Source organism: Salmo salar, chromosome ssa03 (assembly GCF_905237065.1).
Source record: "Salmo salar chromosome ssa03, Ssal_v3.1, whole genome shotgun sequence".
In the NCBI taxonomy this organism is placed as follows: Eukaryota; Metazoa; Chordata; class Actinopteri; order Salmoniformes; family Salmonidae; genus Salmo; species Salmo salar.
This window is the reverse complement of record NC_059444.1, coordinates 59,780,998-59,853,086: the sequence shown is the minus strand read 5'-3', so window position 1 is coordinate 59,853,086 and position 72,089 is coordinate 59,780,998. Positions and strand designations below refer to the sequence as shown.

The window sequence follows — 72,089 nt, the reverse complement described above, 5'->3', positions numbered from 1 at the left end:
TGGAGAACTCCTTGCAGACTAATGGCAGCACACAAGGTGATATTTCCCCCAAGCTGCCCAGGGACATTCACAACGGCTCCTTGTCCTATAACATTTCGGCCCATCGCCTGGTTTTAGCTAGACTGAATGCAGGTTCAATGAAAATTAACTCATGAGGCTGTGCAGCTGCATCAAAGTCCAGGACTCTAACAGAAAATGCATACACTGTACTGTGAATATGGTATAACTCAACACAGGACTACAATGTCGACATTTTCACACAAGGATGGGGTTGGGGGGGTGGGTTGGGTCAGACACATTCAGTCAAAACTACAAGCTACAGGCAAGGCAGGTGCCGCCACAGACAACCCCACCACCCCCTGGTCTCCTTTTTTGTTCTTGTCCTCGTCCTACGCCTCTCTCTCTTCCTCTTCCTCTTCCTCTCGCTCTCACTGCCTCCATGTTTGCAAAGTTCTCACAAAAGAGGTGAGCTTACCTGAGGTCTATTTGTAGTGCTAAGGCTCAGACTAATTGGTGTTCAATTATTGTATAAGTGTTTTCATGTGTGTGTGTGGGAGTTGCCAATTTCAGGTATGTTTGCATTTTGAATATCAAATCAAATCAAATGTTTTTATATAGCCCTTCTTACATCAGCTGATATCTCAAAGTGCTGTACAGAAACCCAGCCTAAAACCCCAAACAGCAAGCAATGCAGGTGTAGAAGCACGGTGGCTAGGAAAAACTCCCTAGAAAGGCCAAAACCTAGGAAGAAACCTAGAGAGGAACCAGGCTATGAGGGGTGGTCAGTCCTCTTCTGGCTGTGCCGGGTGGAGATTATAACAGCACATGGCCAAGATGTTCAAATGTTCATAAATGACCAGCATGGTCAAATAATAATATTCACAGTTGTCGTGGGTGTAACAAGTCAGCACCTCAAGAGTAAATGTCAGTTGGCTTTTCATAGCCGATCATTCAGAGTATCTCTACCGCTCCTGCTGTCTCTAGAGAGTTGAAAACAGCAGGTCTGGGACAGGTAGCACGTCCGGTGAACAGGTCAGGGTTCCATAGCCGCAGGCAGAACAGTTGAAACTGGAGCAGCAGCACGGCCAGGTGGACTGGAAGTGGAAGTGTGAATTGAAGTTTTTTCCCAATGATTGCAAGAGATTTCGTTCTTGAACGAAGTGTCTAATGTAAGAAACTGTGTGTAGTGTTTTTCAAGTGTGTTGCAGAATTGCAAAGAAAGATCAAAGCAGAAATTGTGTTTGTACTTTTGGTACCTTTGTTTAAGGCATGGTTACAAAAGTTAAGGTTTTGATGCTTTTGTCTAAGCGTTCACTTTCAGAATGTAAGCAATCGGCAACAACTGTCTTTTTTTAATGAATGATGCCAATACTGCTTGTCTTATCAGAGATGCACAGAGTGATGGAATGAATAGTAATTTAGAGGAGGAGAAGAGAGAGGAGCGAGTCGGCGTCAATTTAAGACAGTGTCTGTGTGTGTCTGAGCGAGTGGGAGCATATGTATGTGGGAATGTGTCTGTATGTGTCTACATGTGTGTTCATGAGTCTGTATGTGTGTTCATGAGTCTGTATATGTGTTCATGAGTCTGAACACACATACGGTCTCAACCTTTAAGTCTTTATTGAAGACTCATCTCTTCAGTAGGTCATATGATTGAGTGTAGTCTGGCCCAGGAGTGTGAAGGTGAACGGAAAGGCACTGGAGCAACGAACCGACCTTGCTGTCTCTGCCTGGCCGGTTCCCCTCTCTCCACTGGGATTCTCTGCCTCTAACCCTATTACAGGGGCTGAGTCACTGGCTTACTGGTGCTCTTCCATCCCGTCCCTAGGAGGGGTGCGTCACTTGAGTGGGTTGAGTCACTGACGTGATCTTCCTGTCTGGGTTGGCGCCCCCCCCTTGGGTTGTGCCGTGTCGGAGATCTTTGTGGGCTATACTCGTCTCAGGATGGTAAGTTGGTGGTTGAAGATATCCCTCTAGTGGTGCGGGGGCTGTGCTTTGGCAAAGTGTGTGGGGTTATATCCTCTCTGTTTGGCCCTGTCCGGGGGTATCGTCGGATGGGGCCACAGTGTCTCCCGACCACTCCTGTCTCATCCTCCAGTATTTATGTTGCAGTAGTTCATGTGTCGGGGGGCTAGGGTCAGTCTGTTATATCTGGAGTATTTCTCCTCTCTTATCCGGTGTCCTGTGTGAATTTAAGTATGCTCTCTCTAATTCTCTCTCTTTCTTTCTTTCTTTCTTTCTTTCTTTCTTTCTTTCTTTCTTTCTTTCTTTCTTTCTTTCTTTCTTTCTTTCTCTCTCTCGGAGGACCTGAGCCCTAGGACCATGCCTCAGGACTACCTGGCCTGATGACTCCTTGCTGTCCCCAGTCCACCTGGCCCGTGCTGCTGCTCCAGTTTCAACTGTTCTGCCTGCGGCTATGGAACCCTGATCTGTTCACCAGACGTGCTACCTGTCCCAGACCTGCTCTTTTCAACTCTCTAGAGACAGCAGGAGCGGTAGAGATACTCTGAATGATCGGCTATGAAAAGCCAACTGACATTTACTCATGAGGTGCTGACCTGTTGCACCCTCGACAACCACTGTGATGATTATTATTTGACCCTGCTGGTCATCTATGAACATTTGAACATCTTGGCCATGTTCTGTTATAATCTCCACCTGGCACAGCCAGAAGGGGACTGGCCACCCCTCATAGCCTGGTTCCTTTCTAGGTTTCCTCCTAGGTTCTGGCCTTTCTAGGGAGTTTTTCCTAGCCACCATGCTTTTACACCTGCATTGCTTTCTGTTTGGGGTTTTAGGCTGGGTTTCTGTACAGCACTTTGAGATATCAGCTGATGTAAGAAGGGCTTTATAAATACATTTGATTTGATTTGTATGTGTTTGCATGTGTGTTCAAGAGTCTGTATGTGTTTGCATGTGTGCTCGTGAATCTGTATGTGTTTGCATGTGTGCTCGTGAATCTGTATGTGTTTGCATGTGTGTCATTTTGAACAAGCCCCTTTTTTACTGCTGGACACAGACAGTGCCATTGTCCCTTGTCACACTCTGGAGTAACAAGGGACTGTATATAACAGCTAATTATATATTAAGGGAATGGACATACCTCATCATTGTAGGTGAAGCTGAACATACCTTGTAAGGCCTGCAGCCTGAATAACAATGTCCCCTTGCTGTTTGTTGATCAGGCCTCTGGACCACAAAGGGAAGTGCTGCCAAAGCTGCAAAATGCCATCCAACACTGGCAAGAATGGCTCAGCTAGACGTGGCTCTCTGCCAACACATCCCCCTTCTCTCTATCTATCTACACACATACTGGCAGACATACACACTGTTGTGTTGTATGACATACAAACATACACACACACACACACACACACACACACACACACACACACACACACACACACACACACACACACACACACACACACACACACACACACACACACACACACACACACATACATACATTTTCAGACACTCATATCTCCATAGAGAGAACATGGCAGACTTGGGGATTTAGCCAGGGTGTCTGTCTGGGATGAAGTTGAAGTGGAGATGCTTCTTTCTCCTCTGAGTTTGAAGACTTTCCTGGAGTTGCTGTGAATGCCAACAGGAGATAAGGACAACAGGAGAGACATTTCACGATGCCGGGGCCAGACGAGACGAGGTGGGCGGGAGGCAGACACACTCCTGTTTCAGCAGCATCCAGCCTGAGTGTGTGCTCACGGCTTCATTGGCCTGATTAGGGACAGCTCAGTGGCTTCTTCCTTCCGTACCACTGAACTACCCCTCTCCCTGTTTCTCCCTGTTTCCTCCACATCTCTCTCTCTAGTTATCTCTCCCTGTCTCTCTCTCTCGCTCTCTCTCCCTCTGCTGCTGCATTTTCTCTTCAACTATAATAGCATTTTTCTAACTGTGGGTGTGCGTGTGCATATGTGTGTGCGTGTGTGTGTCTATGTGTCATACCTTTGCCTCTGTATGGTAATTGACAGCAGGTCTCACCATGCCAAGTTCATCTGGGTTTATTAATATTCTGGAACATCAGCTCGTTGGTTACCGTGACGTCAGCATCTCTGTGGAAACACATTGGGTTCAGGGTCTGACAGACGCTCAATCTGGACTTCACATCACCATGGTGGGAGAATATTTGGAATCAAAGCATTACCTAGCTCCTCTTTCCTATGTCTTGTCAGTGTATTCCTAATCCCTGTATAGAGTGCTGTTTGTTTAGTCTGGGTTTGTGTCTTTTAGAGTAAGGGTTTATCATTGTTGTTGCTTCATGATGATTTTGATGTCTGAAAAGTTCACAGGGCTTGGTGGTTAACCCCGTGGATTTAACCACTAGATATCCTCAGAAATTACACCCAGGACCAGCCCATACTCCTAAACCAGCGCATACCAGAACACCAGCCAACAGTGACAGTAGCTGACAGCAGCTTCATACTATACAGCAGGGATCAACTAGATTCATCCACAGGCCGATTTTTTTTCTTTAGCAGATGGTCAGAGGGACGGAACATAATTACATATAAAACATCTGGTTTTACTGCTAGCTTGAGTTACCTGGGGTGGCAGAGAGTTCCATTTAGTCATGACTCTATTTAATACTGTGTGTTTCCCAGCCTCTGTTCTGGACCTGGGTACTGTGAAGAGACCTCTGGTTGCTTGTCTTGTGTTGTACCGATGACTGACCGAACTGTGTGCCAACTGCTTGAACAGACTGTTCGGTACCTTCAACACATCAATGCCTAGCACAAAATCTAATACTGAAGAAGTTGATTTCTCCTCAACTTTGAACCAGAAGAGATTGACATGCATGTCATTAACATTCGCCCTCCGTGTACATCTAAGTGGAATACGTGCTGCTCTGTTCTGGACCAACTGCAATTTGCCTATGTCCTTCTTTGCCGCACCTGACCACACAACTAGACAGTAGGTCCAGGTGAGATAAAACTAGGGCCTGTAGGACCTGTCTGGTTGACTGAGATATGAAGAAAGCAGAGAAACGCCTTATCATGGACCTCTTCCCATTTTAGTAATCATTGAGTCTATATGTTTTGACCATGATAGCTTGGTATCTAGGGTGACACCCAGCAGTTTAGTCTCTTCAACTTGCTCAATAGCCACTTTAATTCAATAATAGATCTAGTTGAGGTTTAGGGTTGAGCGAGAGATTTGTCACAAAAATGATGCTTTTAGTTTTTGAGATATTTAGCACTAGCCTGCTGCTAGTTACCCATTCTAAAACTTACTGGGGCTCTATGTTAAGGGTGTCAGTTATTTATTTTACTGTTGCAGTCGACGTGTATACTATTGAGTCATCAGCGTACATGGACACACAGGCTTTATTCAAGGTCAGTGGAAGGTCATTAGTAAACACAGAAAACAATAATGGTCCAAGCCGGCTGCCCTGCAGAACACCACACTCAACCGAATTTGTATTAGAGAGGCTACCATTAAAGAAAACCCTCTGTGTTATATTGGGTGGGTAACCATCTATCCAAGATAAGGCAGAGGATGTTAATCTGTAACACCTACATTTTTTTCAGCAATATTGTCACGTCCTGACCAATATTTAGGTATTATTTCTATTATATTTGGTCAGGACGTGGCAGAGGTATATTTGTTTTGTATTATGGGGTTTTGTGTGGGGTGTATTAGTTTGGTATAGGTTCTAGGTTTATTTTTCTATGTGTAGTTTTGGGTGCTGGACTCTCAATTGGAGGCAGGTGTTTCTAGTTGCCTCTGATTGGGAGTCCCATAAGTAGGTGTGTGTTTGTTTGGTTTTCGTGGGTAGTTGTTTTTGCACTGCGTGTTGTGTGCCTGCAAAACTGTTCCTGTCGTGTATATTGTTTTCCAGTGGATGCGTTACTCCTTTTTGAATTAAAACATGAGCATCCATATTCCCGCTGCAGTTTGGTCTATTCAACACGGCTCTTTTTGTGACAGAACTACCCACCACCAAAGGACCAAGCAGCGGAGAAGAGGACAGAGGCAAGTGAGGGAGGAATGTTGGAGGCAGCCCCAATAATTTTTTAGGGGGGCACAAGGGCTATTTGGCGGGGCGAGATTACAGCCCCAGGCCAGCTCCCCGTACCCTTGTAGGGGCAGACTGGACAGGTCCCGTGCTTTGGGGTTGGGGCTGTGGTGAGGCCTGGGATTTTCAGGCCGGTAGGCAGGTACCAGCGCCCGCATGTGCCAGGGCGAAGTAGGCATCGAGCCGGAAGGGGTGATGCCAACCCTGCGCTCAAGACCGCCAGTGCGCCCTTTCGGTCCGGTGTTTCCCGCTAGATGCACTAGCATGGAGGTGCGTGTCTCCAGGCCGGCACGTCCAGTACCAGCCCCACGCATCAGGAGTCTAGTGCGTCAGCCCAGCACCGCCAGTCAACAGTCGTCCGAGCTGCCCGCCAGTCAACAGTCGTCGGAGCTGCCCGCCAGTCAACAGTCGTCGGAGCTGCCCGCCAGTCAACAGTCGTCGGAGCTGCCCGCCAGTCAACAGTCGTCGGAGCTGCCCGCCAGTCAACAGTCGTCGGAGCTGCCCGCCAGTCAACAGTCGCCGGAGTGGCCAGACTGCGCTGAACTGCCGGAGTGGCCAGACTGCGCTGAACTGCCGGAGTGGCCAGACTGCGCTGAACTGCCGGAGTGGCCAGACTGCGCTGAACTGCCGGAGTGGCCAGACTGTTCCCCGGCCCAGCCCGAGGGGCCCTCCTGTCCCCCGGCCCAGCCCGAGGGGCCCTCCTGTCCCCCGGCCCAGCCCGAGGGGCCCTCCTGTCCTCCGGCCCAGCCCGAGGGGTCCGTCTGCCTGGCGCAGCTATCGGCTCCACCGAAGTGGGCGACGCCGAGGGTGGAGCAGGGTCCACGTCCTGCACCGGAGCCACCTCCAGGATAGGTGGGTTGGGGAGGGAGGGTGTAGCACAGTGCCGTCGTTGATGGCAGCCACCCTCCCTTCCCTCCCTTATTGTTTAGGGGGTATTGCTTTTTGGTTTTGTTGGGGTAATGGGGATTTTTGGTGTTTTCTTTTAAGGTGCATTCCGGGGTCTGCACCTTTAGGGGGGGGTAATGTCACGTCCTGACCAATATTTAGGTATTATTTCTATTATATTTGGTCAGGACGTGGCAGAGGTTTATTTGTTTTGTATTATGGGGTTTTGTGTGGGGTGTATTAGTTTGGTATAGGTTCTAGGTTTGTTTTTCTATGTGTAGTTTTTGGTGCTGGACTCTCAATTGGAGGCAGGTGTTTCTAGTTGCCTCTGATTGGGAGTCCCATAAGTAGGTGTGTGTTTGTTTGGTTTTCGTGGGTAGTTGTTTTTGCACTGCGTGTTGTGTGCCTGCAAAACTGTTCCTGTCGTGTATATTGTTTTCCAGTGGATGCGTTACTCCTTTTTTGAATTAAAACATGAGCATCCATATTCCCGCTGCAGTTTGGTCTATTCAACACGGCTCTTTTTGTGACAAATATGTTATGATCAAAGTATCAAAGCCTGCACTGAGGTCTAACAAAACAGCTCCCACAATCTTCTTATTATCCATTTCTTTCAACCAATCATAGGTAATTTGTGTCAGTGCCGAGCATGTTGAGTGCCCTTCCCTATAAGCATGCTGAAAGTCTTTTGTTAACTTGTTTTCTGTAAAATAACATTCTATTTAAAAAAAAGTTTGCTAAGCATTGGTAACAGGCTGATTGGTCTGGTGTTTGAACCATTAAAGGGTGCTTTGCTGTTTTTGGGCAGCAGAATGACCTTTACCTCCCTCCAGGCCTGAGAGAGGGGAGTAAATAAAATCACTCGCGGGTCAAATTCGGCAGATGGGGATCCCTGCAATACAGTACAGGCCCAAAGTTATTGCACCGGCAAGCACTTACTCTGTACATTAAATGTAACATAATACATTTTCTTCATCGTTGAAGTGATCAAAAGCAATATACATGTGTAACAGATGTATATCGTACTCTCCTTGCGTTGTGTTTTCTCCTAATAAATCACATCAGCCAGCGGTCCCAGTTGAGCATCATTTATTCCTGTTGTTAAATGAGAAACAGCACGGTAGTTGTGCAGGGCTTAATGATACTGATGGCTGTCAATGGCAAAAACCCTTGCATCACATTTTCATACTGGGTCACAAAATACGAAAATACAATACAAAATATAACATGTGTAAATACCTGTTGTTAAATGAGAAACAGCACGGTAGTTGTGCAGGGCTTAATGATACTGATGGCTGTCGATGGCAAAAGCTGTAGCATGAAGACAACTGTGTTAGCAGTGGGTTTATGTGACCATTACAACGGTGTATGCTAGCTAACACTTATCTACAGCAATCATATGCCAAAGCACATTCCAGAAAGCCCCTCAATCCCTAACAGGTACCATATACCCACACATGTATAAATCAGTAACGTACAGCAAACTTGTACACATTGTAAAATATAAAATATAAAGCAGTATTCAGAACGTGACCTACCCCTTGCATCACATTTTCATACTGGGAAGACCTGACGTTCGCGATCTCCCCCTATCTGCAAGCGGGGCCAATCACAACACACCTTATTGTCATCAGTTGAACCAACCAATACGAATGCTTGAACATTAAGTACACATTTCTTTAGAGGCAAGTGGAAACATAACCAACCCTGTTACACATGTAAGAAAATGTTGTTGATAAAAACCTGACTTGTGAGCTCACTATGCCCTGAGATTCATTCTCCAACCTCATGTAATCACACTAGGTGTGCTTCAGCCTGCGTATGTCTGCGTGTGATTGGTTGTCCACTGTACTCATTCAATTGGTTGCATGTCAGGAGCAGTAAGAAGCTTTTACCATGGATCTGGGTAGGGTGAAATACAAGGCAGTACACTAACCATCTTCCCCTCCCAGTGAGGAAGAGCAGAGCATCCTACTTTCAGCAGATTAGGCAGACAAACCTGTCCTGCATATTAACATCACACAAGAGCAGACATGGTTTTAATTGCGCCATAATTAGTCCCCACAACACTGTCAGACACCTGGGCGACACTTTCTCTCTCCATAGAGGTCCAGGGTGTATGCTGAAGTGTGTAACTATGGAGAAACCTAAAAGGCCCAAAGGTACTAAATAAGGATGCTTCCTAAATGGAAGCCTATTCCCTACATAGTGCACTACTTTTGACCAGAGCCCATATGGGCCCTATGGTGCACTATAAACGAAGTAGGGTGCCATTTGGGACGCAGGCTAACACCCTTAAGAGGGCATGATGAGGCATCAGTTATGTTTTCGGTTGTGCACAGTAAATGTCTGTTCTTTATCTGCTGTTATGGATGTTCAGGTATTCTTTCTCCATCCAGATGGCTGTTAATCCAATAGATCTGTTTCCCCTCAATGATGTCTCAGACAATTAAAACAAGCCCAAACACTGATTTGTTGCATACCTTAATGATGAAATAGAAACCTGTCTTTCATTATAAGCTTGAGTGAATGGCTCCCTGGCGTGTGACACTATGACAGATTAGATATTGAATATTCTCACAACATTCCCCCTAACCACCCCCCCCCAACCACTTCAGAGGAGAACCCCCCCCATCTTCACATCTCAATCACAGACAGGTGGGACTGTGTGTGTGTGTGTGTGTGTGTGTGTGTGTGTGTGTGTGTGTGTGTGTGTGTGTGTGTGTGTGTGTGTGTGTGTGCGCGCGCGTGTGCGCGTGTGTGTGTGCGCACGTGTGTGTGTGTGTGCGTGTGTGTGTGTGTCTGTCTATGTATCCCCGGAAAACAACTTGAAGAATAATGAATATGCAGGCAGAATATCAATACTTGTATCGGTCAATCTCCGTTTAATGATAAAAGTGATTAGAGGGAGATCTTTCTGGGGTGATGATAGGGTTGACAGGGATGGATCTCCTGATTAATTCAGACACACACACATACACACATACATATATACAAGCCTCGTTTTAATTAGCAGGAATGTATTCAGTGATGGAAAGAAGAGCTAGGCACTAAAGCGTGGGCTAATTCATCCCCACAGTCTGTGTTTTCATTACTAAACCACCTCAGGGACCAGCTCAGGTCTGCCTCCACTTTGTTGTGTTCATCTGTTAGGAAACAATCTAGTTCGGCTGGAACATGTAAGAGGCAACAAGGGAAAGTTCTCTAGAATAATATTCTGGTGGAGGCTTTTCATCTCAATACGTGCAGTTTGGCTGGCATATACTGGCTGGCATATACTGGCTGGCATATACTGGCTGGCATATACTGGCTGGCATATATTGGCTGGCATATACTGGCTGGCATATATTGGCTGGCATATATTGGCTGGCATATACTGGCTGGCATATACTGGCTGGCATATACTGGCTGGCATATATTGGCTGGCATATATTGGCTGGCATATACTGGCTGGCATATACTGGCTGGCATATATTGGCTGGCATATACTGGCTGGCATATACTGGCTGGCATATATTGGCTGGCATATACTGGCTGGCATATACTGGCTGGCATATACTGGCTGGCATATATTGGCTGGCATATACTGGCTGGCATATACTGGCTGGCATATACTGGCTGGTATATACTGGCTGGCATATACTGGCTGGCATATACTGGCTGGCATATATTGGCTGGCATATATTGGCTGGCATATACTGGCTGGCATATACTGGCTGGCATATACTGGCTGGCATATATTGGCTGGCATATACTGGCTGGCATATATTGGCTGGCATATACTGGCTGGCATATATTGGCTGGCATATACTGGCTGGCATATATTGGCTGGCATATACTGGCTGGCATATATTGTCTGGCATATATTGGCTGGCACATACTGGCTGGCATATATTGGCTGGCATATACTGGCTGGCATATACTGGCTGGCATATACTGGCTGGCATATACTGGCTGGTATATACTGGCTGGCATATATTGGCTGGCATATATTGGCTGGCATATACTGGCTGGCATATACTGGCTGGCATATACTGGCTGGCATATATTGGCTGGCATATACTGGCTGGCATATACTGGCTGGCATATACTGGCTGGCATATATTGGCTGGCATATACTGGCTGGCACATATTGGCTGGCATATACTGGCTGGCATATACTGGCTGGCATATACTGGCTGGCATATACTGGCTGGCATATATTGGCTGGCATATACTGGCTGGCATATACTGGCTGGCATATACTGGCTGGCATATACTGGCTGGCATATACTGGCTGGCATATACTGGCTGGCATATATTGGCTGGCATATATTGGCTGGCATATACGGGCTGGCATATACTGGCTGGCATATACTGGCTGGTATATACTGGCTGGCATATACTGGCTGGCATATATTGGCTGGCATATATTGGCTGGCATATACTGGCTGGCATATACTGGCTGGCATATACTGGCTGGCATATACTGGCTGGCATATATTGGCTGGCATATACTGGCTGGCATATATTGGCTGGCATATACTGGCTGGCATATATTGTCTGGCATATATTGGCTGGCACATACTGGCTGGCATATATTGGCTGGCGTATACTGGCTGGCGTATATTGGCTGGCATATATTGGCTGGCATATATTGGCTGGCGTATACTGGCTGGCATATACTGGCTGGCATATACTGGCTGGCATATACTGGCTGGCATATATTGGCTGGCATATATTGGCTGGCGTATACTGGCTGGCATTTATTGGCTGGCATATACTGGCTGGCATATACTGGCTGGCATATATTGGCTGGCATATACTGGCTGGCATATATTGGCTGGCATATATTGGCTGGCATATACTGGCTGGCATATATTGGCTGGCATATACTGGCTGGCATGTGGCTGTGTAGCACTACTTATTTGTCCAAGTGCAGGGTACAGATGTAGGATCTTAACTTGAGCCAGTTAGCTACAGCAGTGACAGGAAATGTGAATTATTATGTGGATTATATTTAATGGACAATTTTGTAGGGGTTAATATGTTTGTCGTAAAGGAAAATCTAACTTCAGAACCTTTTGTAAACATCAAATACACTACAAGTTTTAAAAGTCCTGCATAGTAGGAACGTTCTTCTGCAACAGGGTGATCAAATTAAGATCCTACATCTGTATGTGTGTGTGCATGTACAAACCCTGTGCACTCATGCGTTGTGTGTTTACCTCTCTTGACTCCTTTCTAGGAGTCCAGGTTTCCCTCAGGACACTGGCCAGTGTACTGTAGCTTACTGATAATACTCACAGGCAAATTGGGCATGGATGTAGACAGTACGTTGTCAGTATGAATGGCCAGTCAGATACACTACATGGCCAAAAGTATGGGGACACCCCTTCACATTAGTGGATTCGGCTATTTCAGCCACACCCGTTGCTGACAGGTGTATAAAATCAAGCGCACAGCCATGCAATCTCCATAGACAAACATTGGCAGTAGAATGGCCTTACTCGGGCTTCTGAGAGGCGCAGCGGTCTAAGGCACTGCATCTCAGTGCTTGAGGCGTCACTACAGACACCAGGGTTCGATTACAGGCTGTTTCACAACCGGCCGTGATTGGGAGTCCCACAGGGCGGCGCACAATTGGCCCAGCGTCGCCCAGGTTTGGCTGGGGTAGGCCGTCATTGTAAATAAGAATTTGTTCTTAACTGGGAAAGGGGGATACCTAGTCAGTTGTCCAACTGAATGTATTCAACTGAAACATGTCTTCTGCATTTAACTCAACCCCTCTGAATCAGAGAGGTGCAGAGGGCTGCCTTAATCGACATCCACATCGTCAGTGCCCGGGGAACAGTGGGTTAACTGCCTTGCTCAGGGGCAGAATGCAGATTTTTAACTTGTCAGCTCTGGAATTCGATCCAGCAACCTTTCGGTTACTGGCCGAATGCTCTAACCACTGGACTACCTGCCGCTGACTTGCTAAAGGTTAAAAAAAATGTATTAAAAAAATACTGAAGAGCTTAGTGACTTTCAACGTGGCAGCATCTTAGGACCGAGTTCCAAACACCTCTGGAAGCAACGTCAGCACAAGAACTGCTCATCGGGAGCTTCATGAAATGGGTTTCCATGGCCGAGCAGCCGCACACAAGCCTAAGATCACCATGAGCAATGCCAAGCGTCTGCTGGAGTGGTGTAAAGCTTGCCTCCATTGGACTCTGGAGCAGTGGAAATGCTTTCTCTGGAGTGATGAATCATGCTTCACCATCTGGCAGTCCGACGGACAAATCTGGGTTTGGCAGATGCCGCGAGAATGCTACCTGCCCGAATGCATAGTGCCAACTATAAAGATTGGTGGAGGAGGAATAATGGTCTCGGACTGTTTTCATGGTTCGGGCTAGGCCCCTTACTTCCAGTGAAGGGAAATCATACCGCTATAGCATACAATGACATTCTAGATGATTCTGTGCTTCCAACTTTGAAGCAACAGTTTAGGGAAGTCCCTTTCCTGTTTCAGCATGACAATGCCCCCGTGCACAAAGCGAGGTCAATACAGAAATGGTTTGTCGAGATCGGTGTGGAAGAACTTGACTGGCCTGTACAGAGCCCTGACTTCGACCCCATCGAACACCTTTGGGATGAATTGGAATGCGGACTGCGAGCCAGGCCTTATCATCCAACATCAGTGCCTGACCTTACTAATGCCCTTGTGGCTGAATGGAAGCAATGATCCAACATCTAGAAGAGTGGATGCTGTTATAGCAGCAAAGGGGGGACCAACCCCATATTAACGTCCATGATTTCGGAATGAGATGTTCGATGAGCTTGTGTCCACATACTTTTGGCCCTGCAGTGCATGACAAGACCTCCTGGATGGATACCATCCGATAGTAATTGGGCATAAATGTATACAATCCAGACCACCAGACAGTGAGTTGTCTGTATGAATAATGTCAGATGGCAATTCAGATAACACTGGACCCCATGCATGTCTCACAGTGGTTGTTATTAACAGCATGGGAGGGGAGTAAGTGAAGTATGCAAAGGCAGAGTGGACAGGGAGAACTAACAAAGGTACTTCTAATCCCCCTGGCTTCTCCTCTGTAAAGGCCAAATGACTGATCAGATTTCTGAAATAGATGCCAAACATTCGGCTGTAATAAACCTCTCCTTCACATCACAAGCCTGGGAAATGCCTGTGAGTGTATGGAAATACAGAGAAACCCAGAGCAAAGTTTTACTTTAAATACCTAGATTGTGCATGGATGAATGACAGACAGACAGACAGACAGACAGACAGACAGACAGACAGACAGACAGACAGACAGACAGACAGACAGACAGACAGACAGACAGACAGACAGACAGACAGACAGACAGACAGACAGACAGACCTGCAACTTGAGCTTATCGATCTTCAGTCTGATGCAGTGATTGGAGAACTATTCAAAACAATGTCACTGACGAGGTTCTATGCATCTCTCGATGAACAAAACGTTCCAAAGATTAGGAGTCATGCTCAGAAGATGTTTGTAGTGTTTGGGTTAACCTATGTATGTGAACAGACATTTTTCAGTGATGAAATATAACAAGTCAAGGCACAGATAATCTCTTACTGACTCACCTCTCAGCGATCCTGCGCATAGCGACAGAAACTACACCTGACTACACTGCTCTAGTCAATGCCCATCAGAGACTTCACTCCTCACACTGATTGAGTAGTTTAAACGTAATCTTGAGCTCTCTTTCTTGTGTTTTTGTGCATACACATTCTGTCCGTGGTGCTGAATGCACAGTGTACTTTTCCCTCCGTGTAGTTCATTGCCTGTTTAATAAAGAAAATACCTACCAAAAGGAGAACATGGATGTAGTTTATTTCTGTGCATGTTAAAAAAGTAAAATAAGTAGCATATCTGGACGTGATTTACAGTAGATATATCTGTCAATACAGTCATACAGATGATGTATAATCCTGTAATATGATTCTGGCCCGCGATGGCAAAAATATATTCTAATGTGGCCCTCCATGGAAAATAATTGCCCATGCCTAGTCTTACCTACCCTCTTTTGTCCTCCATAAATATACTCCACCTAATTTGCTATTTTGCAATTCTTTGCCCTCTTCCTTGCACACTATCACTCTCTTAGATGTGGACTGGGTGTAATTGGGAGCTTTGGAGGTTGCCTGGTAGTCTGGGGCTTGGAAATAATAGTAAAATATGTTGATTCGATGTACAATTGTAACGCAACCAGCTGCAATAGCATTGTGAGTTTGCTCAATAAAAATTCCCACACAACATTTTTTGATGTGAGTTTGCTCAACAAGATTCTTGTGGAAGTCCCGGGGTGAGAGGAGCAAACTCACAATCCTCTTGCAGCTGGACGCATTACAATTGTAAGTTGAATCAGCTTTTGTTTTCGTTTTTTTTTACAGTGTGTGACAGCAGCGGTGACAGACACACGTAGAGGAAATGTATTAAGTCAGGCCAGGAGAGGGCCACAATGTGGTGACAGAGACTGAGTGTCCACTCTGATCTCCAGCCACACACTGTCTGGTCAACAGTCTGCCTGCTCCCCAACAGCCCCTCATGTTTGGAATGTCACACAGACCAGCGGACAGACCGGGAGGCCATGGCTGCCCTGGCCTACAGCTTGGTTTACAGGTGCATGCAGGGAAACATGACTTAGCCAACCACAGACGTGAAGGGTCAAACTGATGACAAAATGTTTTCCTCTGAGACTAGTACAACATGCACGTGATGTCAGCTGTCACTTTGGGTTAAGAAGCAGCATGTGGTGACTCATTTAAATATGAACAAAACAATGTGTTGTCTTCTTCGTTGTGTTGATGATGCACTTGTTTTGCTTTAGTTAATTCAGTGAGCTGTGTGTTGCCTTGTCAGTCTGACTCACCTCGAAGGCAGCATGACTGTTTGACTTTTTGATGAGGAAATAGTGCAATGATGGTGGTGGTAACCTTGACGACGTCCAATAGATGCTTATAGGCATAGCGCTAACAAGTAACCAGAGGGATCTGCCTGGACTCTCTTATGATTAACACCTGGTGAGGTTTGATACATGGCTTATTGTGCACTGTAAAAATAGAAAGACTCAAAACACCATGATTGCGTAATGAAACCATAAAATGTAGTACACCTGAGCTTAGATCTAGTGTTTGGATGGTGTTTAAATGTAAACCCAATGTAAGTGTTCTGATACACAGAAAGTGTTTTAAAACAGAATTGAAGTACTCTGAAACACCCGAATCGATCTGAATATTGATGTTTTTAAGAGAGTGTTGTGAAAACACTTTCTGGGGTTTCAGTGCATGTAAAAAAGGCAGCATCAAAACACACAACAAATATTTGTTTTTCAGATTGTCTCTTGGACTGTTTCTCGGACTGTCTCTCAGTCAAATGGTTAAGAAATGCAAATGCATTATAGCCTAAATATTGATTGATGATAAGGGCCTGTAGAGAATATCTTTTCTGGAATTCCACCTTAATTTTTTCAATGCTTTATTTAGACATAATTAAAACAGGAGACAGAGGAGTGAAAGTGGGACAGGTGGAAGTGGGAATTCAACACCTGGCTTCTGGGGCAGTAAGATGGTACATGACTCGACCTTCGCCTCTCCTGGGCCTGTTGGGGAGATGCAATGATGAGACAAGATTGTAATTGGATATCACAAAAAAAGGGGGTAAAATACAAAAAAAGGGGTGTTACAACATACCATGTAATGTTTCAAAACATCTCAGGATGATGTGTTTCAAAACTCCAGCAAAGTTAATGTTTGGTCTCCTTCTCGTTGGTGGCAGCTCAGTTGCTACTAGTTGATGTTACAAAGCACTTAATTTTAACAGCGTGAATAATTAATGGAGTTGTATAGGGGAGATAGATCAGGCTGGATCCCCAGCTAACGTTCATCTGTTTGGGCTGAGTAATAACAAGAAGATGGTCACACCCCACTGGGCACACACTGGTTGAATCAACGTTGTTTCCACAACATTTCAACGAAATTACATTGAACCAATGTGGAATAGATGTTGAATTGACGTCTGTGCCCAGTGGGACAGACTAGTTACAGTGCTGCTTGAAAGTATGCGAACCCTACAGTGCCGGTCATTATTTTGGTATAAAATATACAGAAAATCTTTATCTAAACCCCAATTTGTAATTAAGGCATTCCAAGTAAATGACAGAAACAAACAAACCAAAATATTTTCATTGTTTATTTAACAAAAGTGCTTTATTTAACAGAAACTCAGATTTGATGTGTCCAAAAATATCTGAACCCCTTCAGTCAATAGCTTGTGGCACCTCCACTAGCAGCGATAACTTGGAGTAAACATCTCCTATAGCCAGTAATCAGTCCCTGACATCTGTTTTGAGGGATTTTTGTCCACTCCTCCTTACAGAACTCAGCCAATTGAGTAAGGTTTTAGGGGTGTCTGGCATGAACTGCCCACTTCAGGTATTGCCACAGCATCTCAATTGGATTTAGGTCAGGACTTTCACTTGGCCAATCCAAAACACAAATCTCTTTCTGCTGAGCCATTCTTTGGAAGATTTGCTTGAATGCTTTGGGTTGTTGTCTTGTTGGATGACCCATTTTTGGCCCAGCTTTAGCTCCTTGACTGATGGCCTGACGTTCTGTTCAAGAATCTCCTGGTATAACCTCAGAATTCATGGTTCCCTTAATGATGTGGAGTCGTCCAGGACCAGAGTAGGAAAAGCAGCCCCAGATCTTGACATTCCCACCACCATCCTTGACTGTTGGGATAAGGTTATTTTGGTAGGTAGGCAGTGTTGGGTTTTCGCCAAACCTAGCGGTGTCGATTGTGACCAAAAAGGTCAATTTTGGACTGATGGGTCCAGAGAATGGACTTCCAGAAACCTTCAGGTTTGTCCAGGTGGTCTCTGGCATAGTTAAGACAGGCAGTTTGGGGCTTTTTTGACAGCAGAGGCTTCTTCTGAGCAACCCACCCATCAATAGCATTTTGATTCAGTGTTCTTATTGTTGAAGCAAGTTACCTGAGATGCAGCAAGGGAGGTCTGCAAATCTCTAGAAGTTATGTTTGGGGCTCTTGGGGATATTTTGGAAGGGCGTCCACTTCTAGGCCGAGTTGCTGTCATGTTAAATGCTTTTCATTTGTAAATGATTTGCAGAACAGTGGACTGATGGAGCTCAAATCTTTTTGAGAGGATTTTATAACCTTCCCCAGACTGATGTGCTCTCAGTACCCTCGTCCTGATGCCCTCTGAGATCTCCTTTCCTCTCGGCATGGTGTGCTTTGCATTCACCTGGATGGGTAAACACCAAACTGACCAGGTTTCTTATCTCTATTTATCAGAATCTCGCCCAAACTCTTTCCTAACAATCTCTCCTTTTGATTGGTTCATTTGGTACCCAATTGTTTACCCACCAGATTCTACTTACCGGCTTGATTTAACCAATGCAACTTGGGGTTCACTTATTTTTGCACCTGCAGTAATTCCTTTATCATTTTGTTCTTCTACTACACGCATGATTTTCTCTACACCAACATATGTCCGATCAAAAAGACTGATTCTGATTAAATGAAGATTTCATGGTAAAAACGTCAAAAATCTGTAATTGCACAAGGGGTTCACATACTTTCAAGCAACACTGTATGTAATGTTAGTGACTGACAGCAGTGATGTCTTCTCAAACACAATGAAGAGACATGGGTCAGAGAGGAAGTCTCTTCTCCCTACAGTCAAACTGTTGCTTTATTTTAGACTTTTAGAGAATGTGAAAATACAGTAAAATAGCTTTAACATTTTACCGCTATATTTCCCACAAAGTAACATCTTAACATAACGACAACAGCAATAGCTTCAGTGAATCAAGTTGACATGATCTGAGTTGACGCATTGAACAGTGTTAAATTATTATGAAAACAGCTATGTAAAGTGACTTTTTTCTAGAAAGCACTTGTGGTTCGAATGATCTGAGGAAAACTCCACACATTCTTCATGTTGTTAACGCTGTCTGGTTACAAAAGCAATGTCAAACTGACTACTGTATTTCTGTCTGTCTGACCTACTCCCATCATTTACCCACTCAATAAGCGTCCCTTTTCAGCATTTGTAATTTTTTTACACGTTTCTATTCTCATATATGGCAACAGGAAGTATCAACACAATATAGCATAGCAACAGCAACCATGTCCATTGTCCACTGAGAAGTTTCTTGTTCCATCTTCCTGATCCAACTCCTCCACTACCTTCTCCACAGAAGGAAAGTCTTCTCCTCCAGCCATCCAGTAAAGATGGCTGTTGTGCCGTCCTTGTGTTAAGGATTGATCCTCCAGTCAGTGCACTCCACAAACCCTACCCCAGGACCATGCAGCACTTCCTATTTCCCTCCTCTCTTCTCTCCACCCTGAGACTTCGTCTCGAGAGAATCAGTCCACTTCACCGTCCATCAGTCCAAAAAAAATTTATAAACGTAAACAGCTCCAAAAAGATTCGCAAACACACACAAAAGCATATTTTTTCATTTTTTGTCCTTGTTCCTCAGCAGTGCAAAATGAGAATAATAGAGGATTTCTTTAAAAAATAAAATACAATTGAACAAAACAAAACCAATAAATAGAGTTCCTCTTTCTGTCATATATTTCTGTGTTTCATACTGTACTATATATATATATTTGTCTCGGTGGGTCTCTACATGAGCACACAGCTCTTGGCCCGGTCCTTCTGCATGACAGGGGCAGGATCCAGGGTATCAGTCCGACCGGGCAGGGGGGGCAGGGGCAGCTGGGACACCCGTTTGAGGCCCCGGCGGGAGCTGCTGCGTTTCAGCTGAGGCTTGTGTGGCCGCCGCACAGACGCCAGCGTGGTGATGTGGAACACGTCCCGCACGCTGTTCTCCGACACCTTGGAGGTGCACTCCACGTAGGCTACCGCACCTATCTGACGGGCCAACCCACTACCCTGAGGGGAGGGAGGAGAGGAGGGAGGGGGGGTTAGAGACCATCATCATCTTCAACAACATCAAGAACATCATCATCAACAATGTCAAGAACATCATCATCGACAACATCAAGAACATCATCATCAACAACAACAACATCAAGAACATCAACAACAACAACAACATCAAGAACATCAACAACAACAACAACAACATCAAGAACATCATCATCAAGAACATCAAGAACATCATCATCATCAAGAACATCAACAACAACAACAACAACATCAAGAACATCATCATCAAGAACATCAACAGCAACAACAACAACAACATCAAGAACATCATCATCAACAATGTCAAGAACATCATCATCAACAACAACATCAAGAACATCATCATCATCAAGAACATCAACAACAACAACAACAACATCAAGAACATCATCATCAAGAACATCAACAGCAACAACAACAACAACATCAAGAACATCATTATCAACAACATCAACAACATCATCATCAACAACATCCTGCTGTTGTGAATAGTATCTACTGTTCTTCTTGAGGTACCATGACAGTTAATGTGCCATAACCTAGCACCAATGATCTCACATTACTGTAGTGAGATACAAACAGGAGCCACAGAGATGCTGCTGGTCTAAACATCATGTCTACAGCGCAGATGCAGATGCAGAGGCTTCTCCTCTGTAAAGGCCAAATGACTGATCAGATTGCTGAAATAGATGCCAAACATTCGGCTGTAATAAACCTCTCCTTCACATCACAAGCCTGGGAAATGCCTGTGAGTGTATGGAAATACAGAGAAACCCAGAGCAAAGTTTTACTTTAAATACCTAGATTGTGCATGGATGAATGACAGACAGACAGACAGACAGACAGACAGACAGACAGACAGACAGACAGACAGACAGACAGACAGACAGACAGACAGACAGACAGACAGACAGACAGACAGACAGACAGACAGACAGACCTGCAACTTGAGCTTATCGATCTTCAGTCTGATGCAGTGATTGGAGAACTATTCAAAACAATGTCACTGACGAGGTTCTATGCATCTCTCGATGAACAAAACGTTCCAAAGATTAGGAGTCATGCTCAGAAGATGTTTGTAGTGTTTGGGTTAACCTATGTATGTGTACAGACATTTTTCAGTGATGAAATATAACAAGTCAAGGCACAGATAATCTCTTACTGACTCACCTCTCAGCGATCCTGCGCATAGCGACAGAAACTACACCTGACTACACTGCTCTAGTCAATGCCCATCAGAGACTTCACTCCTCACACTGATTGAGTAGTTTAAACGTAATCTTGAGCTCTCTTTCTTGTGTTTTTGTGCATACACATTCTGTCCGTGGTGCTGAATGCACAGTGTACTTTTCCCTCCGTGTAGTTCATTGCCTGTTTAATAAAGAAAATGCCTACCAAAAGGAGAACATGGATGTGGTTTATTTCTGTGCATGTTAAAAAAGTAAAATAAGTAGCATATCTGGACGTGATTTACAGTAGATATATCTGTCAATACAGTCATACACATGATGTATAATCCTGTAATATGATTCTGGCCCGCGATGGCAAAAATATATTCTAATGTGGCCCTCCATGGAAAATAATTGCCCATGCCTAGTCTTACCTACCCTCTTTTGTCCTCCATAAATATACTCCACCTAATTTGCTATTTTGCGATTCTTTGCCCTCTTCCTTGCACACTATCACTCTCTTAGATGTGGACTGGGTGTAATTGGGAGCTTTGGAGGTTGCCTGGTAGTCTGGGGCTTGGAAATAATAGTAAAATATGTTGATTCGATGTACAATTGTAACGCAACCAGCTGCAATAGCATTGTGAGTTTGCTCAATAAAAATTCCCACACAACATTTTTGATGTGAGTTTGCTCAACAAGATTCTTGTGGAAGTCCCGGGGTGAGAGGAGCAAACTCACAATCCTCTTGCAGCTGGACGCATTACAATTGTAAGTTGAATCAGCTTTTGTTTTCGTTTTTTTTTTACAGTGTGTGACAGCAGCGGTGACAGACACACGTAGAGGAAATGTATTAAGTCAGGCCAGGAGAGGGCCACAATGTGGTGACAGAGACTGAGTGTCCACTCTGATCTCCAGCCACACACTGTCTGGTCAACAGTCTGCCTGCTCCCCAACAGCCCCTCATGTTTGGAATGTCACACAGACCAGCGGACAGACCGGGAGGCCATGGCTGCCCTGGCCTACAGCTTGGTTTACAGGTGCATGCAGGGAAACATGACTTAGCCAACCACAGACGTGAAGGGTCAAACTGATGACAAAATGTTTTCCTCTGAGACTAGTACAACATGCACGTGATGTCAGCTGTCACTTTGGGTTAAGAAGCAGCATGTGGTGACTCATTTAAATATGAACAAAACAATGTGTTGTCTTCTTCGTTGTGTTGATGATGCACTTGTTTTGCTTTAGTTAATTCAGTGAGCTGTGTGTTGCCTTGTCAGTCTGACTCACCTCGAAGGCAGCATGACTGTTTGACTTTTTGATGAGGAAATAGTGCAATGATGGTGGTGGTAACCTTGACGACGTCCAATAGATGCTTATAGGCATAGCGCTAACAAGTAACCAGAGGGATCTGCCTGGACTCTCTTATGATTAACACCTGGTGAGGTTTGATACATGGCTTATTGTGCACTGTAAAAATAGAAAGACTCAAAACACCATGATTGCGTAATGAAACCATAAAATGTAGTACACCTGAGCTTAGATCTAGTGTTTGGATGGTGTTTAAATGTAAACCCAATGTAAGTGTTCTGATACACAGAAAGTGTTTTAAAACAGAATTGAAGTACTCTGAAACACCCGAATCGATCTGAATATTGATGTTTTTAAGAGAGTGTTGTGAAAACACTTTCTGGGGTTTCAGTGCATGTAAAAAAGGCAGCATCAAAACACACAACAAATATTTGTTTTTCAGATTGTCTCTTGGACTGTTTCTCGGACTGTCTCTCAGTCAAATGGTTAAGAAATGCAAATGCATTATAGCCTAAATATTGATTGATGATAAGGGCCTGTAGAGAATATCTTTTCTGGAATTCCACCTTAATTTTTTCAATGCTTTATTTAGACATAATTAAAACAGGAGACAGAGGAGTGAAAGTGGGACAGGTGGAAGTGGGAATTCAACACCTGGCTTCTGGGGCAGTAAGATGGTACATGACTCGACCTTCGCCTCTCCTGGGCCTGTTGGGGAGATGCAATGATGAGACAAGATTGTAATTGGATATCACAAAAAAAGGGGGTAAAATACAAAAAAAGGGGTGTTACAACATACCATGTAATGTTTCAAAACATCTCAGGATGATGTGTTTCAAAACTCCAGCAAAGTTAATGTTTGGTCTCCTTCTCGTTGGTGGCAGCTCAGTTGCTACTAGTTGATGTTACAAAGCACTTAATTTTAACAGCGTGAATAATTAATGGAGTTGTATAGGGGAGATAGATCAGGCTGGATCCCCAGCTAACGTTCATCTGTTTGGGCTGAGTAATAACAAGAAGATGGTCACACCCCACTGGGCACACACTGGTTGAATCAACGTTGTTTCCACAACATTTCAACGAAATTACATTGAACCAATGTGGAATAGATGTTGAATTGACGTCTGTGCCCAGTGGGACAGACTAGTTACAGTGCTGCTTGAAAGTATGCGAACCCTACAGTGCCGGTCATTATTTTGGTATAAAATATACAGAAAATCTTTATCTAAACCCCAATTTGTAATTAAGGCATTCCAAGTAAATGACAGAAACAAACAAACCAAAATATTTTCATTGTTTATTTAACAAAAGTGGTTTATTTAACAGAAACTCAGATTTGATGTGTCCAAAAATATCTGAACCCCTTCAGTCAATAGCTTGTGGCACCTCCACTAGCAGCGATAACTTGGAGTAAACATCTCCTATAGCCAGTAATCAGTCCCTGACATCTGTTTTGAGGGATTTTTGTCCACTCCTCCTTACAGAACTCAGCCAATTGAGTAAGGTTTTAGGGGTGTCTGGCATGAACTGCCCACTTCAGGTATTGCCACAGCATCTCAATTGGATTTAGGTCAGGACTTTCACTTGGCCAATCCAAAACACAAATCTTTTTCTGCTGAGCCATTCTTTGGAAGATTTGCTTGAATGCTTTGGGTTGTTGTCTTGTTGGATGACCCATTTTTGGCCCAGCTTTAGCTCCTTGACTGATGGCCTGACGTTCTGTTCAAGAATCTCCTGGTATAACCTCAGAATTCATGGTTCCCTTAATGATGTGGAGTCGTCCAGGACCAGAGTAGGAAAAGCAGCCCCAGATCTTGACATTCCCACCACCATCCTTGACTGTTGGGATAAGGTTATTTTGGTAGGTAGGCAGTGTTGGGTTTTCGCCAAACCTAGCGGTGTCGATTGTGACCAAAAAGGTCAATTTTGGACTGATGGGTCCAGAGAATGGACTTCCAGAAACCTTCAGGTTTGTCCAGGTGGTCTCTGGCATAGTTAAGACAGGCAGTTTGGGGCTTTTTTGACAGCAGAGGCTTCTTCTGAGCAACCCACCCATCAATAGCATTTTGATTCAGTGTTCTTATTGTTGAAGCAAGTTACCTGAGATGCAGCAAGGGAGGTCTGCAAATCTCTAGAAGTTATGTTTGGGGCTCTTGGGGATATTTTGGAAGGGCGTCCACTTCTAGGCCGAGTTGCTGTCATGTTAAATGCTTTTCATTTGTAAATGATTTGCAGAACAGTGGACTGATGGAGCTCAAATCTTTTTGAGAGGATTTTATAACCTTCCCCAGACTGATGTGCTCTCAGTACCCTCGTCCTGATGCCCTCTGAGATCTCCTTTCCTCTCGGCATGGTGTGCTTTGCATTCACCTGGATGGGTAAACACCAAACTGACCAGGTTTCTTATCTCTATTTATCAGAATCTCGCCCAAACTCTTTCCTAACAATCTCTCCTTTTGATTGGTTCATTTGGTACCCAATTGTTTACCCACCAGATTCTACTTACCGGCTTGATTTAACCAATGCAACTTGGGGTTCACTTATTTTTGCACCTGCAGTAATTCCTTTATCATTTTGTTCTTCTACTACACGCATGATTTTCTCTACACCAACATATGTCCGATCAAAAAGACTGATTCTGATTAAATGAAGATTTCATGGTAAAAACGTCAAAAATCTGTAATTGCACAAGGGGTTCACATACTTTCAAGCAACACTGTATGTAATGTTAGTGACTGACAGCAGTGATGTCTTCTCAAACACAATGAAGAGACATGGGTCAGAGAGGAAGTCTCTTCTCCCTACAGTCAAACTGTTGCTTTATTTTAGACTTTTAGAGAATGTGAAAATACAGTAAAATAGCTTTAACATTTTACCGCTATATTTCCCACAAAGTAACATCTTAACATAACGACAACAGCAATAGCTTCAGTGAATCAAGTTGACATGATCTGAGTTGACGCATTGAACAGTGTTAAATTATTATGAAAACAGATATGTAAAGTGACTTTTTTCTAGAAAGCACTTGTGGTTCGAATGATCTGAGGAAAACTCCACACATTCTTCATGTTGTTAACGCTGTCTGGTTACAAAAGCAATGTCAAACTGACTACTGTATTTCTGTCTGTCTGACCTACTCCCATCATTTACCCACTCAATAAGCGTCCCTTTTCAGCATTTGTAATTTTTTTACACGTTTCTATTCTCATATATGGCAACAGGAAGTATCAACACAATATAGCATAGCAACAGCAACCATGTCCATTGTCCACTGAGAAGTTTCTTGTTCCATCTTCCTGATCCAACTCCTCCACTACCTTCTCCACAGAAGGAAAGTCTTCTCCTCCAGCCATCCAGTAAAGATGGCTGTTGTGCCGTCCTTGTGTTAAGGATTGATCCTCCAGTCAGTGCACTCCACAAACCCTACCCCAGGACCATGCAGCACTTCCTATTTCCCTCCTCTCTTCTCTCCACCCTGAGACTTCGTCTCGAGAGAATCAGTCCACTTCACCGTCCATCAGTCCAAAAAAAATGTATAAACGTAAACAGCTCCAAAAAGATTCGCAAACACACACAAAAGCATATTTTTTCATTTTTTGTCCTTGTTCCTCAGCAGTGCAAAATGAGAATAATAGAGGATTTCTTTAAAAAATAAAATACAATTGAACAAAACAAAACCAATAAATAGAGTTCCTCTTTCTGTCATATATTTCTGTGTATCATACTGTACTATATATATATATATTTGTCTCGGTGGGTCTCTACATGAGCACACAGCTCTTGGCCCGGTCCTTCTGCATGACAGGGGCAGGATCCAGGGTATCAGTCCGACCGGGCAGGGGGGGCAGGGGCAGCTGGGACACCCGTTTGAGGCCCCGGCGGGAGCTGCTGCGTTTCAGCTGAGGCTTGTGTGGCCGCCGCACAGACGCCAGCGTGGTGATGTGGAACACGTCCCGCACGCTGTTCTCCGACACCTTGGAGGTGCACTCCACGTAGGCTACCGCACCTATCTGACGGGCCAACCCACTACCCTGAGGGGAGGGAGGAGAGGAGGGAGGGGGGGTTAGAGACCATCATCATCTTCAACAACATCAAGAACATCATCATCAACAATGTCAAGAACATCATCATCGACAACATCAAGAACATCATCATCAACAACAACAACATCAAGAACATCAACAACAACAACAACATCAAGAACATCAACAACAACAACAACAACATCAAGAACATCATCATCAAGAACATCAAGAACATCATCATCATCAAGAACATCAACAACAACAACAACAACATCAAGAACATCATCATCAAGAACATCAACAGCAACAACAACAACAACATCAAGAACATCATCATCAAGAACATCAAGAACATCATCATCATCAAGAACATCAACAGCAACAACAACAACAACATCAAGAACATCATTATCAACAACATCAACAACATCATCATCAACAACATCCTGCTGTTGTGAATAGTATCTACTGTTCTTCTTGAGGTACCATGACAGTTAATGTGCCATAACCTAGCACCAATGATCTCACATTACTGTAGTGAGATACAAACAGGAGCCACAGAGATGCTGCTGGTCTAAACATCATGTCTACAGCGCAGATGCAGATGCAGAGGCTTCTCCTCTGTAAAGGCCAAATGACTGATCAGATTGCTGAAATAGATGCCAAACATTCGGCTGTAATAAACCTCTCCTTCACATCACAAGTCTGGGAAATGCCTGTGAGTGTATGGAAATACAGAGAAACCCAGAGCAAAGTTTTACTTTAAATACCTAGATTGTGCATGGATGAATGACAGACAGACAGACAGACAGACAGACAGACAGACAGACAGACAGACAGACAGACAGACAGACAGACAGACAGACCTGCAACTTGAGCTTATCGATCTTCAGTCTGATGCAGTGATTGGAGAACTATTCAAAACAATGTCACTGACGAGGTTCTATGCATCTCTCGATGAACAAAACGTTCCAAAGATTAGGAGTCATGCTCAGAAGATGTTTGTAGTGTTTGGGTTAACCTATGTATGTGAACAGACATTTTTCAGTGATGAAATATAACAAGTCAAGGCACAGATAATCTCTTACTGACTCACCTCTCAGCGATCCTGCGCATAGCGACAGAAACTACACCTGACTACACTGCTCTAGTCAATGCCCATCAGAGACTTCACTCCTCACACTGATTGAGTAGTTTAAACGTAATCTTGAGCTCTCTTTCTTGTGTTTTTGTGCATACACATTCTGTCCGTGGTGCTGAATGCACAGTGTACTTTTCCCTCCGTGTAGTTCATTGCCTGTTTAATAAAGAAAATGCCTACCAAAAGGAGAACATGGATGTGGTTTATTTCTGTGCATGTTAAAAAAGTAAAATAAGTAGCATATCTGGACGTGATTTACAGTAGATATATCTGTCAATACAGTCATACAGATGATGTATAATCCTGTAATATGATTCTGGCCCGCGATGGCAAAAATATATTCTAATGTGGCCCTCCATGGAAAATAATTGCCCATGCCTAGTCTTACCTACCCTCTTTTGTCCTCCATAAATATACTCCACCTAATTTGCTATTTTGCGATTCTTTGCCCTCTTCCTTGCACACTATCACTCTCTTAGATGTGGACTGGGTGTAATTGGGAGCTTTGGAGGTTGCCTGGTAGTCTGGGGCTTGGAAATAATAGTAAAATATGTTGATTCGATGTACAATTGTAACGCAACCAGCTGCAATAGCATTGTGAGTTTGCTCAATAAAAATTCCCACACAACATTTTTGATGTGAGTTTGCTCAACAAGATTCTTGTGGAAGTCCCGGGGTGAGAGGAGCAAACTCACAATCCTCTTGCAGCTGGACGCATTACAATTGTAAGTTGAATCAGCTTTTGTTTTCGTTTTTTTTACAGTGTGTGACAGCAGCGGTGACAGACACACGTAGAGGAAATGTATTAAGTCAGGCCAGGAGAGGGCCACAATGTGGTGACAGAGACTGAGTGTCCACTCTGATCTCCAGCCACACACTGTCTGGTCAACAGTCTGCCTGCTCCCCAACAGCCCCTCATGTTTGGAATGTCACACAGACCAGCGGACAGACCGGGAGGCCATGGCTGCCCTGGCCTACAGCTTGGTTTACAGGTGCATGCAGGGAAACATGACTTAGCCAACCACAGACGTGAAGGGTCAAACTGATGACAAAATGTTTTCCTCTGAGACTAGTACAACATGCACGTGATGTCAGCTGTCACTTTGGGTTAAGAAGCAGCATGTGGTGACTCATTTAAATATGAACAAAACAATGTGTTGTCTTCTTCGTTGTGTTGATGATGCACTTGTTTTGCTTTAGTTAATTCAGTGAGCTGTGTGTTGCCTTGTCAGTCTGACTCACCTCGAAGGCAGCATGACTGACTTTTTGATGAGGAAATAGTGCAATGATGGTGGTGGTAACCTTGACGACGTCCAATAGATGCTTATAGGCATAGCGCTAACAAGTAACCAGAGGGATCTGCCTGGACTCTCTTATGATTAACACCTGGTGAGGTTTGATACATGGCTTATTGTGCACTGTAAAAATAGAAAGACTCAAAACACCATGATTGCGTAATGAAACCATAAAATGTAGTACACCTGAGCTTAGATCTAGTGTTTGGATGGTGTTTAAATGTAAACCCAATGTAAGTGTTCTGATACACAGAAAGTGTTTTAAAACAGAATTGAAGTACTCTGAAACACCCGAATCGATCTGAATATTGATGTTTTTAAGAGAGTGTTGTGAAAACACTTTCTGGGGTTTCAGTGCATGTAAAAAAGGCAGCATCAAAACACACAACAAATATTTGTTTTTCAGATTGTCTCTTGGACTGTTTCTCGGACTGTCTCTCAGTCAAATGGTTAAGAAATGCAAATGCATTATAGCCTAAATATTGATTGATGATAAGGGCCTGTAGAGAATATCTTTTCTGGAATTCCACCTTAATTTTTTCAATGCTTTATTTAGACATAATTAAAACAGGAGACAGAGGAGTGAAAGTGGGACAGGTGGAAGTGGGAATTCAACACCTGGCTTCTGGGGCAGTAAGATGGTACATGACTCGACCTTCGCCTCTCCTGGGCCTGTTGGGGAGATGCAATGATGAGACAAGATTGTAATTGGATATCACAAAAAAGGGGGTAAAATACAAAAAAAGGGGTGTTACAACATACCATGTAATGTTTCAAAACATCTCAGGATGATGTGTTTCAAAACTCCAGCAAAGTTAATGTTTGGTCTCCTTCTCGTTGGTGGCAGCTCAGTTGCTACTAGTTGATGTTACAAAGCACTTAATTTTAACAGCGTGAATAATTAATGGAGTTGTATAGGGGAGATAGATCAGGCTGGATCCCCAGCTAACGTTCATCTGTTTGGGCTGAGTAATAACAAGAAGATGGTCACACCCCACTGGGCACACACTGGTTGAATCAACGTTGTTTCCACAACATTTCAACGAAATTACATTGAACCAATGTGGAATAGATGTTGAATTGACGTCTGTGCCCAGTGGGACAGACTAGTTACAGTGCTGCTTGAAAGTATGCGAACCCTACAGTGCCGGTCATTATTTTGGTATAAAATATACAGAAAATCTTTATCTAAACCCCAATTTGTAATTAAGGCATTCCAAGTAAATGACAGAAACAAACAAACCAAAATATTTTCATTGTTTATTTAACAAAAGTGGTTTATTTAACAGAAACTCAGATTTGATGTGTCCAAAAATATCTGAACCCCTTCAGTCAATAGCTTGTGGCACCTCCACTAGCAGCGATAACTTGGAGTAAACATCTCCTATAGCCAGTAATCAGTCCCTGACATCTGTTTTGAGGGATTTTTGTCCACTCCTCCTTACAGAACTCAGCCAATTGAGTAAGGTTTTAGGGGTGTCTGGCATGAACTGCCCACTTCAGGTATTGCCACAGCATCTCAATTGGATTTAGGTCAGGACTTTCACTTGGCCAATCCAAAACACAAATCTTCTTTCTGCTGAGCCATTCTTTGGAAGATTTGCTTGAATGCTTTGGGTTGTTGTCTTGTTGGATGACCCATTTTTGGCCCAGCTTTAGCTCCTTGACTGATGGCCTGACGTTCTGTTCAAGAATCTCCTGGTATACCTCAGAATTCATGGTTCCCTTAATGATGTGGAGTCGTCCAGGACCAGAGTAGGAAAAGCAGCCCCAGATCTTGACATTCCCACCACCATCCTTGACTGTTGGGATAAGGTTATTTTGGTAGGTAGGCAGTGTTGGGTTTTCGCCAAACCTAGCGGTGTCGATTGTGACCAAAAAGGTACATTTTGGACTGATGGGTCCAGAGAATGGACTTCCAGAAACCTTCAGGTTTGTCCAGGTGGTCTCTGGCATAGTTAAGACAGGCAGTTTGGGGTTTTTTTGACAGCAGAGGCTTCTTCTGAGCAACCCACCCATCAATAGCATTTTGATTCAGTGTTCTTATTGTTGAAGCAAGTTACCTGAGATGCAGCAAGGGAGGTCTGCAAATCTCTAGAAGTTATGTTTGGGGCTCTTGGGGATATTTTGGAAGGGCGTCCACTTCTAGGCCGAGTTGCTGTCATGTTAAATGCTTTTCATTTGTAAATTATTTGCAGAACAGTGGACTGATGGAGCTCAAATCTTTTTGAGAGGATTTTATAACCTTCCCCAGACTGATGTGCTCTCAGTACCCTCGTCCTGATGCCCTCTGAGATCTCCTTTCCTCTCGGCATGGTGTGCTTTGCATTCACCTGGATGGGTAAACACCAAACTGACCAGGTTTCTTATCTCTATTTATCAGAATCTCGCCCAAACTCTTTCCTAACAATCTCTCCTTTTGATTGGTTCATTTGGTACCCAATTGTTTACCCACCAGATTCTACTTACCGGCTTGATTTAACCAATGCAACTTGGGGTTCACTTATTTTTGCACCTGCAGTAATTCCTTTATCATTTTGTTCTTCTACTACACGCATGATTTTCTCTACACCAACATATGTCCGATCAAAAAGACTGATTCTGATTAAATGAAGATTTCATAGTAAAAACGTCAAAAATCTGTAATTGCACAAGGGGTTCACATACTTTCAAGCAACACTGTATGTAATGTTAGTGACTGACAGCAGTGATGTCTTCTCAAACACAATGAAGAGACATGGGTCAGAGAGGAAGTCTCTTCTCCCTACAGTCAAACTGTTGCTTTATTTTAGACTTTTAGAGAATGTGAAAATACAGTAAAATAGCTTTAACATTTTACCGCTATATTTCCCACAAAGTAACATCTTAACATAACGACAACAGCAATAGCTTCAGTGAATCAAGTTGACATGATCTGAGTTGACGCATTGAACAGTGTTAAATTATTATGAAAACAGATATGTAAAGTGACTTTTTTCTAGAAAGCACTTGTGGTTCGAATGATCTGAGGAAAACTCCACACATTCTTCATGTTGTTAACGCTGTCTGGTTACAAAAGCAATGTCAAACTGACTACTGTATTTCTGTCTGTCTGACCTACTCCCATCATTTACCCACTCAATAAGCGTCCCTTTTCAGCATTTGTAATTTTTTTACACGTTTCTATTCTCATATATGGCAACAGGAAGTATCAACACAATATAGCATAGCAACAGCAACCATGTCCATTGTCCACTGAGAAGTTTCTTGTTCCATCTTCCTGATCCAACTCCTCCACTACCTTCTCCACAGAAGGAAAGTCTTCTCCTCCAGCCATCCAGTAAAGATGGCTGTTGTGCCGTCCTTGTGTTAAGGATTGATCCTCCAGTCAGTGCACTCCACAAACCCTACCCCAGGACCATGCAGCACTTCCTATTTCCCTCCTCTCTTCTCTCCACCCTGAGACTTCGTCTCGAGAGAACCAGTCCACTTCACCGTCCATCAGTCCAAAAAAAATGTATAAACGTAAACAGCTCCAAAAAGATTCGCAAACACACACAAAAGCATATTTTTTCATTTTTTGTCCTTGTTCCTCAGCAGTGCAAAATGAGAATAATAGAGGATTTCTTTAAAAAATAAAATACAATTGAACAAAACAAAACCAATAAATAGAGTTCCTCTTTCTGTCATATATTTCTGTGTATCATACTGTACTATATATATATATTTGTCTCGGTGGGTCTCTACATGAGCACACAGCTCTTGGCCCGGTCCTTCTGCATGACAGGGGCAGGATCCAGGGTATCAGTCCGACCGGGCAGGGGGGGCAGGGGCAGCTGGGACACCCGTTTGAGGCCCCGGCGGGAGCTGCTGCGTTTCAGCTGAGGCTTGTGTGGCCGCCGCACAGACGCCAGCGTGGTGATGTGGAACACGTCCCGCACGCTGTTCTCCGACACCTTGGAGGTGCACTCCACGTAGGCTACCGCACCTATCTGACGGGCCAACCCACTACCCTGAGGGGAGGGAGGAGAGGAGGGAGGGGGGTTAGAGACCATCATCATCTTCAACAACATCAAGAACATCATCATCAACAATGTCAAGAACATCATCATCGACAACATCAAGAACATCATCATCAACAACAACAACATCAAGAACATCAACAACAACAACAACATCAAGAACATCAACAACAACAACAACAACATCAAGAACATCATCATCAAGAACATCAAGAACATCATCATCATCAAGAACATCAAAACAACAACAACAACATCAAGAACATCATCATCATCAAGAACATCAACAACAACAACAACAACATCAAGAACATCATCATCAACAATGTCAAGAACATCATCATCAACAACAACATCAAGAACATCATCATCAACAACAACAACATCAAGAACATCATCATCATCAAGAACATCATCATCAACAACAACAACATCAAGAACATCATCATCATCAAGAACATCAACAACAACAACAACAACATCAAGAACATCATCATCAAGAACATCAACAGCAACAACAACAACAACAACAACAACATCAAGAACATCATCATCATCAAGAACATCAACAACAACAACAACAACATCAAGAACATCATCATCAAGAACATCAACAGCAACAACAACAACAACATCAAGAACATCATTATCAACAACATCAACAACATCATCATCAACAACATCCTGCTGTTGTGAATAGTATCTACTGTTCTTCTTGAGGTACCATGACAGTTAATGTGCCATAACCTAGCACCAATGATCTCACATTACTGTAGTGAGATACAAACAGGAGCCACAGAGATGCTGCTGGTCTAAACATCATGTCTACAGCGCAGATGCAGATGCAGTTGAACCTGCCCTACAGCTAATGAATAATCCATGACTCTCTCTGTGTCTCTCTCTCTGTCCCTCTCTCTCTCTCTGTCTCTCTCGATCTCCTGCTCGCTCTCTCTCGCTCTGTATCTCGCTCGGTCTCTCTCTCTCTCTCTCTCTCTTTATCTCTCTCTCGGTCTCTCTCTCTTGCTCTCTGTGTCTCTCTCTCTGTCTCTCTCTCTCTCTCTCGATCTCCTGCTCAGTCTCTCTCGCTCTGTATCTCGCTCGGTCTCTCTCTCTCTCTCGCTCTCTCTCTCTCTTTATCTCTCTCTCGGTCTCTCTCTCTTGCTCTCTGTGTCTCTCTCTCTGTCTCTCTCTCTCTCTCTCTGTCTCTCTCGATCTCCTGCTTGGTCTCTCTTGCTCTGTATCTCGCTCGGTCTCTCTCTCTCTCTTGCTCTTTATCTCTCTATCGGTCTCTCTCTCTCGGTCTCTCTCTCTCTCGGTCTCTCTCTCTCTGTCTCTCGCTCTCAGTCTCTCTCTTTTTCTGTCTCTCACCCTCTCTCTCCTCTTTCTCCTACCAAGTTCTGGTGTTGCTGTTTAAACTGAGCAGAAAGCCCACCACAGAGAGCTCAGTGGGTCAGTTTTCCTCCCATTGTCTGGTACATATACACTACCATTCAAAAGTTTGGGGTCACTTAGAAATGTCCTTGTTTTTGAAAGAAAAGCACATTTTTTGGTCCATTAAAATAACATCAAATGTATCAGAAATACAGTGTAGACATTGTTAATGTTGTAAATGACTATTGTAGCTGGATTTGTAATGGAATATCTACATAGGCGTACAGAGGCCCATTATCAGCAACCATCACTCCTGTGTTCCAATGGCAAGTTGTGTTAGCTAATCCAAGTTTATCATTTTAAAAGGCTAATTGATCATTAGAAAACCCTTTTGCAATTATGTTAGCACAGCTGAAAACTGTTGTTCTGATTAAAGAAGCAATAAAACTGGACTTCTTTAGACTAGTTGAGTATCTGGAGCGTCAGCATTTGTGGATTCGATTACAGGCTCAAAATGGCCAGAAACAAAGAACTTTCTTCTGAAACTTGTCAGTTTACTCTTGTTCTGAGAAATGAAGGCTATTCCATGCGAGAAATTGCCAAGAAACTGAAGATCTCGTACAATGCTGCGTACTACTCCCTTCACAGAACAGTGCAAACTGGCCCTAACCAGAATAGAAAGAGGAGTGGGAGGCCCCGGTGCACAACTGAGCAAGAAGATAAGTACATTAGCGTGTCTAGTTTGAGAAACAGACGCCTCACAAGTCCTCAACTGGCAGCTGTATTAAATAGTACCCGCAAAACACCAGTCTCAACGTCAACAGTGAAGAGGCAACTCTGGGATGCTGGTCTTCTAATGTATTTGTCCTCTTGCTCAATTTTCTAATGATCAGTTAGCCTTTTAAAACGATAAACTTGTATTAGCTAACACAACGTGTCATTGGAACACAGGAGTGATGGTTGATGATAATGGGCCTCTGTATGCCTATGTAGATATTCTATTAAAAAAAATCTGCTGTTTCCAACTGCAATAGTCATGAACAACATTAACAATGTCTACACTGTATTTCTGATCAATTTGATGTTATTTTAATGGACAAACAATGTGCTTTTCTTTCAAAAACAAGGACATTTCTAAGTGACCCCAAACTTTTGAACGGTAGTGTATATGTATCTACTGTTCTTCTTGAGGTACCATGACAGTTAATGTGCCATAACCTAGCACCAATGATCTCACATTACTGTAGTGAGATACAAGCAGGAGCCACAGATGGATTTGGTACTGTAGATATGTGGTAGTGGTGGAGTAGGGGCCTGAGGGCACACAGCGTGTTGTGAAATCTGTGAATGTATTGTAATGTTTTTAAAATTGTATAAACTGCCTTAATTTTGCTAGACCCCAGGAAGAGTAGCCTTGGCCACCGCTAATGGGGATCCATAATAAATACAAAAAAATACAAAATACAGAGATGCTGCTGGTCTAAACATAATGTCTACAGTGCAGACAGTTGAACCCGCTCTACATCTAATGAATAATCCATGACTCTCTCTCTGTCTCTCGGACTCTCTCTCTCTCTTTCGCTCTCTCTCTCTCTATCGCTCTGTCTCTCTCTCGCTCTGTCTCTCTCTCGCTCTGTCTCTCTCGCTCTGTCTCTCTCGCTCTGTCTCTCTCGCTCTGTCTCTCTCGCTCTGTCTCTCTCTCTCTATCTCTCTGTCTCTGTCTCTCTCTCGCTCTCTCTCTATGGCTCTCGCTCGGTCTCTGTCTCTCACTCTGTCTCTCTCTCGCTCTCTCTCTATGGCTCTCGCGCGGTCTCTCTCTCTCACTGTCTCTCTCTTGGTCTCTCTCTTGGTCTCTCTCTATCGCTCTGTCTCTCTCTCGCTCTGTCTCGCTCTGTCTCTCTCTCGCTCTTTCTCTCTGTCTCTCTCTTGCTCTCTCTCTATCAATGGCTCTCTCGACTCTCTCTCTCTCTCGGTCTCTCGCTCGATCTCTCTCTATTTTTCTGTCTCTCAGCCTCTCTCTCCTCTTTCTCCTGCCAAGTTCTGGTGTTGCTGTTTAAACTGAGCAGAAAGCCCACCACAGAGAGCTCATTGGGCCAGAGTTTTCCTCCCACTGTCTGGTACATGTATATGTATTGGAGACTAGAGAGGAGAAACTAACTCTCTGTCCAAAGCCTGCCTGGCACTGTGTGCTGCCTGCTTCCCCCCAGGTCCAGTGTTAGCAAAGCTCACTGACTGAAAGGATACATTGAACAGATTAAGTTTCAGTTTAGAATTCTATGGTACTGTATTTGCCCTCTCCTTTCTGGCTAGCTCTCCTTATTCTGCATTAGATTATGCCTAGTCCGGATTAAGTCTGTTTCCCTGTTTTACTTTGGTTTGTCTTCACACCCAGAGTCGTATGGGGACAGCCCGGCACTAATGCAGTACCAGTTGAGAAGGCAGTACAATACATCTGCAATGGCCCTCTCTGGGAATTATACGCACTCACATACAGATGGGGCCTTTCAGAACCACAGGCCTGGTGTGATCTTATCAAGGCTCCTTCCTTACACAGTCACACAGTCACAGCAAAAGTCTCTATTACGTGGAAGCACCGATTTAGAGAAGGGAGGGAGGGAGGTAGTGAGGAAGGAGAGAGAGAGATTGAGAGGGAGGGAGATTAAGGAAGGGAGAGAGAGAGTGAGAAAGAGCGAGATTGAGAGGGAGGGAGACAGAGCGATAGGCGAGAGATTAAGGGAGGGAGAGAGATTAAGGAAGGGAGAGAGAGAGAGAGAGAGAGAGAGAGAGAGAGAGAGAGAGAGAGAGAGGGGGAGATGAGGAACGTTGAGAGAAACGAAAGGAGAGGGAGAGATGGGCCTGACAAGCAGCAAAGCTTTATCAGATCGTGGCCAGATTAGTGTGTAATGTGTAGGGTTCACCCTCTGGTCACCTCGCCTGTGACTCCTCAACTCTGCTACAGGAATTCAATTTGAGATCAACAACAGGATAACAAGCTGGGGGATATTGGATTAGATCAGCAAAAGTTGGTTGTTGGGAGCCTGCCTGGCGCTTGTACTGTATGTGACAGATTCCCTGGCAATTATAGACAGGTCAGAACAGTACAGTAGAGTTGCTGCCTCAGACAGAAATAGAGTATGACGTAGAACAAAAACACAATAGCCCTAACATGAGCCTCTGAAACATTGTCCATGAGCTTAATGGTATTTCACTCTATCTTTTGTTTGTCTATTATATTGACATGCTTTGTTTCTTTCCTGTTGCTTTTTTGGGGGATCTGGATCTGGTTTTTGCCCCCACAGCCAGCCACAGCCAGCCTACAGCCAGCCACAGCCAGCCCGCAGCCAGCCCGCAGCCAGCCCGCAGCCAGCCCGCAGCCAGCCCACAGCCAGCTCACAGCCAGTTCACAGCCAGCTCACAGCCAGCCCACAGCCAGCACACAGCCAGCTCACAGCCAGCCACAGCCAGCCACAGCCAGCCCACAGCCAGTTCACAGCCAGTTCACAGTCAGCCACAGCCAGCCCACAGCCAGCCCACAGCCAGATCACAGCCAGCCACAGCCAGCCACAGCCAGATCACAGCCAGCCACAGCCAGCCCACAGCCAGTTCAGAGCCAGTCCACAGCCAGTCATGGAAAAGGGTCTCGGTTCCCTGGGTGTATGGGGGGTGAAACAGCCCCACAGCCCCTCCACTCTGTGTATGTCAGACATGGGAGAGCATCAAAAAATAAACACGTAAAAAGCTGACTATTTCACAGATTTACTAACCAGTTTATCACCTTCTCCCTTTTTCCCTCCATCATTACCATGCCCCTGGCTAAGAGGATGTAGTAGCGTTCCCTCCATCATTACCATGCCCCTGGCTAAGAGGATGTAGTAGCGTTCCCTCCATCATTACCATGCCCCTGGCTAAGAGGATGTAGTAGCGTTCCCTCCATCATTACCATGCCCCTTGGCTAAGAGGATGTAGTAGCGTTCCCTCCATCATTACCATGCCCCTGGCTAAGAGGATGTAGTAGCGTTCCCTCCATCATTACCATGCCCCTGGCTAAGAGGATGTAGTAGCGTTCCCTCCATCATTACCATGCCCCTGGCTAAGAGGATGTAGTAGCGTTCCCTCCATCATTACCATGCCCCTGGCTAAGAGGATGTAGTAGCGTTCCCTCCATCATTACCATGCCCCTGGCTAAGAGGATGTAGTAGCGTTCCCTCCATCATTACCATGCCCCTGGCTAAGAGGATGTAGTAGCGTTCCCTCCATCATTACCATGCCCCTGGCTAAGAGGATGTGGTAGCGTTCCCTCCATCATTACCATGCCCCTGGCTAAGAGGATGTAGTAGCGTTCCCTCCATCATTACCATGCCCCTGGCTAAGAGGATGTGGTAGCGTTCCCTCCATCATTACCATGCCCCTGGATTAGAGGAAGTGGTAGCGTTCCCTCCATCATTACCATGCCCCTGGCTAAGAGGATGTAGTAGCGTTCCCTCCATCATTACCATGCCCCTGGCTAAGAGGATGTGGTAGCGTTCCCTCCATCATTACCATGCCCCTGGATTAGAGGAAGTGGTAGCGTTCCCTCCATCATTACCATGCCCCTGGATTAGAGGATGTAGTAGCGTTCCCTCCATCATTACCATGCCCCTGGCTAAGAGGAAGTGGTAGAGTTCCCTCCATCATTACCATGCCCCTGGATTAGAGGAAGTGGTAGAGTTCCCTCCATCATTACCATGCCCCTGGATTAGAGGAAGTGGTAGCGTTCCCTCCATCATTACCATGCCCCTGGATTAGAGGAAGTGGTAGAGTTCCCTCCATCATTACCATGCCCCTGGATTAGAGGAAGTGGTAGCGTTCCCTCCATAATTACCATGCCCCTGGATTAGAGGAAGTGGTAGCGTTCCCTCCATCATTACCATGCCCCTGGATTAGAGGAAGTGGTAGCGTTCCCTCCATAATTACCATGCCCCTGGATTAGAGGAAGTGGTAGCATTCCCTCCATCATTACCATGCCCCTGGCTAAGAGGATGTGGTAGCGTGCGATAAAAGGCCTTGTTTATCAAAGTTTGTTTTTCTATATATTCCACCTTTTCAAAACTGCATGAATATTTCATCTCAGGGTAAAATGTGGCTCGACTCCTGAGACATAAATCCTATACATACCTACCCCCCACCCTGCCACCACCTAAACCCCCTTTACAATAACCAAGCTCCACATCGCTGTCAGCCTATTAGAGTCAGAACGCCAACCTCTGCAAAATGTCTTCTTGGTGTGTTTCTATGTATAGGGTAATATGTACATAATGTATGTGTGCGTGTTGATATAGCAACTGTGGGTGGCTACATCAACGCTGGGTTAAGGGTTAAAGCTAGTTTGACAATGGGTCGGCTCTGTCTCGCTCTTCTCCCGTGCGTGTCTCATTATAACTCGATTGGCTCCTCTTTCTCTTTTTTTAAAGACCCGTCTCCTTCCTGCTATGTTTTTCTCTCACTCTTTCATTTTCTTCATCCCTCCATCCTTTCCCCACTGCTCTTCCTGTGCTCACCTGTTCGTGTGTGATGGGGATGAGGCGTTGCTTGGACAGCTCTCTCAGGGTGCTCACGTCTGTCCTCATGTCCAGCTTACAACCCACCAGAACCACCTTGGCATTGGGACAGAACTCCTGGGTCTCCCCCTGCCACTGTGGGATGGGTACACAGACAGGAGCATGTTAACAAGGACACATAAAGAGAGAGGTAGACAACAGACAGACAGACAGACAGACAGACAGACAGACAGACAGACAGACAGACAGACAGACAGACAGACAGACAGACAGACAGACAGACAGACAGACAGACAGACAGACAGACAGACGTTAACAAAGAAACAGAAAGAGAGAGGCAGACAGACAGACAGACAGACAGACAGACAGACAGACAGACAGACAGACAGACAGAGGTTAACAAAGAAACAGAAAGAGAGAGGCAGACAGACAGACAGACAGACAGACAGACAGACAGACAGACAGACAGACAGACAGACAGACAGACAGACAGAGGTTAATAAAGAAACAGAAAGAGAGAGGCAGACAGACAGACAGACAGACAGACAGACAGACAGACAGACAGACAGACAGACAGACAGACAGACAGACAGACAGACAGACAGACAGACAGACAGACAGACAGACAGACAGACAGACAGACGTTAACAAAGAAAAGGAAAGAGAGAGGTAGACAGACAGACAGACATACAAACAGGCAGACAGACAGACAGACAGACAGACAGACAGACAGACAGACAGACAGACAGACAGACAGACAGACAGACAGACAGACAGACAGACAGACAGACAGACAGACAGACAGACAGAGCATCAGTAAATAGCCAGCAGCGCTCATCAGTCAGGTCACCTCACCAGCAGGATATTCCTATGAAAACAGTGGAATGACTCCACACAGAGAACCTTTACATTCTCTGGCCCAAACTACCCTGACCTGCGACCCCCAGGACTCTACCCAGGCCACTTAGCTCATAGAGGAAGAGGGTTGACCCTGGCCCCTGTTAAGCAAAGAGAATAAACCGTTTCTTTGTCTCACCTAAATCTCTCTGTAATAGACATTAGGTTATCTCATTAGTCTAAACTAATGTAAATGAATGACTTTGCTTCCGTGGTCTCCCTGTGAGACTTCTGTTCTGTTCCCTGTGTATTTGTGTGAGTCTCCCAATATAGCTTCACGCAGTTAGATGAATACGCAGATCTATGATTAGACCTCAGAGGAATCTATCATTTCACAATAATAGGGAAACTGTTTCAACGAGCTCCCCATTAAATCAGTGCCCTAAATTCTCTTTGCCAATTGAGTGGTTTGGGGATAAGACTTACCAATCCAATAGAAATGGAGGAGAGAGATTTCTGTGTGATATAATACAATGGCATGAGATTAATTGCATTTCTTTCTACACGCTGGCTTGAGTCAATAGAGCTATTTTAGGTAGAGTACAGAACAGAAAACCCTGTGCAGTCCAGTTGAAACAACACCCTGTGATATTAAATGTCATCGTTCAGGCTTCAGCTGGAAAATTAATTCTGCCTCCCTTCTGCCACACAAATACCAAATAACCCCCCCCCCCCCACCCCCCACCCCCAAAACATCCACCATGTCTGAATTCAACCAGGAGCCACATGCAGAATGCAGGGGTGTGCGGCCATCCGTCAAGTGTTAAACAACCTTTGACCCCCCCCCATGCTCCACCCCATCTCTTCTATACCATCCAATCACGTTGCACCCCCATTCTCAATCCCCTCCCGCTCCTGTCATCTGATGACCTTGGTGACAGGCAAGGTCACAGAGGTCAAGAGTCTAATTTGGGACGGTGATTGGGCAACAAGTTTCCATTCGCCCCCAGGTTTTAAAGATTACCGGGGCGACAGCTAGGGGTCAGGGGGTCATGGCCACCCCCTACCAGGGGATTCATGGGAAAACCAAAAGCCATGTCGACAGACGGGGGCACGGAACTCTGAGACTGAGACGGGTGGGTAGATCCAAGGTGCCGTGTGGGTTAGCTCTACAGAGCCTGTGGCTGGGGGCGTGTTTTACCAGCTCCCCTCAGACCACTAAACACGTCAACAGAGCCGCCGTGGGAATGTCTTTTACAAGGTCCTGAGCTCACAGGAGGAGACCTTTGAAGGTCTTTTACACACACACACACACACACACACACACACACACACACACACACACACACACACACACACACACACACACACACACACACACACACACACACACACACACGACTGCTTTATATGTGTAATGTTACAAATTTACTGACGCACGCAAACTCTCTCATGAGAACAGCTATAAAACATTCCCATGACCACGTCACCACCCCACCTCCACACCTTACCACACTCTGGCTGGATCCCTCCCCAAGTATCAACATCTCACACCGCAAATCCACCGTAAAAACGTTAACTCTCAGCATCTGTCCTGGCTTCTCATTTAATATGAAAGTCCCATAAATGCTCAGATTCACATAAATACTCCGTCGCCTTAAACAGCTGCTCTTTGATTGGTTGTTGCATAGCTAATCTGCCATTGCTGGAGCTCCACTTCAAATCCCACCCCAACCGGGCTCTAAGGCCTCCTCTCATTCTCCAGTCTGACCTCTCATTCCAATAGGGGTCAAGGGGTCAAGTAGCCCTGCTTGTTTCATGGGGATAAAGGGAGGTAGCTCTTACCCCCATCGTGACATTATTCTATTGTTGACAGGTAAGAATGTGTGCTGGCTATAGATAGCATGGGAACTCTATATGAGAAGGGAAGGCAGAATAGTTTGGATGAGAATGTTAATAAAGAACGTTCTCTAATGGCAGGGCATGTTGTTTACATACCCTGGTTGTGAGGAGGAGGAAGAGGAGGAAGAGGAGGAAGAGGAAGGGGGGGTTGGAGGAGGAGAGTGACGGAAAGGAGGAAGAGGAGGAGGAAGAGGAAGGGGGGGTTGGAGGAGGAGGGTGAGGGAAAGGAGGAAGAGGAGGAGGAAGATACTGACCTTCTTCAGAACACTGTCCAGAGTCTCTGGGCGACTGATGTCAAAGCAGATGAGCACAGCGTCTGAGTCAGGATAGGCCAACGGCCGCACGTTGTCATAGTACGAGGAACCTGCGGACACACAGACGCGCATACAGTTAGTCCCAGTCAGTACACTAGACACTTTATGTAAGGTCCCTTTACCTCATTCAACCCAGATGATTCTAATAGAATGTGAACGCTTGGCAGCCTCTGTACACCCTGGAAGACGAAGCTGTTTAACAAATGGGCATTAACATACTGTACACTTAACCATTCCATCAGGGAGTATCACAGCTTCACAGCACACACACTCTCTGCTGGCGCAAACACCTGTTGATATAAACAGCTGTGGGCAGATGGGAGAGTGTCCTTAATCTGTGACCCTCCCCCTCCCCCAGTTTAAGAGGCGGTAGGGGGTAGGGAGGGGCATTGGGATAAGCACACACACACACATGAACTGTAGTTGGCAGAGGAGCTAGGTCCCTTTCCACATACTACATCCCTATCCCAAATGACAATGGTCGCCGGTACAAAGAGCAAAGCGCTTTCTCGCTCTCACTTTCTCTGCCGCTCCTGAGATTTCTCTCTCTCTCTCACACACACACACACACACACACACACACACACACACACACACACACACACACACACACACACACACACACACACACACACACACACAAACACACACACAAACAGACACTCTATTTCTCCCCTTGGAACTCAATCTTGTCCATATACACATCTGACTCTTCACTCTCTCTCTCTTTTCTGTACCTTCATCCGTTTTGGAGGCAGAGTGGCACCACAGCAGAACAGCAACCACTCTTTTCTCCCTCTCTCCTCTCTCCCATTCCCTTTCTCTCCTCTCTCCATTCCCCCTCTCTCCTCTCTCCATTCCCCCTCTCTCCTCTCTCCATTCCCCCTCTCTCCTCTCTCTCCATTCCCCCTCTCTCCTCTCTCTCCATTCCCCCTCTCTCCTCTCCCCATTCCCCCTCTATCCTCTCTCCATTCCCCCTCTATCCTCTCTCTCCATTCCCCCTCTCTCCTCTCCCCATTCCCCCCTCTATCCTCTCTCCATTCCCCCTCTATCCTCTCTCTCAATTCCCCCTCTCTCCTCTCCCCCATTCCCCCCTCTCTCCTCTCTCTCCATTCCCTTTCTCTCCTCTCTCCATTCCCCCTCTCTCCTCTCTCCATTCCCCCTCTCTCCTCTCTCCATTCCCCCTCTCTCCTCTCTCTCCATTCCCCCTCTCTCCTCTCTCTCCATTCCCCCTCTCTCCTCTCTCCATTCCCCCTCTATCCTCTCTCTCCATTCCCCCTCTATCCTCTCTCTCCATTCCCCCTCTCTCCTCTCCCCATTCCCCCTCTATCCTCTCTCCATGCCCCCTCTATCCTCTCTCTCAATTCCCCCTCTCTCCTCTCCCCATTCCCCCTCTCTCCTCTCTCTCTATTCCCTCTCTCTCCTCTCTCTCCATTCCCCCTCTCTCCTCTCTCTCCAATCCCCCTCTCTCCTCTCCCCATTCCCTCTCTCCTCTCCCCATTCCCCCTCTCTCCTCTCTCTCCATTCCCCCTCTCTCCTCTCTCTCCATCCCCCTCTATCCTCTCTCCATTCCCCCTCTCTCCTCTCTCCATTCCCCCTCTCTCCTCTCACTATTCCCCCTCTCTCCTCTCTCCATTCCCCCTCTCTCCTCTCTCCATCCCCCCTCTCTCCTCTCTCCATTCCGCTACTGCTCTCATTAGGAGGCTTGTAAAACTCCCTGGGCTCTGAGGGATCCTTGCTAGGGATGTGGCTGTGGGTTCCTTCCTGCCTCCCCTGAGATATAGGCAACACAAGCCTACATCCCTCTAGAGCATGGGAACAGAAACTTGTTGGAATGGACACAAGGAATCTGACTCTGCTATTGCTTTTGTTAGGAGACAGACTGGCGAGAGAGAGTGAGAGAGAGAGAGAGAGAGAGAGAGAGAGAGAGAGAGAGAGAGAGAGAGAGAGAGAGAGGGAGAGAGAGAGAGAGCGAGAGAGCGAGAGAGAGAGAGAATATAAAACAGGGGAGAATAAAGACGTAGACTAGATTTTAACCTGAAATGTCAACTGAAATGCCACCAAGTTAGAGCAGTAGAAGCCTATACAAACAGCCTGTAGCTGATGTCTGGCATGTAGAGTAGAGTGATGTAGACATTGTTACTGTACATGGCCTCAACATAATGCCATGGCAGGCTATTGAAGCAGCACAGGCTTTCTGTGCCAGTGAATTGGGCTGGACACAATGGTAGTTGCGGCTGTTTTAGCAGTGCTATGTTCTCTTTGTTTGTGGTGGAATGAGGCCTGTACAATGGCTGCACGCGGTGCATAGCCCTACCCATTCAGCTAGGCACCCTGCCCTGACCTGAGCCATCCCCTCACTGGACAATGCAACAGGCCCCTGTCCTAAAGGGTCAAAGGCTGTTACCCTTCAGTGAGAGAGAATGTGCATGTGCGAGGGTTGGCCTTTGTACGCTTGAGATTACGAGTGCACAGGAAGGAAGCTTTACAAATGTCTTATTTTTAATATAGCCATTGAAAAGTTTGTTAGACGTTCTTTCATTTAGCTTCTGCAGCCAGAGCTCACTCTTCCTGTTTCTCCCGTCCTGCTGTTCAACGGAGCAACAGAGTAACACAGAACAGAGTGACATCTCAAATACAAACAGTGGGGTCCCAGACAAAGCCAGGGATTGTATCTCAGAAAAGAAGCAGTCCTCCCAGTAGCAGGAAGTCAGTCATTAGGAAACTATCACATGGACAGCAGGTCCACCACTCAGCAGTGTATCAAACAATGCAGGGCCCTGATTGGTCACAAGGTATTGTAATGCCAAAGGTGATCTTTAGTATGTATCACATCACAACAGGCCTGCAGTGAGGAAAGAGGGAGGGAGTGAGGGCAGAGGAGAGAGGGAGGGACTGTGTTAGGGGAGAGGAGAGAGGGAGGGAGTGTGTGTGTGAGGGGAGAGGAGAGAGGGAGGGAGTGTGTGAGGGGAGAGGAGAGAGGGAAGGAGAGTGTGAGGGGAGAGGAGAGAGGGAGGGAGTGTGTTAGGGGAGAGGAGAGGGGGAGGGAGTGTGTGAGGGGAGAGGAGCGAGGGAGGGTGTGTTAGGGGAGAGGAGAGAGGGAGGGAGTGTGTGAGGGGAGAGGAGAGAGGGAAGGAGTGTGTGAGGGGAGAGGAGAGAGGGGGGAGTGTGTGAGGAGAGAAGAGAGAGGGAGGGAGTGTGTGAGGGGAGAGGAGGGGAGGGCAACAAAAATACTTAATGACTATCACACTGGGCTGAAGCTAGGGCAAAGAGCAGAGGGATGAGAGAGGGGGGATCAACCAGTCAATCCTACAGATCAGCATGATTGACAGGCAACGGGCACGGCAGACCTAGTCACAGAACCTCAGAGGAACAGAGAAGCCACCTCAGCACTTTAACAAAGTCAGAAAAGTCCTCTGAGAGAGAGAGAAGGGGTGGGAGGGAGAAAACGAGGAAGGAGGAAGAGTACTGTGTGTAAAACAACCCGAGCAGACACAAATAAAAGCCAATCACCATAACCATCATCATCATCAGCAGCAGCAGGAGGAGGAGAGATGCTGTTTTTGACACTCACAAAATTCCTCAGCGCCTATTGCCATTAGCGAGGACCCCCTTAAACAGTTTGATAGGTGCGAGAGATACGGTGGGGATGGGGGGTGCGATGGTGCAGAGAAGGGGGGGGGGGGGTGCTGTGCAGATGGGTTATGAAAGTGTTGGACGGGACAGAACAGAGAAAGAGGTATAGGACCATTACAAGAGGCATGAAGATGGGGCTCACGCCGTTGGCTGTGAGATAGAACAAAAGGTCAAGTGAATTCCAGTCAGGGACGGGAGGAGGGACAAGACGGATGGGGCAAGAGGGGGGAGGGGTACAGGCAGAACCTGGCCGAGCCCACTCAGGACTGGCACTGCCAAAGCAAACCTGCCCGTTGATACCAAGGACGGGCATAAAACACCCCAAACAAAATGACTAGCGTTAGCATTATCCTGATTTAGCACTATCCACCACCGACAGGAAGTAAGGATGGCTGTCTTTATGTCCACTGTACTAATTAGAGAGAAAAAGAGGCATGGCAGAAGAGAAAGGCCTCTGTCTGAATGGAGGATACAGAGAAGCCAAGAGGCCAGCCTTCTCAAAGGCCATTAACATCCCAAGGGACTTACAGTATAGTAGTACGATACAGGCACAGATTCACTGGAGTGCTAACACACACTATCCAGGCCTAACGGCCTCTGCTATGACTTCATTTAAGCCTTGACTGTTAAGTCCCTGGATATAACTGTGAGCAAGGGACTGCTGCCACAAAGAGATGTGTGCCATGACTTCCTGATCAGACCATATTGTGACGAGATACAGTCATTATATTGTTCATGTTTTAGGAACTTTGATAACAAGTCAGTCTGTGCTGGAAAAATAAATCCTGATATAACCCTTGATTGTTGTTGCTGTGAATAGGGGCGACACTGTCCAATTTTCTTACCAGTTTTCGAGAGAAAACTACTTCATCAAGTATAATGCCTGTTTTGGGTAAAAGTATCAAAACATAATTGTATATAATTTAACTTGCGTGTTGAAGAGCTATATTGCACCATTACCAGGACGATTACGCCCCTTTGAACTGGGACATGTCTGGTTACTAGTGGAGACATGAATCATGGTTAAAGGGTTTTTGCTGGGTGCAGAAGCAGCTGAGAAAGAAGCCATTGTAATGGCTTCCAGCAAAGAGACGGTGAAAGAGCAGCCTTTGCCCAGAAGTCGTCTAATGAGCAGAGGGCAGGGAGTCCACAGCAACAAACACCGGCTGATTAGACCACACACACACACACACACACACACACACACACACACACACACACACACACACACACACACACGCAGACACAGATGCAGACACACACACTGCCATTTTCTCAAATACAGTGACTGGTGAAAACTGTGCTGGGTCCATCGAAAAAGTATAATCAATCTAGCCATAGCCCATACACACAAACACTAAAATATACAAATGTGCTCACACATACCACTCTCTTTCTCTCTTTCTCTCTAACACCCGCAGCTGTTTTCCCATTTAAAACCACCTTCAAAGTGCAGCAAAACATTTCAAGTTGTGCTGACTGTGTAGCATAGCAACCTGCAGCGACGCAAATGGCTTCTTTGTGCTGCCCCCGAAAGGAGGTAAGAGACGGAGGGAGCGAGAGAGCAGGGGAACGACGGAGACGGGGAAAGAGAGCGAGGACGGAGTGTATCCACAAGGAGCTGATGCATTGATGGCAAAGAGGTAACCAAGAGGAGATGGGGAGGGGGGGAAGAGGAGAGGAAAGAGAGGGGGATCGGGGCTCTTTCACTGCAGATGCCCAGAGTCTTTAGTAATGGGAGGGGGGGGTTGGCCGATAGCCTTCCACTCAAGAAAACCTCATGCTCGAAAAACATTGCTTACAGAGAGAGAAAAGCATTGTGTCTTGCCAGACCGGACACCTTTAGAGAGGGCTTGTACTGCAGGCTACTAGACGCCAACCCAGGACGTTATATAGTGCATCTAGAAACAACATCCTTTCATCATGTCCTACAAAGCATTCTGCTGGGTTGGTCTGTTTCCCCTCCATTAGTTCTAAGGTTTGAGCACTGTGGGTGTTGCACTTTTCCCAGTTTGACACACACACACACACACACACACACACACACACACACACACACACACACACACACACACACACACACACACACACACACACACACACACACACACACACACACACACACACACACACACACACACACACCGATAAAGAATCTGGTGGTCTGAAATACGGTGTGCTATGTCAGGTTGTCAAAGGCTCTAAAGTGCAGGTGGGACAGTGGACTGTGGGTTAAATGGCCATTAACCTCCCCAGTCTGTGGTCCCCTTGCCAAGGATATTGATCAAAGCTATACTGGCTCCCTCTCTCTCTCCCTCTTTCTCTCTCTGGCGGAAATAGAGCCTTTGAAGGTTGCTGGCTAAGCCCTGGTGCAAGGATCTGACTCAAAGCCCCACTGTAGTGGAGTTAATGCCTGTGTCTCTCCCACTCGCAGGTTCAAAAGCAGGGCTGTCCGCTGACAGAGCAGGTTGGGGACAGAGGGGGACGTGGCCGCCAGCCGAGAGCTGGATTACTGTCTGTCTTCTCTGGGCCTCTGGGAATATGATGATGGAAACTCTTCTTTCTCTCTCTTCTCATCCCTCCTCTCCCCCCTCTCTTCATTTCATCTCCTGCTGTTTGATCTCTCTCTCTCTCTCTCTCTCTCTCTCTCTCTCTCTCTCTAATATCTCTCTCTCTATATATATATATATATATAAGTGTGTTAATATTTTTTTCTGTCTCTATAGAGACTAAGTCAAGCTGTGTTGCTTTCGATCACTCTCTCCCACTATCCTTGTCTCACTATGGCTCTCTGTATATGACATGATTCTCCCTGGCGGAAACCTTCAATCTTCTTCCTTCTATTGCTGTTTTTCTCTCACTTCTCCCATCTCTCTCTCTCTGTCTTTCCTTCCCAGTTAGTGTCCAACTGAGGAACCAATGTTTTCCAATGAACTACTGTGTATTCCTTGTTTATGATGTAACCAATTCTTTGAGTTCTGTTTGCTTTACAGTACTAAAGGCTTTATTAGGTCCAGGTCTTCGTTAGACAATCAATCATGGATGCATATTCTGTCTATGTACAATACATGCACACCTCCCCAGTGTGCTTGTATTGTCTGATGTCATTTACAAAATAAAAATAGCCTCCAACACTCTACTCCGCAAACTGGATGTAGTCTATCACAGTGCCATCCGTTTTTTTATCACCAAAGCCTCATATACTACCCACCACTGCGACCTGTATGCTCTCGTTGGCAGGCCCTCACTACATATCCGTCGCCAAACCCACTGGCTCCAGGTCATCTATAAGTCTTTGCTAGGTAAAGCCCCACCTTATCTCAGCTCATTGGTCACCTTAGCAACACCCACCCGTAGCACGTGCTCCAGCAAGTATATTGCACTGGTCATCCCCAAAGCCAACACTTCCTTTGGCTGCCTTTCCTTCCAGTTCTCTGCTGCCAATGACTGGAACGAATTGCAAAAATCTCTGAAGCTGGAGTCTTATATCTCCCTCTCTAACTTTAAGCATCAGCTGTCAGAGCAGCTTACCGATCACTGTACCTGTACACAGCCAATCTGTAAATAGCACAACCGACTACCTCATCCCCATATTATTACTTACCCGCTTTCTCTTTTGCACCCCAGTATCAATCCAGTATTAATGCTAAATTGAAATTATTTTCACCTCTATGGCCTATTTATTGCCTACCTCCCTACTCTACTACATTTGCACACACTGTACATAGATATTTCTATTTTTCTTTTCTTTTGTGTTATTGACTGTACGTTTGTTTATGTGTAATTCTGTGTTGTTGTTTTTGTTGCAATGCTTTGCTTTATCTTGGCCTGTCACGTTCTTGGAAATGAGCAGACCATGAGTATAGTTCCACATATTTATTTAAGTAAAACATACAAAACAAAATAACAAAACTTACAAAGACCATGAGGACGTAGTGCCCAAACACACTAACAATCAATCAATATCCCACAAAACACAGGAGGGGAAATAGCTACCTAAATATGATCCCCAATCAGAGGCAACGATAAACAGCTGCCTCTAATTGGGAACCATATTAGCACCAACATAGAAATAGACATACTAGATCACCCCCTAGTCACGCCCTGACCTACTACACCATAGAGAACCAAGGGCTCTCTATGGTCAGGGCGTGACATGGCCAGGTCGCAGTTGTAAATGAGAACTTGTTCTCAACTGGCCTACCTGGTTAAATAAAGGTGAAATAAATAAATAAAAATAAACACGCTTTGTTTGGGTTTGCTCAAGCATAGCCTCCCTCACACGAGGAATGATGGGGAACGATGAGTCACTACGAAGCAGTACGAGCTCTTTGGAGAAGCTACACCAAATAACACCATTCAAACAGACAAGGGGCATTTAAAGACAGCCAGAAGAACAAAAGGCTTTGTGTTTCCCCACCTCCACCACTTAGACCTCTTAATGCCAACCACGATGATTCTAACATCCCCTTTCCAACACCCAGCTTCACGTCACGTCTTGAGATAACTTCTCTGCTCTGCTCTGGGCATGTGAAAGCAGAGTAGGGTCCACAGGGAAGGGAGGAGAGGGAAAGAGGGTATGGAATTGGAATTGAGAAGACCTGGGAATATCCGGTTTCACTCCCTGAAGAGATTATGTGTTGATCCGATTAGACAAAGGGCCTGTGGAGACAGGTTGTAAGGCAGGCCGCCCCCTCCCTGGTCCTTCACAGCACCTCAGAACAGTCCACAGCTGAGACACGGCTAAAGCACGGAGGGATGGAGGAGGGAGGTATACTGCAGACTGCAGGCATGGAGGTGGCCAGTGTTCAGTTGCTTCACAGACAGCCGGCCTGTAATTCTGTGATTACCATGGCCTAATGGATTCATCTCTGAAGAGGCCCCGCTCTCTTCTCTCTCTCACACACAATCAAAAATCCACCTCCTTAGATTCCCTTTCCCCTGTAAAACACCATGCATCACCTCCTTTTATAGTCATCTCTTTTCCATTTCTTTCTTTCCTTGGTTGAGGGAAATTCATGTGTTGGAATACTACTAAGAGTGGGTTATTTCCGTCCAAGGCTGTCTGTTGGATATTAAATAGGAATTGAAATAGGAATGTTCAGACATCTATCACGGTCACATAAAAGACAGCTTGTGAGAGGAAACGGACATCCTCTCCACTTCTATCTCCCCCCCCACCCCCCAGCCATCCAAGCGCATCCCTATCATAGCCCTATCTATCTTTGCCCCACTCTGTAGGGTCCCTAGGGAGGGCTCGAGTGGAGATGATGGGCACAATTTCCCTCTCTCCTTTGAGTACACTTCCACTCCCCCCAAAGACAGCAGAGAAAGAAAGTGATAGAGAGGGAGAGAGAGCGAGAGAGAGAGAGAGCAAGAGTGAGAGAGCAAGAGTGAGAGAGCAAGAGAGAGAGAGCAAGAGAGAGAGAGAACATCTGATCTTGTTTTTAAATATAGTCATCCATAAATGATGGGAGCTGTGGAAGGAAAGTGGGAGAGGTTGCGGGTTAGGGGGCCACGGGGGTAAGAGACAAGCCCAGCCATATCCCCTTACACTGAGAGAGGGTCTCATCCAGTGGAGGTGGTGGTAGCCAAGCGGCGGTGAGGGCGAGGGCCAGTCACCGTGCTGTTCAAAGTGCCGTGATCAAAGCTGTCACCACGGCAAGTTATGCTGCCGCTACGCTTGCCGCCCGGAGGGACAGGCCCGGAAACTCCGTGTCCCAGAGTTCCCTGTGTGCGCTGCATCCTGCCACCCTGGGAGATCAACACTCCTTCACTGCTGGCGGAGGATAACGAACAAGTGTTTATGGAAAGTCTGAGAAAATCAGATGACACTCAGAAACTCCAAATCAATCAATCAATCTAATTTATTTATAAAGCCCTTCTTACATCAGCCGATGTCACAAAGTGCTGAACAGCCTAAAACCCCAAACAGCAAGCAATGCAGGTATAGAAACAACGGACTAATCCTAGTTTTTGCCTATACTGTTACTGAATGCCCTTTATTTGACTCCATTTGGGATCAACAACACACCACTGTGGCACTGGAGTCATAGGATCATACAGAGGATCACATTACTATGGTTCACTGAGTTATAGAGGCATGCTTAGAATACACTTCCTGTGTATAGGCCTGTGTCTTTGGCTGTTTATTCTTGGCTGGCAAATGTCTAAATAATGTGTGTGAGTATCTGTGAAAGAGATAGAGTGCGTGTGTGTAGAAACAGTTTGTAAACAGTCAGTGTACGCGTGAGTAAGTGAACGTCTCCCACGGGACTGGAAATCCTTCCCAGAGGGCTGGGCTCAGAGGGGTGGTCCCAGAGGGCTGGGCCCAGAGTGCTGGGCTCAGAGGGGTGGTCCCAGAGGGCTGGGCCCAGAGTGCTGGGCTCAGAGGGGTGGTCCCAGAGGGCTGGGCTCAGAGGGGTGGTCCCAGAGGGCTGGGCCCAGAGTGCTGGGCTCAGAGGGGTGGGCCCAGCCGGGGTGGGCCCAGAGTGCTGGGCTCAGAGGGGTGGTCCCAGAGGGCTGGGCTCAGAGGGGTGGTCCCAGAGTGCTGGGCTCAGAGGGGTGGGCCCAGAGTGCTGGGCTCAGAGGGGTGGGCCCAGAGTGCTGGGCTCAGAGGGCTGGGCTCAGATCCAGATGTATACCTCTCCTTCTTCTGTCCCTTATCCCACTATTCACTGGCACGAAACACGATCCCCTCTTAGCTCTGAGAGCATTCTCTCCATCCTGCCCTCTCCGACCCCCTCCACTCCACTCCCCCCTCAGTCAGTCCCAGCTGCTTCCCATCCTCATTGTGCCCTGAGCCAAGCAAACACCACCCCAGGTCCAGCCCCCCGCCCCCCTCTTTTTCTGTGATTGATTGCAGGGGGATTATTTTGGGATTGTTTGACATTTGGCTTCTGGATCAAATTGGGCATCGGATGCCTGTATTAAGGTTGCCATGTCTATTCTCAAGCGTCTTTTGTCTATATATAGTCCCCAGCAGTTGATAGGGTCGGCAGGTAGCCTAGCGGTTGAGAGCGTTGGGCAAGTAACCAAAAGGTCACTGGTTCCAATCCCTGAGCAGACTAGGTGGAAAATAAATATGTCGATGTGACCTTGAGCAAGGCACTTAACCCTAATTGCTCATGTAAGTCGCGCTGGATAAAAGTGTCTGCTAAATAACTACAAAGTAAATAGGCTAGCATGTGTACAAACCACTGGTACTGAAGATATCTAGCAGGATATACTGATCATTAGTATGTATTTTCCATAAGGTCGATAGGTTCATCACTGCATTCTGTATCAGAAAGTAGGCTGGCCTCTTTGAAATCCCGTAGACCGATGCATGGCACACTTTTTATTTATGAATCCCTCCTGCATAAACTTCCGCTGTACCTTACTTCATTGTTAACTTATAGATGTAAGAGATACCAGGCCCGGCCTCAGGGAGGGCTATCTCTGGAGATCCCTTTGATCTCCACTGAGTTAGGTAAATGTGCTTTTATTTTTTTTTGCACCTGACTTGTGGAAGGCTCTCTAAAAGACTCAAGGCTCTCTAAAATTTAAAGAATTGGTGCTTCTAGGACAATTCTAAAGTCTGATTGAGGTGACTATTGATGTGTATTATTGATGTATACAGTATATTGATGGGTATTATTGATGTATACAGTATATTGATGTGTATTATTGATGTGTACAGTATAATGATATGTATTATTGATGTATACAGTATATTGATGTGTACAGTATAATCTGTATTATTGATGTATACAGTATACTGATGTGTATAGTATATTTATGTGTATATTGATGTGTACAGTATATTGATGTGTATTATTGATGTGTACAGTATAATGATGTGCATTATTGATGTATACAGTATACTGATGTGTATAGTATATTGATGTGTACAGTATATTGAAGTGTACAGGATATTGATGTGTACAGTATATTGATGTGTATTAATGATGTGTATTATTGATGTGTACAGTATAATTATGTGTATTATTGATGTATACAGTATATTGATGTGTAAAGTATATTGATGTGTATTATTGATGTATACATTATATTGATGTGTATAATATAAAGATGTGTACAGGATATTGATGTGTACAGGATATTGATGTGTATAGTGTATATTGATGTATATAGTGTATAATGATGTGTATAGGATATTGATGTGTATAGTGTATATTGATGTGCATAGTGTATATTGATGTGCATAGTGTATATTGATGTGTACAGGATATTGATGTGTATAGTGTATATTGATGTGTACAGGATATTGATGTGTATAGTGTATATTGATGTGCATAGTGTATGTTGATGTGCATAGTGTATATTGATGTGTACAGGATATTGATGTGTATAGTGTATATTGATGTGTACAGGATATTGATGTGTATAGTGTATATTGATGTGTATAGTGTATATTGATGTGTACAGGATATTGATGTGTATAGTGTATATTGTATATTGACACTGTGTTAACAACCCTCCAGACGAGCTTCAATGCCATTCAGCTCTCCTTCCGTGGTCTCCAACTGCTCCTAAACACAAGTAAAACTAAATGCATGCTCTTCAACCGATCGCTGCCTGCACCTGCCCGCCTGTCCAGCATCACTTCTCTGGACGGTTCTAACTTAGAATTTGTGGACAACTACAAATACCTAGGTGTCTGGTTAGACTGTAAACTCTCCTTCCAGACTCACATCAATCATCTCCAATCCAAAGTGAAATCTCGAATTGGCTTCCTATTTCGCAACAAAGCACTCATGCTGCCAAACATACCCTCGTAAAACTGACCATCCTACCAATCCTCGACTTCGGCGATGTAATTTACAAAATAGCTTCCAATACCCTACTCAACAAGCTGGATGCAGTCTATCACAGTGCCATCCGTTTTGTCACCAAAGCCCCATATACTACCCACCACTGCGACCTGTACGCTCTCGTTGGCTGGCCTTCGCTTCATAATCGTCGCGAAACACACTGGCTCCAGGTCATCTACAAGACCCTGCTAGGTAAAGTCCCCCCTTATCTCCGCTCACTGGTCACCATAGCAGCACCCACCTGTAGCACGCGCTCCAGCAGGTATATCTCTCTGGTCACCCCTAAAGCCAACTCCTCCTTTGGTCGTCTCTCCTTCCAGTTCTCTGCTGCCAATGACTGGAACGAACTACAAAAATCTCTGAAACTGGAAACACTTATCTCCCTCACTAGCTTTAAGCACCAGTTGTCAGAGCAGCTCACAGATCACTGCACCTGTACATAGCCCATCTATAATTTAGCCCAAACTACTACCTCTTCCCCTACTGTATTTATTTATTTTATTTATTTTGCTCCTTTGCACCATATTATTTCTATTTTATCTCTGAACTTTCTTCAAACTACAAATCTACCATTCCAGTGTTTTTCTTGCTATACTTTATTTACTTTGCCACCATGGCATTTTTTTGCCTTTACCTCCCTTATCTCACATCATTTGCTCACATTGTATATAATCTTATTTTTATTTTTATTTTTATTTTTTTTTCTACTGCATCATTGATTGTATGTTGTTTTACTCCATGTGTAACTCTGTGTATTTGTATGTTGTCGAACTGCTTTGCTTTATCTTGGCCAGGTCGCAATTGTAAATGAGAACTTGTTCTCAACTTGCCTACCTGGTTAAATAAAGGTGAAATAAATAAAATAAAATATTGATGTGTATAGTGTATAATGATGTGTATAGGATATTGATGTGTATAGTGTATATTGATGTGTACAGGATATTGATGTGTATAGTGTATATTGATGTGTATAGTGTATAATGATGTGTATAGGATATTGATGTGTATAGTGTATATTGATGTGTATAGTGTATAATGATGTGTATAGGATATTGATGTGTTTAGTGTATATTGATGTGCATAGTGTATGTTGATGTGTATAGTGTTTATTGATGTGTACAGTATATTGACGTGTATTATTGATGTATACATTATATTGATGTGTATAATATAAAGATGTGTACAGGATATTGATGTGTACAGGATATTGATGTGTATAGCGTATAATGATGTGTATAGGATATTGATGTGTATAGTGTATATTGATGTGCGTAGTGTATATTGATGTGCATAGTGTATATTGAAGTGTACAGGATATTGATGTGTATAGTGTATATTGATGTGTACAGGATATTGATGCGTATAGTGTATATTGATGTGTATAGTGTATATAGATGTGCTCTTGATGTGTATTGATTTTTCAATGCAAGGCACATCTGTAAATGATACCTTGGTCTCAGCATGAGTCCCTGTCAAAATAAAGGTTCAATCAAAAAAACATAACAAAATAAGTAGTATTGACCTAAGTATGTAAGAGACATATGTGCACCAATCATCACTGTGTGTCCTGATGTGAATATGTTTAGCAGATTGTATGTTAAGCCTCAGTGTCTAGCACCTCACAGTGAGCCTACAGTCATTTTTAAGTCATATTTAAGAGAGGCGGTACAGACGGAGACTTATCATAGGGCCTTTGTCTGTCTGTGACCAAGGTCATACGGAGATCACAGAGATCATCAGATAGCAGAGGGATCAGAGGTGAGGATGTCATTAGAGATCTGTCTGGATGGAATCCCCCAAAAGCCGCCATGTGACTAGATTAGGAGCTGGGAGACAGTGAGAGGGCAGAGGAACAGGGAGAGGAACCAGGGCAGGTGGGCAGTGGGCTCACCATGGGGCTGTGTAGTATACCACTCGAAAGGACATGGCACATAATAAGCCCAGAGAGGAGCATGACCTTGGATGTCCCGTATGCATGTTTCCTTTGTGTTATTAGATTATTCAAAAAAGTATGTATGCGTGTGTGTGTGTGTGTGTGTGTGTGTGTGTGTGTGTGTGTGTGTGTGTGTGTGTGTGTTTGCATGCGTGCCTGCATAGTCGCATCTGTGTGTTTGTGAGTGAGTGAGTGCGTGCGTATGTCTGAGCGAGTGCGTTAGACTTAAATTGGATATTCTGTGTGTTTAATTATAGGCTGTGTGTTCCTGTCAGTGAGGCTGACTGGCCCTCTCACAGCTCCTACCCTCCTTTCCTTTCCTCTCCTACAAACTGTCGCTGACTCCAGGTCAGAACAGAGCTATGAAAACTAATGAGAGAGAGAGAGAGAGAGAGAGAGAGAGAGAGAGAGAGAGAATATGATGAGAGAAGGGACACGGTTCATTTGAAAAACCCCTCATTTGGTCGTGAAACTAGCCATGTCAGACTATTGTCTTTCTCTTCTTCCCTTCATGTTTTCTTCCTCTTTTCCCTCTTTCAATTGTCCAGGGTCCTGTTGTCTCTCTGGCTGAAGCATATGGGCACCCAGGTCTCCTCCAACACCCTGACGGTAGCATAGCAGTTAGTGTTAGTGACTCAGACCAAGAGAACCCCAAGGCTCCAGGGGGAGAGTCAGAGACGTGTACCCAGCCAAGGGCCACTCTGACTGGGTAGACATAAAGCCCTGCAACCTGGACCTCTGGGTGGCTACACTGTCACAGACACAGTGTGGAACAGTGTGCGGTGACGTGGCTACGGTATCTATGAATACGATATCTACTGTACATGTCCACATGCTGTACATCCACAGTCACCACATGTTAGGGTGCAAGAGTCCAATAACGTTCCCAAAATTCACAGGTGTTCCCGAAATCCCAGTTGGATTATTCCTGGAATCAGTATGGAATAAGCAGGAAATCTATCAATCCTCCAACCGGGATATCGGAAAAATCTGTATTTTGGTTTCTTGAGTTTTTGCAACGCTACCACATATACAGCTATTACTTCTAGTCTATATGTAAAAGAGAGACGCAGCACTGTGGAGGCTCTTCCCCAGTGGGTATGAGGTGCTCCAAAACAGGAGCCAGGGACGGGGAGCCGCAAGGGAGGCCAGGGACGGGGAGCCGCAAGGGAGGACGGGGAGGGGCCGGATGAAACCCCCCCACAGAGCTGACCCCCGCCAGAGGCTCAACAGAGAGCCAGATCACCCCCCCCCCCCCATCCAGAAATAGCTCCAAATGCATTCCAACACTGTCTGTCCTTCTGTCCTTCTGTCTGTCTGTCTGTCTGTACGCGCAGACCTGGCAGTAGCACGCGTCTATGTCCAGCTCCTGTTCAAACGCACCGTCCATGTTCATTTGGTAGTTTGCGTTGTACAACACTATTAGTGACGGTCTTTGGTGTTTGGGGTTGTTTTATGAATGTTGAAACATAAAGAAACATACCATTTTACAATGTGTTGAATAAGATATGTATAACAATATGGGCAGTGTTCTTCAGACAGCGGAACTAAGCGTAGGTGGATAGGATGAATCTTTTACAATGGGTTCTCCTAACTACTTCCGTTTGAGTGCTCTGATGACATGTTAGGGCTAAGTAGTCCTGATGTGCCTTTTCATGTCTTAAATATAGTCTGGGTATTGGGCAACACCTTCCCTATTATATTAGGAAGACACCTATTCTCCATAATGGTGCTTCACTGAAACAATCGTTCTAAAACCGACATAATGCAGCGTTTGACATTTCAATGGCAAAACAATGGGAGAGGAAATTATCATAGAGCCTTTTCAAACAGATAAATTGGGCGAGAGGGGGGATGGGTAGTTCATCTGAAATGTGACTCCACGCGCGATCTAAACACCTTTCTCATAAAAATAATTCCTCTGGGAGTCAACAAGGGTCATACCACTCATACCACTCATTTCCACAGACAAACACACACACACAGACACACAGGTGCACAGTACACTCACTGGCTGTACCTAACCGACGGGTGTGCCTGCTATGTGCTAATCATCATATAAACAGGTTTAAGTTTCGGCAGTTCTACCCCCAGGCAGGTCAGGAGACTAGCATGAAGTGCTCAGTGTAGACTAGTGCAGCTGTGTGAGTTAGTCAACAGCAGCGAACAGGATATACACTCGTCTCTTTTCAGGATACTGACAATAAAGATTTAACTTCGGGGGGGGGGGGACATTTTTACAACGATTTAAGGGTTGTGATAGATTTAAAACATCACGCAAAACGAACCAAAGCCTTGTACAATAAGTGTGTACTCCCAAATCATAAAACACAAGTGCAGGTGGGAGAAGATGAAAACGGATGAGGATAGCATCACAGCGCGACGAGGATGGGCAAACTAAAGGCTGACTGATGCAGCACCTCATTGAGGTCATCTTCCCCAGTCATCTCTGTCTAGAACTGTAAATCAACAAAGCAGTCCAGGCGAGCTGCTCATTTCATGTTTCTGCTTTCTGAAATACCTCCAGCTACAGCCAGCCACAGTAGATGGGGGCTGTTGGTTTTTATTTCATCTCTGTTTTGGTTTGTAGCTCATGCAGTTGCTATTAAAGATGAATCAAGTGGAAAGGGCTAGGGCAGGGAAGGCCCTGTGAACTAAGCTTGTTTATACAGGGCTCTTGATGCCCTAATGGTCCACTGCACTGAGAATGTGGCTTTAAGCTAAAAACATAGTCACAAGAAACGTTGAAAAGTCACTGTGAATGTGATGGGAGTGTGTGTGTGTGTGTGTGTGTGTGTGTGTGTGTGTGTGTGTGTGTGTGTGTGTGTGTGTGTGTGTGTGTGTGTGTGTGTGTGTGTGTGTGTGTGTGTGTGTGTGTGTGTGTGTGTGTGTGTGTGTGTAGTGGCTGTGTGAGTGATGTAAGGTGTTTGAAGCTATTTGTCATTATCGCTCAAATCAAAGATATATCACCCCACTAATTACAGAAACACCTGTTGTGGGTAAAAGTGTTATAAAATAATCATTATAATACATGTGGAGGGTCAAGTAGGTAAGTGGCTAATTTTTTGGAGAGGTGTTTGACATTGCCTAACGCCTCTAATGAAATTAGAAATCCTTCAGGATATGTGTGAAGCTTCAGTATGACTAAGAATACTCTCTGACCCGCAACAGACAAGTCTTTCACTGTTAAGACAGGAATCAGACGCAGTCAATCAGAGAGCATAAACAGAGATGTGACTGTGGTGTGGGACTGTGGGAGAAGCCTGACTGACTGTCATGAGTTACTTAGATATTCCCTGGGACAGTCCTTGCTGTGCTGTGAGTGGGAGAATGTTCCAGACCTGACTTGGATGAGATACAGTAGTTCCCATGGTGCAGCACCACCATACTGGGAAGAGACACAGTACAGGGGGCATGACAGTTTGGCTGACGAGTATTATAACCCGTGACCGTGAGCACCCAGTACTGGTCACTGATTGGTGCACAGACCTATTGTGACCCAGTGTCAGATAGCTTGGCCAATCACAACTTGGAATGGGGTTAGGAATGGTGACATTTGAACTCAAGGAGCAACGGTTTGTCAGCCATCGCTGGCTTTTTATATATCAGTCCTCGCTACTGCAATTTAGATACACAAATACACAGATGCCAAAGACAGATAAACAGACATGCATACACAGACTATGCCCTCTCCCACCCACACACACACACACACACACACACACACACACACACACACACACACACACACACACACACACACACACACACACACACACACACAAACACAGACAAACATTCTCATTTGCATTCCACTCAATCAGTTTCTAATTGACTTAATCCTCCAGATGGTCCGTGGCGTAATGCAGGGGGAATACAAAGCAGCTGCCAGTTTCCCTCTGGTTCTGGACAGCCATAATGGCCCTGTTTCTGTTGATGCCTATTTAAATTAAACATCCTATTCACTAAGACACCGGTCCTCACACACACACACACACACACACACACACACACACACACACACACACACACACACACACACACACACACACACACACACACACACACACAGTACCTAGACACAGTCATGACCCTAATTAGATCAACCTCACCTCTGTTTTCTTCCATCCTGTGAATACTAGAAACCCTGCTGGTCTGGAGAACAACAGATCACCGAGGCTAAACTAATAAATGGTCTACTGCCACACTAAAACAATAGGCACCGTGACCTTGTTAATGGCAATACACGTCCTACCAAACCCACTGACACCTATCAGACCACAGAGGCTGTAAAAGTGTAAATGAGGAGGCTAGACTCCAGCTCCTGAAACAGAACACACCTCAAGGACTAATCAATAATGATTGAATCAGTGATATTCAGAGACCACGGGGAGTCTCTTCTGTTCAACTGATATGTTATTACTAATGCACTCTCCATCTTATTACCCGCCACTAACTAGGTGGATGGCAGATGGAGTGAAACCAACTGAGCTGATCCTGGTACACTGTTATACACAGCTGCTGTTGGGTGGTTATAGACAGTGGTGTAAAGTACTTAAGTAAAAATACTTGAAAGTATTACTTAAGTATTTTTGGGGGTATCTGTACTTTGCTTTACTATTTATACTTTTACTTTTACTCCACTACATTCCTAAAGAAAATAATGTACTTTTAGCAATTACATTTACTTTTGATACTTAAGTATATTTAAAACAAAATACTACTAGACTTTTACTCAAGTAGTATTTTACTGAGTGACTCACTTTTACTTGAGTCATTTTCTATGAAGGTATGCTTATTTTTACGGAAGTATGACAATTGGGTACTTTTTCTACCACTGGTTATAGATTACAGGAGGCTTTCTAGAGACCCTGGTCCTGTGTTACACATTAGTAAGTTATAGTCTCCATATTGGCTGTAGTTTATGAAGGCCAACAGGGGGTCTACTACATATGCAAATGCTTCTTCACAGTAATTACATAGTGGGTCCAGATAGTGGCCATGCACCCAGACAAATGGAGTGGAAAAGACACATGGTCCCTGGCAATACACTGCTGCTGCCAGGGCACATGAGAGGGGGGAGGAAGAGTGAGAGGGCAGAAGAGGGGGTTACGAGAAGGGTGGAATTAAAAGTATGGAAAAAAGAAGGGCAGGAAGTCAGAGGCAGAAACCTGACCTTTCTCTCTTTATTGAAATGTTTGAGTGTTTTTACCATAGGAGAACATCCGTTAACTAATTTACATTTGGAGTGAAAACATGAACATCTGTGTTTGGTACGAACCAAGGAATGAATAGGCAGGCATGTGAGCACACACTCTTGAGTGTAACTTGCTTGAGGCTGGTAGGCTGGGTGGGTGGGTGATATCATGTTGGTAGATGGAGTAAAGGGGGGGGGGGGTTATTGTCTCTTTACTGAAGATAAAAGGCTAATCACCCATCGTCAGTGATCATCAAAGGGTTAGATATGGACAGACAGAAGCACAACCCTGCTACCATTACAGAACCCCCCGGTCCAAAGCTATGGAGGAGATAAAGAATACTTCTGACCCACTGATTCCTTCCTCCCAGCCACAGAGACCTCTTCAGCCCTCACTGACAGACTCAAGTAGATTTACTCTCAGGGTCAACACCAGGTCCCTCCCACACATAGAAAATCCCCTCAAAATAAAACACTCTCAGCTATAAAACGTCAATACCCCCATCATCATCATCCGATGTGAGGATGTTTTTAGGTTTGGGAATGTTTATGGCAATAGACGGGGATTCCCCTGGGGGTTCAATTACATACCCAGGCTTCTCAGTCACTCAGTCAGCCAGTCAGAGATGTTTCAGATACTGTTTTGATCAGTCAGTGGATCTCTAAGCTGCACTTACAGCTTCAGCCTGAAGGCCCTGGGCTGAGAGCTGAAACTAGAGCATGGCATTCCACACAGACGGGCCACAATCACCCCCTCTCAAGTCTGGAGATGTGGTCTCAAGGGGGCAAACCCAAATTGCTTTTTCCCACCATGGCGGGCATCTGTATTCCAAACCCCTCAGATAGAGGGTCCATAGCTGGAACCAAACACTGACTGACCCATTATCGACAAAGAGGCATGATAAGTCCGTTAAAGTCCAGAGAAACACTATTTGCAGCCATTTGGCACTGATAGGAGTGGATTGAGAGCTAGTGCAACTGTAACCACAGTCAAACACAAATGAAACAGTATGGATGGATTGAGATCATTTCTGTGGGCCAGTCAGTCAGTCGGCCATTCTGCTTCAGCCCCTGTCCCTCCCCGACCCCCCAGCAGTCTTCTGGCCCCTGGACAGAGCATGGGAACAGCCCAGCCACACGCAGCGCTCCGCAGAGAGAGAGGAATGCAAAACAGCGTGCAGCGCTGAGAGAAAGGGCTGGCACTGGAGATTTTCAGCAAAGAAAACAATCATAAATAGCAGATGCCTCAAGCAAAAGTATGCCAGTCAGTCGTAAGTCGGCATGGTCAAAGCAATTCGGCAGAGAGATGGCTGCCTGAAAAAAAACCAAATGATTAAAGCAGCCCTCCCACGGTCGCAGACATGGACTGTCGTCACTGCGGAGCGGAGCAGCCAGAGGGATTGATTTGTCATCAGCCTTTAGGAGATAGATGCAGAGAGCAGAAATAGTCTTACCTGACGTGTCCCACATGTTCAACTCAATCCTCTGTTTTTCGATTTCAAAACTGGCCGTGTAGTTTTCAAAAACGGTGGGGACATAGTTCTGAAAAAGAGGTGCATCTTGATTAGTAAAGCACTAATAGCATAGACGTAACATAGGGTAGACGTTCAACTACGTACATGTAGTGAATCATACAAATATACAGACTATATTAAAACAATATAGGTCTAGTTGCTAATAACACCCAGATACAATATTAATCAAAAGGGGAAATTGAATACACTCCGAAATACATTAAATGAGTCTATATTGTTTAATCACTAATAATAATGACCATTTTATATTTAAAGGTGCACATTATTTCCCTGTATTTCAGTTTCCGTCTCTCTCTCTCTTTCTCTCTCTCTAGAGAAATGCCTAACGCAGGTGCGTGCACACCTCTGGCTCATAATTTAAATCAAGACATTTGGGGTTAAATGATTAGAATAAAAAAGCTCTTGTTCTATTTGGTTTGGTGTCTGTCTTGACATTTATTTTTGCTTCATTCACAAACCGCGATGACCTACAGTACACATACCACTCTTAAATGATCCAGTTGCCTGTTTTCAAGTGTTGACAGTCGTGTTCATAACGCAAGACTTCATAGCCTATATATATCAGGACACTTACCTCGGGATAGCAGTCCTTCGCAAAAACATGTAGGAGCGCCGTTTTTCCACATTGCGTATCTCCGACCACCACGATCTTACAGCGGCTGCCTTGACTTTCCATCTTTGTCTGTCAGTGTGTCTGTTCTGGACGCGGACCTGTTTCATTCACCATCCGATGTGAATATAAGGTGAGACTGGAACTCAAGCAAAACCCAGCAGGTACATACCCCGGTTGTGGCGCGCCCTACTATGTGTCCTTCGCCGGTTGTCCTCCCCTGTCCACCCCGAGCAGCCCTCGGTTCCCACGGTTACACTAGCTATCCTCTCAATGCCTGTTTACACCCACCTTGCCCGCAACAGCACTCAGCGGCGGCACGCGGATCCCCCCTTCAAACTCGTTAATTGGCCACGCCTTGCCCATACACTCGCCTAACGACACCGAGTTGGTCCTCGTGTCTGTGTTCATTCACTTGTTTGATAGCTTGTCTCTTTACTTGTCCAACAGTGACGCGCATCTTCATTATTTGTTGTCGAAAGATGATTCATATTATGATTGGGCTACATCTCATGACCTTTATGTATAGCTTTGAGGATTGTGTTTAGATACACATTTCAACGAATGTATTGACTGTTTATTGCATAGTTATAAACTGTAAACCTAGACTAATAATTAGCCTAACAGTTTATAAACGGCTTATAAACCCTTTATAAATGATGTATAGGTCTAACGTATATCTTAATGTTAACTGGGAGTGACTTATACGTTCTCAAAACAAATGAAAAGGAAAGTATTTTTGTATGATGCATTGTAGGTAGGCTACAACTATGGGGGATGAAGCGTGTATGGTGTGATGGATCGTGTCCCCCTTGTGACCGGGGTTTTAGTAGATAGCTAGAGGACAGAGAACAAGCCACTGGTAATAAGGATCAGTTATCACTGTATCTTGAAGCATCATGTTGTGGAAATTGAAAGTCTTAACCCACTCAGCCCAACCCTGTCTTTATACATATCAATGGATCACTTCCCTATCCAAAACTCGAATTGCCTCATTTGGAAGCTCTTCGACTGAAACGTCCATGTTTCACGAACTGTTGTTGTTTCGAGTGAGATATTGATGCCACCTGAGGCAGACGGGTTTACAATTCAGCGAGGTCACAAACTAGTTGTTCCATACTTTTTCCTACAGGCTTTTACTGCCTCCCTTTGGTGAGGAGTGGTGTTTTATTTATAGGAAAAGAAACCCACGCCGAGGCAGTCGCCTACCACCAGTGTCTGCATCTTCCCGAAAGATTACTGAAACAAAGAAGATACTGTTTGGGGGGTTTCAATGGGACTCAATTATTCTCAAGTAATATATAATTTATTTGCAGCAATAGGGTTTCACTTGTATGATACAGACTACATTTGACTTGTAGAAGCCTAGGCATTACTGAATTCCACCAATACATCTGTTATTTACTTCAACTTTCTCAGCATGCAGTTGGTCAGACATGATGTGCAGAGTACCATTACATGGCTGTGTGAGCTCCCCTTCCCTCCTGTCTATGACTAACTCCACTCTATGATACAAGTCTTATATTTTAACCAGAGTTAAACGCAATGAGCTGTGCAGTGCTTCTTCTGAGCAGCAGGTGGACACAGAGCACAGTCTATCCCTGGTCCAGTGGTGGTAATGTATGAAAGTAACTTTTACAGTGTTCCATATTTCTATGAAATACGACTTATAATTAGAAACAATATGAGTGAAATAGCTTTCCTTCCCAAAAATTGTAATTAAGTATGTTAAAAAACAGCTTTTCTTCCCCTGCTTGGACTAATCACAAACAACAGAATGGTGTGGGAATATCCAGTGCCTTCAGAAAGTATTCACATTCTTGACTTTTTCCACATTTTGTTGTGTTACAGCCTGAATTTAAAATGGATTACATTTAGATTTTGTATCACTGGCCTACACACAATACCCTATAATGTCAAAGTGGAATTATGATTTTAGACATTTCTACACGTTAATTAAAAATGAAAAGCTGAAATGTCTTGAGTCAATAAGTATTCAACCCTTTTGTTTTGGCAAGCCTAAATAATTCAGGAGTAAAAATGTGCTTAACAAGTCACATAATAAGTTGAATTGATTCACTCTGCGTGCAATAATAGTGTTTAACATGATTTTTAATGACTACCTTATCTCTGTACCCCACACTTATAATTATCTGTAAGGTCCCTCAGATGAGCAGTGCATTTCAAACACAGATTCAACTACAAAGACCAGAGAGGTTTTCCAATGCCTCGCAAAGAAAGGCACCTATTGGTAGGTGGGTAAACTTTAAAAAAGCTGTCACGATTCTCTAAAGCAGAACCCAGAAGCAGACCAGGACAAGGTGATTTGAACGAAGGTGAGTATTTATTTACAGACTCAAATGTGAAAGCAGAAATAATCCAGGAGATGGAGCGGGCAGCGGAGGTGAGTTGGTGAGAGTGAATAGGCAGATCCAATGATGCCACAGAAGCCACCGACGACCAGGCAGGGGTGGGGTGAATGTTCCGGGAGAATGATGTTCATTGCTAACGATCCAGCAGGGAATGGATGTCAGGTCAGAGCTTATGAAGTGGAGAGGTGATGATCAGGACCAGGTGTGCAGATAGCTGATGAGATGCAGGTGCGGGTAATCGAGAGATCTCCCGCCTAGCTTCGTCGCCCGGCAACCTGACAGGGTGCGTTCAGGAACCTCAGGAAACAGACTCCAAGACAGAAAACAGGCAACTCAGGCAGAAAACAGACTCAGGAAGCGGGATTCATGACAGTACCCCCCCTCCGACGAACGCCACCGGGCGGACTACCCGGAGCACCAGGATGGAGGCGGTAGAAGTCACGAAGGAGGTCAGCATCAAGGTTCTGACGCCGAGGAATCCAACTCCTCTCCTCAGGACCATACCCCTCCCAGTCCACGAGATACTGGAAACCCCGACCCCGCCGTCTGGAATCCATGATGCGGCGCACCGTGTAGACAGGACAACCTCCGATCATCCGAGGAGGAGGAGGCGAAGGCGGATGGGGCAGCAGAGGACTGAGGAGCACAGTCTTGAGGCAGGAGACATGAAAGGTGGGGTGGACTCTGAGCGTTCTAGGCAACTTGAGTCGAACCACAACAGGATTAATCACTCTCTCCACCACAAACGGACCAATGAACTTCGGTGACAGTTTCTTCGACTCAGTCCGCAGAGGAAGATCCCGTGTAGCCAACCAGACCTTATCTCCGATGGCATAAGCGGGGGCTGGAATTCGGCGACGATTCGCCTGGAGCTGATACCGGTCAGAAACTCTAAGGAGGGCCTTTCTGGCCCGATGCCAGGTCCGGTGGCAACGACGAATGTGGGCCTGGACAGAGGGTCCCGAGAGATCCTTCTCCTGAGAAGGAAACAAGGGAGGTTGGTAACCGTACATGCACTGGAAGGGAGACATCCCAGTGGCAGATGTAGGGAGAGTATTGTGGGCATACTCGACCCATGGCAACTGAGAGACCCAAGAGGCGGGGTTGGAGGAGACAAGGCAGCGCAGCGTGGATTCCATCTTCTGGTTGGCTCTCTCCGCCTGACCATTAGATTGGGGGTGAAATCCAGATGTGAGACTGACAGTAGCTCCAATGGCCAAACAGAAGGATTTCCAGACAGCAGAGGTAAACGGAGAACCACGGTCGGAAACTATGTCACTGGGCAACCCATGGACCCTGAAAACCTCCCCTAACCAGGATCTCGGACGTCTCAGAGGCAGAGGAAAGCTTGGAGATGGGCACAAAGTGGGCGAACTTGCTGAATCTGTCCACAATAGTCAGAATGACCGTGTTCCCATCAGAAGAGGGCAACCCAGTGACAAAGTCCAGGGCCAGATGCGACCATGTTCGCCGGGGAATAGGTAGGGGGTGAAGAAGTCCAGAGCTGGGCCGATTGGCACTCTTATTCTGTGCATAAACTGGACAGGCAGCAACAAACCTCCGGGTATCTTCTCCCATGGCAGGCCACCAAAATTGTCTGCGTAGTAACGCCATCGTCCGAGCCACGCCAGGGTGACAAGCCATCTTGCAGGCGTGGGACCATTGGAGGACAGCAGAACGGACAGACTCAGGCACAAACAACCGACCGGGTGGACCGTTACCGGGACCGGGCTGCGTCAGAAGGGCTGCCAGAACCTCCTCCTCAATCCTCCACGTAACTGCTCCCACAACGAAGTTCTGGGGAAGAATCGTCTCGGTCTTGGCCCCACTCTCCTCCGTCTTGGAGAACATCCGGGACAAAGCGTCCGCCTTGCCGTTCTTAGACCCAGCTCAGAACGTCAGGGAAAAATTAAAGCGTCCAAAAAACAAAGCCCACCTGGCCTGACGGGAGTTGAGACGTCTAGCCGATTGCACCTAAACAAGATTCTTGTGGTCAGTCCAGACAATAAACGGTTGCTCTGCCCCCTCCAACCAGTGGCGCCACTCCTCAAAGGCCAGTTTCACCGCGAGAAGCTCCCGGTTACCCACGTCATAGTTCCTCTCCGCAGACGAAAGAAGACGAGAGTAGAAGGCGCAGGGATGGAGTTTACCATGAGTGGAGCTTCGTTGGGACAGGATGGCGCCAACCTCCACATCAGACGCGTCCACTTCAACGACAAACTGACGGGCAGTGTCAGGTTGAGAGAGAATCGGGGCGTTGGTGAATCGACTCTTCAAATCCAGAAATGCTCGGTCTGCCTCAGGATTCCAACAGAAGGTCCTGGTGCTAGAAATCAGGGCAGTTAATGTAGCGGCCACACGGCTGTAATCATGGATAAATCTACGATAGAAATTCGCAAACCCCAGAAACCTCTGGAGCTGCAATCTCGTACCGGGCTGGGCCCAATCCAGAACTGCCCTAACCTTCTCTTGGTCCATCTTAATCTCTCCCCTGGAGATGATGTACCCGGGGAAGGATGTAGTGTGGGCGTGAAAATCACACTTCTCGGCCTTCACAAACAGGCGGTTCTCCAACAATCGCTGCAGAACCTGCTTGACATGCTGGACGTGGCTGGAAAGCTCCTTAGAGAAAATAAGAATGTCATCCAGGTACACGAACACAAAAAGACCGATCATATCTCTCAGGACATCATTAACATTTTTACATTTACATTTTAGTCATTTAGCAGACGCTCTTATCCAGAGCGACTTACAAATTGGTGCATTCACCTATAATATCCAGTGGAACAACCACTTTACAATAGTGCATCTAAATCTTTTAAGGGGGGGGTTAGAAGGATTACTTTATCCTATCCCAGGTATTCCTTGAAGAGGTGGGGTTTCAGGTGTCTCCGGAAGGTGGTGATTGACTCCGCTGTCCTGGCGTCGTGAGGGAGCTTGTTCCACCATTGGGGTGCCAGAGCAGCGAACAGTTTTGACTGGGCTGAGCGGGAACTGTGCTTCCTCAGAGGTAGGGAGGCGAGCAGGCCAGAGGTGGATGAACGGAGTGCCCTTGTTTGGGTGTAGGGCCTGATCAGAGTCTGAAGGTACGGAGGTGCCGTTCCCCTCACAGCTCCGTAGGCAAGCACCATGGTCTTGTAGCGGATGCGAGCTTCGACTGGAAGCCAGTGGAGAGATACTTTGGAACACTGCTGGAGCATTGGTCAGTCCAAACGGCATCACCAGATACTCGAAATGACCCATCGGTGTATTGAAACCAGTCAAACACTCGTCCCCCTCTCTGATCCGGACCAGATGATACATACGCATTGCGTAGATCCAGCTTCATGAACACAGTAGCACCCTGTAAGGAGTCGAAAGCAGAGCTCATCAAGGGCAGGGGATACTTGTTCTTGACCGTAATATCATTCAAACCACAATAATCAATACAAGGTCGAAGAGAGCCATCCTTCTTACTCAGAAAAAGAATCCTGCCCCCAGGGTTGATGACGAGGGACGAATGAGACCAGCAGCTAGAGACTCCTTTATGTAGGTCTCCAAAGCTTCACGTTCAGGTCGAGAGATACTGTATAACCATCCCTTGGGATAGGCAGCTCCAGGGAATAGGTTAATGGCACAATCATATGGTTGGTGGGGAGGAAGTGACAGAGCCTTCTGCTTACTGAACACTTCACCCAAATCGTGATATGTTTCAGGAACCAGGGACAAATCTGGGGGGGTAGAATCAATGACCTGACTGGGAACAGAATGGGAACAGGCAGTCTTAAGGCAGTTAGCATGACATTCAGTGCCCCAACTAGTTACCTTGCCAGTCACCCAATCGAACGTGGGATTGTGTTCTCTCAGCCAGGGGTATCCAAGAACCAGAGGAACATGGGGAGAAGGCAGAACGAAGAAGGAGATAACCTCTGAATGATTCCCTGACAACAGCATCTTAACCGGTTCAGTCCTCATAGTGATACGTGCCAGACTACTGCCGTTCAGAGTGGTTGCTTCAATGGCTTCCGGTAATTGCTCCTCGGAAAGCCCCAGCTGTTCCACCAAGTCGGTATCCATAAAGCTGTCATCGGCACCTGAATCGATAAAAGCGTTAATCGCTAAACTCTGATTCTTGTTCATGAGTGTTGCAGGAAAACGGGATCTGACAGGACTATTGAGAGGTTGAAACTGACTCGCTAAAAGTCCTCCCAAACTTAGCGAGCCGGGCAGTTTAACGGGCGCTGGGGACAAGCGGAGATGTAATGTCCCGAGCTACCACAGTAGAGGCAGCTGTTGGTCTCACGTCTACGTTGGCGCTCCTCCTTGGTTAACCCGTGCCGCCCCACTTGCATGGTTTCAGGATCTGGAGGCAGGACCCCTCCACTAATCCCGTGTGGTGAATAATGATCGACTCGTTCTGGTCCACTTCCTGACCCGAATGGTAACCGAGTAGCTGATTGATTGGACGTGGCCCATTGCTTCTCCCTCCTTCTCTCTCTGACTCTGTTATCCACCCGAATAGATAATGCTACCAGACTGTCCAGGTCACTAGGCTCAGGATAGGAGATCAGCTCATCCTTGAGTTGCTCCGACAGCCCCTGATAAAAAAACGCTTGTAGTGACACCTCATTCCACCCACTCTCCACAGCCAATGTCCTGAATTCGATAACAAAGTCTGCCACACTGCGAGCTCCTTGGCGAAGAGAGAACAAACACTTAGCTGCGTCCTTACCTCGGACAGGAAGGTCAAAAAGCTTCCTCATCTCTGCCGTGAACTCCTGGTATGACGCCTTGCAGGTATCCTGTCGTTCCCATACGGCTGAAGCCCACTCCAGAGCTCTTCCACGCAGCAGTTCAATAACAAAAGCTATCCTAGCCTTGTCTGTGGCGTAAGAGTGGGGCTGCAGATGAAACACTAATCCACACTGCATAACAAACGAACGGCATCTTCCCAAATCCCCTTCGTACTTATCTGGCGTCGGAACCTTGGGCTCACGGAAGGAAACAGCTCCAGAAGGGACAAGTGAGAGGGGTGAAGCAGGTGGTGGATGATCCGCCGGCAAACTGAGCTGAGCCTGGATACTCGTCAGACTAGCAGAAAAGTTCCGAACTGAAAACGTTATCTCCTGTAGCGCCGTGCTGTGTTGTCCCAACATCTTCTCCTGATGGGTAATGGCATGGCGAACGGAGTCCAGGTCCGCTGGGTTC

General features: G+C 45.5%; 1 protein-coding gene across 1 annotated transcript; it reads right to left on the bottom strand.

Moving 5' to 3' along the window:
* Positions 1–31,583: 31,583 nt before the first annotated feature.
* LOC106600994 (rho-related GTP-binding protein RhoN-like) lies at positions 31,584–64,948 on the bottom strand. Its single transcript, XM_014192826.2, has 5 exons — positions 64,495–64,948; positions 63,840–63,927; positions 42,744–42,853; positions 39,751–39,885; positions 31,584–32,833 (listed from the first exon to the last, which is right to left on the bottom strand). The coding sequence occupies exons 1-5, from the start codon at positions 64,594–64,596 to the stop codon at positions 32,564–32,566; spliced, it is 705 nt and encodes a 234-aa protein (XP_014048301.1). The 5' UTR covers positions 64,597–64,948; the 3' UTR covers positions 31,584–32,563.
* Positions 64,949–72,089: the final 7,141 nt, after the last annotated feature.

Bases quoted from the DNA above. Each gene is read 5' to 3' on its own strand.
- LOC106600994 (XM_014192826.2), bottom strand. From the start codon at position 64,596: ATGGAAAGTCAAGGCAGCCGCTGTAAGATCGTGGTGGTCGGAGATACG. The intron at 63,928-64,494 runs GTAAGTGTCCTG...CCTCTTTTTCAG, and splicing joins CGAAGGACTGCTATCCCGAG to AACTATGTCCCCACCGTTTT. The intron at 42,854-63,839 runs GTAAGACTATTT...GTGTGTCCGCAG, and splicing joins GAACATGTGGGACACGTCAG to GTTCCTCGTACTATGACAAC.